The 72,089-nt window shown below is 34.0% G+C and overlaps 1 protein-coding gene across 7 annotated transcripts; it reads left to right on the forward strand.

The window, feature by feature from the left end:
• The first annotated feature begins 9,216 nt into the window (after positions 1-9,216).
• LOC149572875 (uncharacterized) lies at positions 9,217-27,189 on the forward strand. Of its 7 annotated transcripts, none has more exons than XM_089813947.1 (5): positions 9,217-9,320; positions 10,215-10,318; positions 25,280-25,377; positions 26,138-26,352; positions 26,750-27,189. In XM_089813947.1, the coding sequence occupies exons 3-5, from the start codon at positions 25,285-25,287 to the stop codon at positions 27,042-27,044; spliced, it is 603 nt and encodes a 200-aa protein (XP_089670073.1). In that variant the 5' UTR covers positions 9,217-9,320; positions 10,215-10,318; positions 25,280-25,284; the 3' UTR covers positions 27,045-27,189. The 7 variants fall into 7 exon arrangements, with proteins under 7 accessions (XP_089670073.1, XP_089670072.1, XP_089670075.1 ...); XM_089813946.1 differs by having other exon boundaries at positions 9,217-9,259; XM_089813948.1 differs by lacking the exon at positions 9,217-9,320 and adding an exon at positions 9,377-9,674.
• The last annotated feature ends 44,900 nt before the right edge of the window (positions 27,190-72,089 follow it).

Genomic DNA, 72,089 nt, shown 5'->3' on the forward strand with positions numbered 1-72,089 from the left:
GGAATGATTGTGAAGAATCTAAAAAATTGGTCCTCATTAAATGGGAAAACATTTGCAAACCTAAGGTTTGCGGAGGGTTAGGCATTAAAAACCTTCAATGGTAGAATGAAGCTCTAGGGGCTAAATTAATTTGGCATCTATACATGGAAAGAGAGTACATTGGGCCAAAATTATGTACAATAAGTACTTGGATGCATGAGAACTTACTTTGATTTTTAGGATGGAGACTTTGCCTAAAGGTTCAAAAAGTTGGAACTTCATGACTAAGTGTCGAGACCTCATTTGCAAATACTTGGGATGTTGGTAGGGGTGAAGATGTTCTTTTTTGGGAAGATTCTTAGGATGGGCTCCCATCAATAGATAGTAGTTATGATGTAGGGTCTCTTAAAGAAAAATTATCTAGTCAATGGGGTAGGAAAGTTAGTGATTATAAAACAAAGATTTATAAGGGAGACCATTCCTATTGGATCTGGAAATCACCAAAAGATGCAAATTTGGATCTAACAAAAATCAAGGCATACACTAATATCATCCAAGATAGGAAAATCAAACAACTTGATAGGAATGACAAGCTAATCTGGGTGGCTGCAAATGATGGAAAGTATAGTGCGAAATATGGCTACAAAGTGTTGATAAACTCTAAAAGATGGGAGGGGGTCAAAATTACTCTTAATCTTTGTTGGGACATGACCTGCTTACTGAAGGCAAGCTTCTTTTTATGGTTTGCATTTCAAAACATGATTTTGATCGCAAACAAACTTAGTAAACTAGGTATTATAGGTCCTTTGAGATGTTTTCTTTGCAAATAGGACAATGAAAATGTTGATCATCTTCTTTATAGTTGCCCATACTCTTGAATTTGTTGGGAGTGGCTTACTCAAAGGCTAGGTTGGTTCACTCCTTATCTGAAATCTCTTAATGATTTTCTTAGGGGTGGCCTTCGTACTTACACAACAACATCTATTTTAAACTTTGGAGTATTGCTCCTTCCATCCTTATGTGGGAATTATGGAAAGAGAGGAACAAAAGGATTTTTTGTGATTCTAAGTTGAAATCAGAAGATTTAGCTATTAGAATAGAAGCTAGTATAGTTGAAACAACTAATGCTCATATTAGAAAGATTAGAATGGAAGAAGGCTCCTTCTCCTTTTGGGATAGTCAGATTAAGAAGGTTTGGCCAAATTTGATCAATCCTCCTCTTGTTTATTCCAAAAATAATGAGGCCAAGAAAAGTTGTAAATGGGTCCCCCCGCCAATGGGATGAGTGAAGCTTAACTTCGATGGAGCTGCTGGAGGAAATCTAGGGTTGGCTGGTATTGGTTGCATCATCATCAATGATTCAGGTCAATGGATCACTAGGAAAGCTATGTCCATTAATCCAACCTCTAATAACCTGGCTGAGTTTAGAGCTTTAGAAGAAGGGTTAAAGCTTTGTCTTCTTTTAGGTTTATCTAACATCATTATTGAAGGTGATTCACAAGTTATTTTAAATGCGATTAGAAATAGAGTCACCCCAAATTGGGTCCTAAGTTCTAGATTAGAAGAAGTTATCAACCTTATAGATAGTTTTGAGGATATCAGGATTTGTCATATTTATCGAGAAGGCAATCAAAAGGTAGATCATCTAGCCAATATAGGTGCGGATGGTGTATATTTGTTGGAGGTCAGAGAGAGACTATGACCTCTTAGTTACTCTTTATCTTTTTTATTAACTTAGGTCAGATAGTCTCGACTTTCAATTTTAAGGATAGTTTTCTCAAGGCTATAATATATTTATAGATCTTCAAGTAATTCTTAGGTTTTAGATGCAATAGAGGGTTGCACATTTTTAGGTCTCTAGTAAGTCAGTGTTTTAGTTCTATAGGACCTTGGGCTAGAGGAAGTCATCCTCTTGTTAGATAGGTTTGAGGTTATTAGGCTATGTTTTATTAATTGTGTAGGCAATTTATAGGCAAACTTTCTAACATTTAGGGGTCGTTGGTGCCTTCTTACTGGTATTCAGAAGGGACATTTACTCTTTAGGTTTTTGTTTATGTTTTTATAAGGCTTTTATTTTTCATGTTTTTAGGTGTTAAGTGTTGGGAAGTCATAGGTTAGTTTGCTTAAGTTTTCCTTATGTTTTTAGTTCATTTTTCTCATCTTTCTTTATAGATAAGCGATGAATTATTAAGTGATTAAGGGGTACACAATTGGCATTATATAGTCTTCAAGACTTGTTAGGGTCCGTGGAGTGGCATTATTAGGTTTCTTGCGAACAATGTTTCCTTCATTTAAATTTATTAGTCTCTAAGATTGGTGTTAGGTTAATCATGCATTAAGTCAGATGGATACAACCTATTTATCAATCATGATAGGGTATAGGATAGCCTTTCCACTAGTTTAGGTCTTTTCTAGGATCTACTAGAGACTTTGGCTTTCAGAGCTTCTTCTTAAATCACAGATCCTGATTCCTATTAGGTGATGTTGCTAAGTTTGAAGATGGAGAGTAATATTTGTGTATTTCACACCTCCGAAGTGTGTACCATGGCCTTTCATGGTAGCATAAAACCAGAAAGGTGGAACAGAATCCTAAGGGCAGTCAACGAAATGAGTTGAATTACTGTTAATAGAGCTATCAGAGAAGGATTGTTCAAGTATCAATATACTTGGTAGACTAACAGTGATGTTATAGGCATATTCATAGGATGTATGGCTAAAGCTGGAATCAAGAAATGGGCAATGATAAGATTATGCCTAAATTTTTTTGACTCATTCTGGTGTAGAGGTATTATGGAAGCAATTGCAAGCCTAGATGAAGATCTGTGTGTAGCCCTTCCTGAGATGTATATGGAGCATCCCCTAGGGAGTCTTATTGTGGCTAATATCCCTAGATGTCCAACCCTAATCGTTAGGGACAAGGTAGCTTTCAACATCGTGTGGCCCAAGATGTAGTCGTGTTTCCATTTCCTCTTGGGATGGAGAAAGATTGTGGTTGAGGATGGACATGGATGACTAGTCAACTGTCTTAGTCTGTATAAGGCCTATATCCAACCAGGTGTGGACTTCAACAATTTAGACATATGATTTCTGTACCCCTAATGTTGAAAAAACCAACAGAGAGAAATCAACTTTCGAGTTCCTCCCAAATTTTATGGCAGAAACCCCAAATGATGTCGTAGAAGTTATCATGTTTAATTGGAAAAAGTGAGAGGTGGCATGGAGGTGCTGGGATCAAGATTTTTGACAAGTTTTGTGTAAGATATCTGGACCTTGTAGCATTGTCTGCTTCAGATATAGAGATCTGGGGCATTAGATGCATTTTGTTTATATAGCTTATAGTCTTAATATTAGTCATCTCACTCTCTCGACTTTATCAGTCTTTGGCAGGATGATCTAGGATTAGGGTTTCAAATAGTTTCAGAAACTTGATATTTCTATGGTATACTAGCAGTTTTGTTTATCTCATTTCTAAATATGGAGACATATATATAAATGTTTGTATACTTGGTCTAAGCTCAGATAAGATTAATTAGGATTTATTCTATATTTTGATATGGGACATATTTTCGTGTACTTTCTGCATATCGGTTCATGAGATGTTCTTTTATACAATATTAGTTGGATATAGAGTGTTTTGATTGGTTTCTATTTCAACATCTTTGATTCCAAATCTTAATTGAGGAACTTTAAGGATTATCTCCAAGGGCTTGCTTTGAATCTATTGGGGTAGGGTGTGTTGTTTTATGATTAGGCTAATGACATAGTTTAGAGGGGTGTAATAAGTATTAATTTACTCATTTAACGAATCCATGGCTAATCATACTATTCAAGATTATTAAAGATGTTTACAATAAAAGTTTAATCAATTTATTAGATATGACATTTATCATTTCTTTCATGTAAGTCATATCCTAATACTGATATGGAATATAACTTTGAAATTATAAAATGGAAAGTTTGATCTCAGAGGTTTAAATTTGCTTCTTTGATTTCAATAGCTATATGGGCCATCTATAGTCACATTTTAGTATGCCCTCTGCTTTCAGGCCTTCCTAGCAAGATTGGTTGGGTTAGGACTTAGACACTCTGTCAGTCCAATATCAGATGTTTAAACTTCTGGCTTGTGGTGTTGAGTTTAGAGGAGATGATTGATGTAAAGCAATAATTTTCAGTTTGTTAATTTACTTATAAGTTTGAGAATACATGATGGAGCTCTCTCTCTCCTCGTAGAGTGTGACTTTCCATATCAATTTTGACCAGCATGTTAGAATCTCAGGTTTCTTTTTGTATATTATAGGTATTAGAGTGAGGTTTCTGAACTAATATATTTAAGATTAGATTCTTGGAGATTATATGATGGAGCTCTCTATCTCCTAGCAGAGTGTGACTTACCATATTAATTCTGATCAGCATGTTAGTCTCTCGGTTTCTATTTGTATATTAAAGGTATTGGATTGAGGTTTCTGAACTAATATATATTAAGATTAGAATCCTTTTCAAGATACTATGTTGTAGGCATTGCTAGGAAGTATCCAATAACAATATTGTATTTTTAATCAGTTAGTAAAGATATGATGATTTTCATTATGTTGGAAGAATTGTTTTATATAATATAGGAATATCTAAATCTTTTGGTGACTTTCCAAGGCTTTCATTAACTAGTATAGATGTTTGTAGTTTGCACTAACCATGTTGATTGCTAAGTCAAAAAGGAGGGATGAGTGCTTTTTGCTCAGTTTGGGAGGAATGTATAGTGCAATGGCAAGATTGGCTCTATTTAATTCGGGCACATATGCTCCTGACAAGTGTATTGATCGACGTTGTAATCTTTCTATTGTTACAATAAAAGATGATCTAATTAAATATGATGTAATTTGACTAGGGTATGCCCTTTTTATGATGTAATAATAAAAGACATTTGTCCTAGGTTAGATTGGAGGTTTTCTTCTACGTTCTTTCCTACTGGTGCCTATTTGAATGGAGAAATGCTAATTTAATTTACTTATTCAAATTAATAAATATAATCAAGGCCTTGGCCGTTTATCAATAAAAAAATATTTTAAAGAAATTAAAACAACTAATTAAGTTAAATAAATAGGAAAAAATTGAAGCAAAGAGTGGAGAGAGCAACCAATAACAACTAATTAAGCTAAATAAATAGTAGAAAAATAAATTAAAATAGAATGAGAAGAAAAATAATTTTGCACGAAAAAGTTAACTTTATTTGCTCCCACAAAAAGTTTATCAACTAAATATATATTAATTGTTTTAAAGAAAATATCTATATTTTTTAATAGAATATAAAATACTAATAAAACTTCAAAATTATAATCTACACTATACCAAAAATAAATTATCTAAAATAATAATTAAAATCATAAAGATTTTTTTAGGCAAAGGTGGACGAAGTCACTAAATAATATATAATACTATAAAAACTAGTTCGAAAACTTCATACGAAAGAACTAGCAAGAAAACCTTATTTCATTATTTAGATACAATACAACCAAATGAGCTCAAGGTCCATGCCTCATAGTTTAGTCGATAGGCTATATGTGTGAACTTTGTTCCCATACAATTACTTTTTTAGCTAGAAAATTGTCAGCCTTTGACTGAAAAATTGTCAGCCCTTGTCGTTAATTATTTTCCCACTAGTTTTATCTCACTCCAACTTTAAAGCTGATTTTTTTGGTCTATTTATTTAATTTAATTAGTTATTATCTACACTATTAACTCTTGTTTTTATCTTTTTTATTTATTTATCTCCATTTTAAACTCTTTTTTTTTTCTATTTATTTTTAAGCCAATAGGCTATATGTGTAAAATTACTTTTTTGGTTGAAAAATTATCAGCCTTTGACCAAAAAATCGTTAATCCTTGCCGTTAATTATTTTGTGACCAATTTTTATCTCATTCCAACTTTAACTCTTATTTTTTGCCTATTTATTTAATTTTATTAGCTATTATCTACACTGTTAACTCTTGTTTTTATCTTATTTATTTATTTATCTCCATTTTAAACTCTTTTGTTTAATTTATAAAATAATCTATACTTTGAATTCTTATTTTTTTCTATTTATTTAGAAAATTAATTAGTTGTTATCTCCACTTTTAACTCATATATTTCTTTTTTTTAATTTAATTTTGATTTTTAAAAATGAAAGTTTTAATTTTTAAATTAATTTAATTTTTAAATTTTTTTAAAACTTCAAATATTAATTTTTGGTTTGGCCAATATATTAATTTTTAGAATTTTTTTATATAATTATTTTATTCATATATTTAAGTCAATAGACTTTAAATTAGTTTAGTTTTTAGTTTTTATAATTTTTTTTTAAAGTTTAAGTTTTTAATTTAATTTTAAAATTAGTTTAGTGTTTTACTTTAAATATTGATTTTGTGTTTAGCGAATGAGATTAGCGATTAATATATTTGTATGATTGAAGTTTTAGTTTTAAAACTATTTAAATTTATTTATTTTTAATTAGTAAAAAAAACATTTAAATATTGATTTTTAGTTTAGCCAATATGATATTTGTGAAAGTTGTTATTTTTAATTTAGATTTTTATATTTCTCATATTAATTTTTCATAATAGTTTTTTAGGAGATTGTTTTAAATGATTATTTTTTTCATATATTTAAGTGGTAGATTTTAAATTAGTTTATTTCTTTATTTTTTTAATGATTTTATTCATATATTCAAGTTAATAAACTTTAAATCAATAAGTAGGAAATATTTTTCCTCATCAAGTTAAATTGTGATATTGTTATAAGGGTTTAACTATGTAGTTTTTGAGTGACTCATGTTTAATAAGTAGTGATTTACAAGAATCAATCACTCATGATAATAAATATAACACTTAAATTTATATTTTTTGCTCCACTTTATACGTGTTATTTTGGAATATTTTTTAGATGATAATTTATTAGTATATGACAAATTAAATAAATAAATATTATTTATTTGATTTATTACAAAATTAAATTTTATTTACTTAAAGCAAACAAACACCTATCAACTCATCGTTGCAAGCACAAAAGCTTGTGACTGATAGTTACATAAAGATTAGAGCATCAAGGAACAACCTTGAAAAATATGTCCTTAGATTAGAGTTACGAAAAAATTGTAAATTTGTTTAATAAAGAAAAAGAAATAATAAAACTAATAAAACAAAGTGCCAATATAAGAAAAATTATAGAAAAGTGATTTACAAATTAAAAACTAAAAATATTGCATCTAAATTTTTAAAAAAATAAAAATAAACAATTTATTTGTTGGAAGAATTTTTTAATCATTAATTAATTAATGCTAAAATCTATAAAATATAATCAATTTGTTGTAATCTTTTGTTCTACTTCTCCTCAATACATTATTGATATTTTTTATTTTTTTGATCAGTAAACGACGAAGCCTAGTTTAATTATTGTTATTTGTTGTAATTAATTATTTTTATGTGTTAAGTGAATTTGAAGCCAAGACCTCCCATATGAGAGGCTCACAAATTACCGTTGTGTTGTAGGCTCTTGCCTCAATACATTATTGATATTGTTATAAATTAACAAATTAAATAACTAGCAGTCAAATGCTTTTGTACATGCAATGAGTGTGCCGATAAGAGATGAGATCTAAGAGAAAAATGTAGAATGAACATTAAATAATGTAAATATAAGTTTTTTAAAAATGAAAATAAAAAATTAAAAAGTTGAAGATTAAAACATAGATATAAAATTTATAATATTTAAAAAATTTGAATATTGCTTAACTGTTCAATAATTTCAAAATTTTACAATTAAATTCAATTTATCAAATATGAAAAAAAAAATCATTTAAAAAAAACCATTAATAAGAGAAATATAAAAGAAAAATAATATGAAAAAATCGACATCTCTAACAAATATTCCATATTGATTAAATAAATTATAGAAACTAAAAAAATAATATTTAAAGAAAAAACTAAACTAATAAAAAAAAAAATTGAAGTAATTTAAAAAATAAAATCTAAATCAATTTAAAACATCAAAAGTTTAATAAATAGAGTTCACAACATAATCTAATGTGAAGATCACAAGTAATTATTTTTTAAATAAATAAGAAAAAAAAAATAGTTAAAAGTGAATATTTAAAATATAATCTTATGTGAACAAATTAGATTATTAATAATATTTAATTTAAATAATATAATATTTACTAAAATCTTTTAAATATATTAATAAATATTATTTATTTAAATTAAATTTATGAAGAAATTAAATTATTAATAATTTTTAATTTAAATAACATAATATTTACTAATTTTTTTAAAATAGATCAATAAATATTATTTATTTAAATTAAACTTATAAAAAAAATCATTAAAAAAAATCCATCAAAAAATCTATTATGAAAATTTAATAAGAGAAAGGCAAGAGCCTACAACACAATGGTAAATTGTGAGTCTCTTATTGAAAAGGTCTTGGGTTCAAATCTACTAATAATTAATAATAATACATAATAATTACTCTTGACTTTAGCCCGATAAAAAGATAATAATAATAAGAGAAAAAAAAAAAAAAATCTAACAAATATTCTATTGACTAAATAAATTATAGAAACTGAAAAATAATATTTAAATGAAAAACTAAACTAGTATAAAAATAAATAAAAATAATTTAAAAATTAAAATATAAATCAATTTTAAAAATCAAAAGTTAAATGAATAGATTACAACATAAAAATTACAACTAATAAATAGAAAACGAAGAACAATAGTTAAAAGTGGAAATAACAACTAATAAATATCAATACAAAGTTAAAAGTAAAAAGAAATAAAAATTGACCGATAAATAATTTGCAGATTTTCTGTCAAAAATAATTTCGGGAACAAAGAACCCATATATAGCCTATATGCTTATTAAAAATTGGAAAACTTTACATAAAAAGTAAGAGAGAGATCCACCCACCGTCAAGTCAGGTGCTACCTAATCAGATTTTCCTTCAAACAGTTCTTTTTTCGGTGGGCTTGATTGTCGCGATTCCCAGTATTAGTCAACATAAAATAATAGCATCACACGCACTTTAGGTAGTGGCCATAAGAAGAGGCCAATTAAACTGAAACAGCTGTAAGATACTATACTAATTCTTCCAAAAGCTGAATTTTTTTTAACTCCACTTGTTCTAACAGTGGCAAGATTCCGAATTTGAGTCAAAGACGAGCGGAGAAGAAAATAAAAGGAATCTCTACATAATTTTCCTTCTCAGCCTTAGCTTTTCGGTTGAAAACCTCTCGCATAAATTCCCAGGTTTGTTTTTCTCTGCTCTGCAGCAAATTCTGTTCTATTTGGCTTTCTCCTGCTCTTAGTGGTAATAATTATCAGTACCATTTATATGCTAACATGTGCATATACGTTTGGAAATTCATGGATTCAAAGTTGTCTGTAATTTAAGTCCAACATGAAGTTGTTTTATGTCGAAATTGATGTAGAAGTGTAGTCAACATGGTTCTCCCTTGCTCGAAATTGAGTGGCAAATGCGAAACCCCACAAAGCAACTTTGTGTGATTATCTCTTTGGCCTTTTCATTCCGAGTTTAGGGTTTGACTTTCTGTGATGCTTGCACCCATTCATGGATTTGAATCTCTATGGAAAGAAAAATGGTTTGGAGTGATACCCATTTTGTTGCCCGGAGTAAATTTTCTGGATCTTAGATCTACTGTATGTAAGTGAGCACTGTTTACAATTATAACATACGAGCATGCCAACAGTAAAAATTCTCCAGTGTAACTTGTGAGCGCTCTGAGAGAGGCACGGGTCTGGTAGTCTGGCCCATCAACCGGGCTTCACAATTGAAGTTGTGTAAAAAGATGAACCTTATGCCCTATACTGATATGAATTCTTGTGCCCTGGACAAAAGGGGCTGGATGATTTCAAGTTTTAGTTTAGCATACATCGCTTTTAAGGCCCCTTTTGCTTGGAGCAATTTTGGTTTGCTTTAAAAATTAAACATCATTAAGGGATCAGAATCAACACGGTCACCCCTACTATAGATAGTTAGGTGACGGTCATTGTATTTTGTGGTTGCAAAATGCCCATGGAACCACAAAACAAGTCTTGTCTAATTTATATTCACTCTTAAATTAGTTAGGTGACAGGGTCATTTTATTTTGTGGTTGCAAAATGCCCATGGAACCACAAAACAAGTCTTGTCTAATTTATATTCACTCTTAAATTGCTATATGTATTTGTACTTTTGTTACAGGATGTTGTGCTATAGTTGAGAGTTTGGGCAGGCTCGTTCAGTAGACGTAGAATGATTTGACAAATCAAACCATTGATAAAGCTATGGTCTTGACTTCCGTGGAGGTGAGCTAACTAGCAACGGGATCCCATGCAGTTGTTTTGCTATTTTTTCTGGCCAAATTGATAAGGAAGCATAATGATTACAGAATTATGATATTCTGTAATTATTAAAATTTGGAGGTAAAATCTAAAAGAAAATGTAAAAAAGAAGAAAAGATGCAATTCGCAGCCACTTGGTGATTTTGTTGATAAGCACATTCCTACCTTTCTGACTCCATCTAAGTTGACCTTTCAAATCCTAAATTATAGCTCTCCACTATTTTAGCACAATATTTTAAATTGTACATTATGCTAATTAAAAAATCTGTGTGCAACGACCTGAGCCTCTAAAAAACCAGTAACAAGCTGCATGGAACCATGCTGTAAAAACTTTCGTCTGGTGGTTCTGGGTTTTCTTTAGTGGAAGTGAGATTTTAGATGAGAAATTTGAAAACATATAATAAATAGGCAATGCCTTTTCTGTTTCAAAAAAGAGAAATTAGATAAAGATGTCATGCAAGTTGTCACATTGAATAAAATACCTTAAGCTGGCAGGCAAACATTAAGCCTCTGCCCTCTCCAGCACCATCCTAACCTTACAGCTAGATATTTGGGGCTCTTATTTTAGAGAGAAAGATTTATTTCAATCCTTTAGTCATTTTTTTTATTTGATGCACCTTCTATGGACTGCATCAAAGGACACCTAAATTTCTCTATATTGGTTGCATTCATAGTGGAGGTTTGATGCACATTTCATTCACTGCTTTCGATATCCAACCATGAACATGCTGTTGTATACTAGTAAGGCTTGAAAAGAATGCATTACATTAACTTTATAATTGTTTTCTTGTATGTTTAAAGGGCTGCTGAAGTGACTTGCAGTGCACTTCATCTTTTCACAACTTCTCTCTGATTGTTCTGTTGTTTGCTTGGTTCTCCTGATGGAACTCTCTAGGATCATCTATGATAGTTCTTAAACCTTGAATGTTCATATTGACGTGATCCTTTTTTGTTTAACATTCTTGTGGCTTTTGAAAGAATAGGAAAATGTCATTTGGGAAAGAGCATCAGTGTTACAGAAATTCAGTTTTGGGATTGAGCATTAGTGTCATAAAAATTCAGTTTTCACTGGAACTATCTAGATTATAATAAGATTTAGAAGATAGAATTTAAAAGAAATTGAGATGGTATATTTTTTTCCTGGTTAGAAAATGTAGTTGTGAATCACTTAAACTTATTGCTGTGCTTGCTTGAATGCGTGTCACAACTATCTGTTTGACTTGATCTATCTCTTTTGCTAACATCATTGGTATAGGACTTGGTGAATTTGTCTAAACTGACCAAATTTTCACTACACCATTTGGAAAAGAATAAAGCTAAATTGTTGGTTTTGGTATGGATCTTGGTTTGGATTCATGGAATTGACTAATCATTACTTTTCTAGGTTGGATTTGTTCTGGGTTCATCACAAAAATAATAAATATGTATCTTACAGGCAGGAATTAAAATTAGAATATCATATAGGATAATATAGTAAACAAATCAACCATAGTCTCAATTTCATTTAAAATATTAGTGAAAATATTATAAAATATTTGTAGTTCAAACTTCAATTTCAATGTCAAAATAATAATATCAACTTCAACTGTAAATTATTAGCATTACATGGAATTTTCAAATCACCATCATTGACATTAGATGATATAGGAACATTTGAAGAATCATACGAAGTATTTAGTATTATTACCATTTGCACTTAAAGTATGCTCACTTTTGGGCTTCTCAAAGTGCAACCTGTTCAAAAATAGAAGCATCCGAGCTAGTTTGCTTTGGCTCCATCCCACAATTTCGTGGGGGTGTAGGAATGATACCCTCAACTGTATAGAGGGGGTAGTGCCTATATAAACTCTTTAGAATTTTGAGAAATGACAATTTTTATATTACCACGTTCATTTTCTCCTTGCGAGGAAACCAAATATAAAACATGCAAATAGATAGATATGTTAAAATATGAACAAATTTTTGGATACGTTAGAATTGTTCTATTCTTCTTTTGTAGTTAGAATGTCAAATTGGTGGTAACCAATAAGCAAATCAGCAGAAACAACAAAGCAGTCTTTAGGTGACTACTAGATTTTTGAAGCTTTGAATGCCATGAAATCAAGAGATTCAGGACGTTGCCATAAATTGAAGTACATCTGGAAATACTTCGTGGTCATGTTAGATATGTTTTATTTGTGATGTCCCCTTTTTGTAATATTATTTACTATGAAATAATAATAAAATTAAAATGGAAAAATAAATGAATAATTGAATATAATTAGAAGTTAAGTTAAACGAAAGGTCAAGAGATATGAAATGAAAAGTTGTGAATTCTTCAAATATGAGATATAAAAAGGGAGAAGAAAACTTCATTTGAAAGGGGAGAGATGAAGGAAGAGAAAAAGGGAAGGTGTGATACAAGAAATAATTATTGGAGGAGAAAACGGAATAAGAAGAAAATAAGGAAGTGACTCCTTTAAAAGACAAAGTTAGGAAACATTGTGACTCTTTTGAAGGGCAGCAAGAATGACTGGTTGTGACTCTTTCAAAAGGGCTGTAATTGTGAAAGGTTGTGATTCTTTCATAGGGCAACAATGATGAAGAATTGTGGCTCTCTCAAAAGGTGGTAATTTTTAAGGTTGTGACTCTGACAAAGGGCAGAAGTGATGAGAAATTGTGACTCTTCCAAAGGGTGTTAATTGTGAAAGGTTGTGACCATTGCAAAGGGCAGACATGATGAAGAGGTGTGATTGTCTTCACACAGGAAGATATAAGGGGGAGAAGGTTTCATTTGGGGAGGCCATTCGAGGGAGATCAGTGTGCATAATTATATATTATTCTCAAAGGCAACAATGAAAAGTGGTGACTCAATACTTATGGAAGGTGGTGACCCTCTTACCAATTAAGTCTAAAGAAGATTTCTTTCCAAGCATTTAGGGGTATTTATTGACCATCCTTCTTCAATCTTTTGATCCCTCAAGAAATCAAGAGAAGAATCAATTGCAAGATCAAGCAAACAATCATTGACTCCACATCAATCATCACTTCATCTTGGGATCAGGAAAACATACAGCAACCAAGCATGACTCTCTCAAATCAACGTTCATTCAATTATCATCCACCAATATATCAAACTAGCTAACATTATGTGATCACTCTTTAATCATTTAATCACGATAACTTAATCATAATTCACAAAGACTTTGATTCATCAAATCAAAGGAATTCATTCAATCAATCAATCGGACAAACAATAGAGGCAATTGTGGATATAGCAGAACAACTTATTTATAATCTCTCAATTATTGTGGTGTATATATGTTTCTGGCCAAGGTACTATATATGGGGGTGTAAAGTGAAACAGCTTTGCCAAGTAGTCTTCAAGCAGGCTTGTTTAGGTGAAATCAACATGTCTTTGGACATTGTGGATGGCAATTCGCTCACTCCACTTCCACAGTACTATTACATGTTGCTTGGCCAAGGTGTGCAGGTAAGGAAATTTCCTATTGTCCGCACTCTCCAGCCTGAGCAACTGGAAGCATGTTGGGATGACATGGGGAGTAGTATCACCTTCTTGCTGGTATCAGTGAGGAACTTGTTAAGGGATGGGTGGAGGTCTATATGGAGGAGGAGGGTCTGTTGATGGAAATCACAAGTGAAAGTGCAGGGTGGGGTCTGGGCTGGGGTGAAGAATGGGTAGAGAATGACAACAAAGATGTCGAGGAGGCAGCATCTAGCCCTGCTCATGATGCATGTGACAATGTCTGTCCAGTGTCCAGTGGTGGATCTTGCTTTTGTAGCCCGGATTGCAAGAGAGAAGGTGGGTGTTTAGTCATGGGTTGGTGGTCTTTCTCATTATGGATTAACGGAGTGTGGGATTCTGGTGGCTCTCTATGAATTTTAGATGAAATCTGCTGGGTAGCACATTTTGTCTTTGTGCCTTAAGAGTGGTATAAGTTTTGCAGCAGGTGTAGTTTTTACCCCCTAATATTTCAAAAATTGCGGACGTATGTGTGTTGTTCAATTAGGGGGTAGATGAATCACAGTTAGAAGACACTATCAGGACATTTTGAGCTGGTCCTACATGATGATGTAATATGTTTGGATATCAATACAAAGGGTGCTGCCGCTAGCAGCTATTTAACTATAAAAAAATACATATATACCTGATTATATGCAACTGACAAATACCTAAATCTAAATGTCCATGTGTTTATCAATGTGAAAATTTTCAGTGGTCGATTATCTTGAGGGAAGGAAGGGAGTGCAATGAGGGGGAACAGTGAAAGATCCTTCACTGGTTATGACACCTCATAAAGATGGTTGAGGACCATTGGCTAAGGACCTGAGGCCACAAGGAGGATGAGATCCTGCCCTTGGGCCTAGGGTTGAGGGTCAATTTAAGGGTACCCTATTGTAGCTCCCCTACCATCCCTACATTGATCAATTGTTGAAGTGAACTAGAAGGGATTCTCAATCGGAAGAGGTGAGAAGTGAACATGCTGGAGGAGAACTACAAACAGATTTCACTAGGTAGCCACCTCATGAGAATGGCTAAGGACCACATGTGAACAAAGATGATCAGGTCCTTCTATTGGCCTAGAGCAGAGCATACTTGGAGCATGTCATCATGTCTTCCATCATAACCCTCATTATGATTGAGTTTCCCCTTAATCATTGAGATTTGTCATGTAGATCAATATATAAATTTTCTCTAATTCTTGAATTGGATGTATCTCATGAGTTATATTTACAGTATTATATAATCTAGTTGTGGGTTTCCAAAATAGGTTTTGTCATCTCATTGTTGAGTAGGGATTATATCTCTAACTATGTTTTACTCTTTGCTTCATTTTGGATTTGTGAATTTATGGTAAAATATAAGGTGGTCCAAGGAAGGAACATTAGAATATTATTCTATGAGGTTTAGAGAGTCAATTAATTGGTGGTCATGTTGGATGTGTCATATAATTTAAGTTTCACAAATTAAAAAATCTAGTATACTCATGGTTTTTCTGGCTAAGCAGACATGGATCCTAACTGAATAATTGGACAGAAAAAGATCTCCCTCTATGGATTTGAATACCTCTAGGCTGTATCTAGTGAATTAACTGGAAGATTTCATAATTGCTGTGTTACTTGATCTGCCTGCACGCCGCCCTACCAGCCCCAACCCCACTGCTTGGTTGCAGGCAGACATGGATCCTAACTGAATAACTGGACAGAAAAAGATCTCCCACTATGGATTTGAATACCTCTAGGCTCTATCTAGAGAATTAACTGGAACATTTCATTATTGCTGTGTTACTTGGTCTGCCTGCAGACCAGCCTACCAGCCCCAACCCTACTGCTTGGTTGCAGGTAGACATTGATCACAACTGAATAACTGGACAAAAAAAGATCTCCCACTATGGATTTGAATACCTCTAGGCTCTATCTAGAGAATTAACTGGAACATTTCATTATTGCTGTGTTACTCGATCTGCCTGCAGACCACCCTACCAGCCCCAACCCTACTGCTTTGTTGTAGGCTGAAACGATCAAATCAACTACCTCGCTTTTCAGAAATCTATTGAGATATGTATCAATAGGTCTATGGCTATAGCAGGGGATGAGACAAGTGCTCCGTTGTCTTGTGTCCAGCCCCTATATCTATAGTTGGGGGATTGTATCATGTATATAATGTGAACTACCTGATCTTGTCACTACAGAGGATAGGGGTTATAGAGTACAGACAATCATATGTATACGTATGTATGTATGTATGTATGTTAGTAATAAGTATAAGGTGACATAATTTACTATTTAGTGTTTTGAGAATTGATAGTTCCTATATTATCAGGTCCATTTTCTCTTTGGGAGGAAGAATACAAAACACGTAGGTATACAACCAGTTACCAGACACAAGCATCCTTATGAATGAAAGAAAGATTTTAATAACGTCCACGAGGCTAGACCAGCCTCTAGGACCTGCAAACTAGCACACGTCCCCAGAAAAGAGGCCAAGAACTTAGGGCCCGTTTGTTTGCTGGAATTAACCTGGAATAAGGAAATGGGAATAGGAAAATTGGAATAAATCTATTCCAATTTTTTGGTCCAATGCAAGAATAAATCTAATTCCTAAAAAAACCTGGAATTCGATTTATTCTCATTTTGGGCCAAAACTGGAATAGATTTATTCCAATTTTCCTATTCCCGTTTCCTTATTCCAGGTTAATTCCAGCAAACAAATGGGCCCTTAGGCAAGCTTTAACCTCTTGGGTAAATATTCCCTCCAAAAATGAATTCTGATAATCAGGTTTGCGCTTCTGCCTAACCGTTTTTCCTAGAATAGGTAGTTAAGCTGCCTTCCTCTAAAATTTCCACATAAGCAGATCTGATGTCACTGTAAGTTGGGTACTCCATGATAAAATGATGCTTTGTGTCAACCACCTCCATGTCGTAGAGTAAGCATGTCCTATTTTCCCACTCTTCTTTTGGTACAAGCCATCTACCCGTTTCACATATCAAATGCTGAGAGCTAGTTCTAAATTGGGCTATAAGCATTTTTGCTCTCCATTTAATATTTGCTCTTGTATATGCTTTTTCCGCATTATCAGCTATGGGATTGAATTCTTTGATGTAATATATTTTTTTCCGTCCATTGTGCTTTGACCATATATTCTTCGAAATTTTTCCCAAACAAACTTATTTATTTCTTCATTGCTAACCGAACACTCTAAAATGTTAACATCTCAGTTTTTCATTCATTTGTCATTTTGCTTCATCCACGTTCTCTTTCTTCTATCCAATCTTTCCTCTATGACTACCTGGGCCAGTGGTGACTTTCCATATTTTGAGTTTTCTTTATGTAACTGAACAGTCGAATCATCAAAAGCTTTTTAGGGGAAGGTACTAGTTTTTCCCATGGGATCTTTTTTATTATTTTGAGGCTGCTGATAATAAGATGTTTCTGAATTCTTTCTACTTGTCTCCATTTGTAATCAGACACGGTGGTGCCCCAAATTTCATACCCATACATGACCACTGGGCTAACTAATAGGCCAAACAATACTTTCTTGGTCTTCCAATCCTACAACTTAGCATTCCTACACTTATTACACTTCCTTGGTCTTCCAATCCCACAGCTCAGCATTCTTACACTTATTTTGTAAAGAATAAAATGCAATCTTGCCCCCTTGAATTTTTCTTGCTCTGGACACTTCCCAACTAAGTTTGTTTTGAAAATCAATCCCCAAATATTTGTACTCATTCACTACTATAAAGGATTTCCTTCAAAAAGGAATGTGCTTGATCTTCCTATTTCTTTTCAAAGATAAGATCATCACCTTAGTTTTACTAGTGTTCACTTGCATTCCCTCCTCTTGACAAAAGGTTTCCAGTGCCTTAAATTGCTCTCTTACCCCATTGGTCATTTTGGCTTTTAAAATGCGATCCTCTACATACATAAGTAGTTTTATCACATAACAAGCTAGTTGAACCCCCTCTCTATTGGTCTTGTTGAACCATTCTTCCAACTTATCAATATAAAGCCGGAACAAAGTTGGAGAGAGTGGACACCCCTGTTTGACCCCAATGTTGCTGCCATAGCATTCTGACATCCCCTCTATAGTTCTGATTTTAGCCTTAACTTGATCATAAAGTCTATGTACCACAGCCCTGATCTCTTTATGGATTTCCAATTCTTCCATTCTATCCCAAAGTTTGTCACTTGGCACTGTGTCAAAGGCTTTTATATAAGTCCACTAAACAACAAAAGGCCTCAGTCCCTTGGGTGTTCTTTATTTTTTCGACCAAGAATCTAAGAGTGACCTTGTGATCGATGATGAAATATTTTGATCTAAAACCAACCTGTCCTTTAGCTATTTTACCCTCTATTTATGCCCATATGTTGATTTTCTGTTCTACTATGAAGCCAAATAGCTTGCTGAGGAGAGGATTAACCATGATAGTTTGATAGTTTGAAGGGTTATTTATGTCACTACTTTTGTGAAGGGGAGTCACCACACTAGTAGTCCAATTTTTGGGAATACCCTCCTTATTAACATTGTTGAAAATATGATTGATATGAGGTGCAAGAATATCAATGCCCTATTATAAATATTCAGCTTGCAACCCATCGATATCTTGAGCTTTTCTCCTTGCTAATCTACTTATGCCTTAAGTAATATCTTTAATATTGAAAAGGTCAGACGTACTCTTGATAACTGGCACTCTATGTTCCCATTGCTCTCGATCATATAGCATCTCAGCGTACTCCAACCATTGGGACCCCATGATGATATTCTCTGTCATGTCCTCAATTTCTGCCCTTCCTTAGTGACAACATTTTTAGCAAGGTTGGTCTATTATCTGGTTCTCATAGGCCAACAGAGCATAGAAGGAACCAACCCAGGGGCTTTGAGAGTCATGCATGAGCTTCCCAAGTAGTTTGGAGCAGTAGACAACAGTTTTCTACAATTTAGAAGGGATTCCTAATTTGTAGGGATTGACTAGGAGTGGTCTAGGAGGCATTTGGAGACCTCGACGAACGTTTTGGAGACTTAGAGTGCATCTCCTATTTTTTAGGAGGAACTCACAATTCAGTGACAGTTCTCTTAGAGGTGCACACAGTAGGGAAGTCATTGGGACTCAATTTTGGTTGATTGGGGCTGTCTCCTACTTTTTAGGAGCATCCCTAGATTTTAGGGATGGACTGCCAGTTGACCCATCTTGTTCGGCATCAGTCACAAACAGGTGACAAGGTCAGATGCATGTTTGATTGGTCATTTTGGGCCTTTTGGGACCATTTGGGAAATATTTTAATATATTTAAATATTTCCTAAGTTGGTGATTAAATAAATTAAAATAAGGTTAATAATATAACCATTTTGAAGTAATAAGGGGATTTTGGCTTCAGTTGATCAGGTACACCTATGTGTTATAGCTCGTTGGAAAGGTCTTGAATTATTGTACATGATTTTTACTATCTGTGGACTTTTTGGTGCCTTTAGCTATGAAATTTTAATAAAGTAATGTTTTTCCTATAGCATGGATGACTTTAATTGGGAAAATGTTATTTTATTATATTTTATTTAAAGGGCAAAGTGTAATTTCCCTTTAGGGTTCAATTTACAATTGGAAGGGGATATAAGGAGATGGAGACCTAATTTCTTATTATCTTTTGCATATTGAAAAACTTGTTTTTGTGAATTGGCTCTGAGAGAGCAATTCTTCATCTGGGACGCAAACCCCAGGTTTTGGATTGGCTGGGACGTAGCCCTCAGCAGTTATTGGCATTGGATTCTTCAGACAGTGTGCGTTGCTATCAGGGATAGAGTACACCATTCTTTATTGTGGATTCAGGTTGCAGATTTATGGTTTCAGCGTTACAGATTGATTCTTTCAGCTGGGACGTGATTCATTGCAGTCTTACGGCTGCCATTTGCAGCAGTTTGGCATCATTGTTGGATGTAAGCTCCTTGGAACTGCATTGGATTTATTATTTGGCTTTATAAATCAGAAATCTGCCTGGTACGATTTATAGCAATTCTGATTTGGCTCTATGTTCTTATTTATTTTCAGTCTCCTCTCATGTTTATTGTTCATTATTCGTTACTATTCTGAAAACTATAAAAAAAGACACAAAACAAAAACAAAACCTTCTGCAACTTCTGTCTATTTTCAAAGACCATCAAAGAAATCACAGGAAAATATAGTTTATTAATTTAAAAACTACAACAGATCAGCAAGGGCATCTATCAGGGATCTTTCATTCTCTATTTGCTTCTTTTGCCGCAACTCTTTCCAAGAAAAATTTGGATTGTTTTTCCCAAGGTTAATCAGCTATAACCTTCTCAAGTCCACATACTTTTTTTTTTGCCTTCACAACTTTTCATACTCCCTTTTGTTTTCTTTATTCATTTGATCTTTCATATTTCTTTTTGCCCACTTGCACTCATCATCAAACTATGGGTTTGTTAGAAATAGGAAATATTGAGAGGGAGGGGGGTAAATCAGTATTTCCACAAACTTTTGCCTGACTATGGATATTTTTAACAACCTTGAAATATGCAGATGTGAATAAACTGAAAAGTAGACATAGCCATAATACAATGCAACTCATAATACCATTATTTGTTAACTAAGGAAACCCTGGCCAAGGGAGATCCCCGGTGCTGATGATACCCACAAAATGATCACTAATCAAAAGTATCTTGTGAAAGATATTGACCCTATTAGGAGTCTATTACATTTGTATAGTGTCTCTGTCCTTGTTATGAGTTGGTATTACAATTACAAAAGTATGCAAGATAAACCCACTACCCAAACGTGCAATTATAATGATATATTTTGTACACAAAAGGTATAGATACAAAAACCTCTTGACAATGCTGATATCTCCAATATCTGATTTGTCCTTTGTATTTATCTGCACACAACTTCACATATACTGTCCTTTCTTTGCACTAACATAAACTTTGCATCATATAGCTAGTGTATTTCAATGTCCAAAGACATCACACAATTTCGCATATCCAAGCCTTTCTTTTATACCCCTCTGTCTTCTCAGCCTTCATGTCTACACAAATGTTCCAAAACACAAAATTGACTTTTGCTAAGTTAGGGCTAACACCTAGGATGTCGTCCCTAATTAGTAAAGTAATTATTTTGGTAAACCATAATAATTTTTGAACACAAATTACCATTTCCTTGCCTTTGGTCTGTTCTGTCTGTACATGACAGCAACTGATAAAACTTTAATAACTTTGTTCGTACAACTCATAATGGCATGCGCTCTGACATATAGGATAACGATACCCTTTTCTATCTTCCCTCAGGTGTGTATGTGCCAATTCGCTTTCTGTGAATTTCACAAACCAAAAAGGTGTCTTTGCTGACAGTTATTCTTTATGACACTTAAGACAATTTTCTAAGTCTTCAAACCAAAACTTTATCTTCACAATTTGCTGACTTAATATAGATGATATGTTGCCTTGAATGACAACCTCAATTTATTTCCATATTCACCTCTTAGCCAAATTGCCAACAGTGTTTGCTGGAAAAGTATTCTTAGCATCTCGTTTGGGTCTTGACCTTTTGCATTCTTCTAACGTGTTGGGGATTAAAGAAATGATATTATCTTTGTCAATATGATGCTGATTCAGTATATTAATTATAAGGGCACCTTTAAATATTTCCTGATTTTCTTAAGTCATTAGAATCCTACCAAGTGAAGGCTCTTTCCTGCTTTGAGAAGGGATTAGGACACTTTGCTGCCCATTTAGATAAGTGGCCAGTTTCAATAAAATTGGATTGTGATCAGACTAGTCCAATTGGACATTCCTCTATCTCAAATTCCATTGTCCTTGAGGTGTAATCTTGCGAGAAAATGGCATAGTCCACCACACCATGCATGAAAAGAGTAAATTGGATATCATTCATTGAAAGATGTGTGTAACAATTACCCCAATGCCACGAGGAAGCCAGATACAGAACATGCAGACATACAATTAAACACTAGAATGCTTAGGACATCGTGAACGAATTGAGAAAAAATTTGGATGCCATTTGATATAACAATTATTTTAATGCTATTTGATGTGTTAGTTGTCTGAACATAGCTTGCCTGCTTCTGAGTCAACCTTAATTCCATGTCATGCTTGTAGGCAAATTTTGAATTCTTAATCACTGCTAGTACTGCAGAGTCTATATGCACCCCTTATTTAAGGTCTTATTGTTATTGAATGCTGGTCTTTCTGAAGAGTGACAAGTCTCAGAGTTGCAGTGATGGCGTGAAGTGTTGATTGCATTTTCATTTTAGCATTCAAATATGAATGTGTCTGTGAAACCTAAGCAGACATCCGGTAAGATCTGAATGATAGATTCTATTGCATTAGTAAAATCTTTGTTTAGTTCTGATAGTTATAGGAACTCTATTGAGTTAATTGTAACACCATTTTCTCAATTTTGCAGAACCATCCTACTGATCAGGTATACACTGAAAACAATTTTTAGGTTAACTCTTTTGTCCATTTCTCATCCTTTTTATAAATGTCCGTAACCTCCAACTTAATGTTTTTGTAGTGTAAAATTATCCCTTGCATTTGATTTTTATGTTTCTGTTTAAATTGCTTCAGCCTCGAACTTAATGCTTTTGTAATGCAAAACTATCCCTTGGACTTTGATTTTTATGTTTCTGTGTAAATGGCTCCTACCTTTAACTTAATGCTTTGTAATGTAAAACTGTTGTGCATAGTTGTTTTTGGAAATGATTGTGTGTTCTTTTTTTGCATCAATGTTTCGGATCACATTTTCTCCTTCTGCTCTTTCATCTTGATGATGGGTCACATAGTGTGATCCAAAACGTTAATGTGAAAAAAAGAATACAATCATATCCAGAAACAACTATGCACAATACTATGGATTGTAGAAACTACTAACATTAATGCAAAACCATCATTGGACATTAGCTGTTCATGTCATTGTTTAAATGGTTTTAACCTCCCATTTAATGTTTTTTTAATGTAAATTTAACCCCCCATTTAATGCTTTTGTAATGTAAAATTATCTCTTGGGCTTCAATTCTTTATGTTTCTGTTTTCTTGCTTTGCTGTTGGCTATAACCAAGGACACATTATGCCCCAGTTGTTAGTTTATATTCTAATATGTAGCAATACATTTCAGAGTAATAGGAGTCTGTCTGCCAAGTACAAGATCTAGCGCCAAGAATAAGAACAAATAGGTTATTATTGAATTGAGTTAGTTCTTTGGTGTTTTTCTGTAATCCAAGTTGTTAATGATAACAAAGGCTTCAATATAGAATAAAAAGAACAGTTGTTTGTATTTTGAGATACAAGGTAGATTACACTTAAGCTCACTCACGATTGTCAACATATAAGGTCTTGGAACATCTATACTAAATGCAATTGGAAACTGTCTCAAGCTTCAAATCACTGAAGAGTTACCATTTTGATGCAAAATTGCATTGGCATGTAGCCAACACAATCATTTGACAACTATAATTTATTATGTTACTGATTTGGCAGACAAACCAGGCAGTCCTTTGTAGGTTTTGTGTGAATAGCAGGTGGAATTGTCTAAGGTGCCTTTTTTGGGGTTGGATCTGTATGGAATCATGCATGTACATACTTGGGTGATTCCAGCTCCATCAAGACACTTCTAGGTTGTTTTGAAAGTAGATTCAGTGGTGGTCAATTTTTGTGCAAGAATAGATGGGCCCTATAATTGGACTTGGTGAAGTGCACATCTATATAAGCTTGGACATTTTTCACATTTTTTATGACTAGTTCAAGTTGACAAACATATTGACATTAGTTGTTGAATTGGAGTCCTTGCACATGGAGGAGGTGTTGATGAGGCACATGTATTGCGTTGTGAAGGTGCTATAAGGTCGAGGAAGTTACAGTGAAGGCTAAAACATGGCTGGCCGGTTGTGCAGTTGTGCGTGCTCCAGCTTTATGTAAAATACAAAGGTTGCTGAATGAAAGCTACGGAATTTGTTGAAGGCTTGTCATTCAGTTGGTTGAGCGTAATTGATGAGCGTTATGGTATCTTTCTTCAGTAGGACTGTTGACATTCATCAAACATCAAACTCGCTGGAGGTGAATTTGGTTAATTTTGATCTCTGGAGGATTTTGATGGACATGATCTTCTTGCTTGTGACTGTTCAACTGAAAGACAATTTTTGATTTAGATGTATGTTTATTCATCATGTTATAATTTGTGTATTACAACAAAGATGCCAATATCTACATAATCTAATAGGTTTTATTAAAAGATTAAAATTATGATTATAGAAATAAAATGGAGAATAATGAAAAAACATGACCCACCAATTCTGTTGTCTCATCTTTCACCAAAGCTTTGATTTCAAAATTCTGATTGTTATTATCAAGAAGGAAAAGAAAGGTTGGAAATGTTTCTTTATAAATAACTTCTTGTAAACTTTTAAGGTTCAAAGTGAATTTTTTTTTTAAAAGCTATTACTTTTTTCTGCATTTTATTATGAAGTCTTTACAGCGTATTATATTTTATCATGTATAAACATTTATACTTTTTATGATAGTTTTGTTTAGTATTTATGCAGTAAGTAGTGTTTTGAATTTACATTTAGTTTTAGATTATAAATATGTATGTATTTATGTATTTAAGGTTTCAAAGTGAAAAAAAAATTTAAAAAGCTATTACCTTTTTTCTGCATATTATTATGAAGTCTTTACAGCATTTAGCTTTATGTTATTATATTTGTTTCGTTTTATTATTTTATTATGTTTATCATTTAAATAGATACCATTTATATATGCTACCATACATATTATATTTTATCATGTATAAACATTTATACTTTTTATGATAGTTTTGTTTAGTATTTATGCAGTAAGTAGTATTTTGAATTTACACTCAGTTTTAGATTATAAATATGTATGTATTTATGATTTTTACATTTTTAATACAAATATTCATGCATCTCTATTCATACCCAACTATAAATTAATAATCTAAGAAATTTTTAATGTATTTTTATATCTTAAAAGATGGAGAAACTCCTTTAAATGGTCTGTGAGCACTCAATCACCTCTGCAGTTGTGATGAGGTCTTTATTTTCATTCATGGTCATAGAGTAGAATATTTCAAGTGATAAAATGCATATTACTGTAACCGAATTATAATTTCTTTCTTATATTTTAACTGATAGAATTCATGTATGCCTGATTTATCGACAAGTTTGAGTTAGCTGTTGAGCTTTATATGAGGTCAAAACTCAGCACTATAAAACTTGAACACGCAAAACAAATTCTTAAATACATAGGTTTTGGTACGACACAAAAGTCAAACCAATATTTTACTTTTATCTTTTAATTGAATAACTTTTCCCATTTTCTAATTATTATATTGGTATGATAAAAAAATGTTTCTCTAAACTCGATATATGATGAACAGGGACAATGGCTTTGACTGAGGTTGGGCGAATTTCAATTACTATTGCAGCACTCGGTATTTTGGCATTCATCTTTGGAGTTGTGGCCGAGAACAAGAAGGTTTCATGTCTTGAACTTTTTCATCTCTTGAAAGATTGTTATTAGTGCAATATTACGAGGACAATCAATATATTTTAACTATCCTAGCAAATTTTCATAAAATTTTTATCAATTGCCTAGGTTGGGTCTATTTCTTTAAATTGCAAACCAACAGTATATAGAGAGCTCAACTGAAAATCACATGGTAGTCATTTCAATATTTCATTACAACAAATCTAAGTTACCAGATTCATTCTTCAAGGTAGCAAAGTCTGGTAAGATTCTGACAGTGAATTGATCAGGCTTTAGGCCCTTCCAAATAGTTCAACCTCCAGCAGTTAGCTTGTAGCCTATGCTAAAGTGGATATGTTATGTACAAATGCGAATCATTTGTTCTGTAAAAAAAATGCTTAAAAAAACTATCTATTCAACTTCCATTGTCCAGCGAAGAGGTGAAGCAAGAGTGTTATCTATCAGCATGGTTCCATTGAATGGAAAGGTCTGCTGATTTGGAATCTGTAAAAAAACTTATGCTTACAATTCATTATCAATTGCAGTAGATATTGCAGATATTGAACTGTTTCAATATCTGTCGGTTTAATTTTAAAGTTCTAGGGACCACATTGCATTTTACCAATCTGCTTTAGTATTCAGAATAAATTGATTATTTGATTATGTATGCAGAACAATTTAAATTTAACTTTTTCCTTTGCATTTGAAAACATTGACTTAGTTTTACAAGGCTACAGTTAATATTTTACTTCCTTTATGTGTTCTGCAGCCTGCTTCGGGAACCGCTATTACAGGGAAGGGCATTGTCATCTGCAAATACCCTTCTGATCCAACTATTGCATTGGGCAGCTTCTCAATCATATTGTCATTCTTATCAACTCTGTTTGGGGTTGTAGCTGTATTTTATAACTACAAAGGGAAAGCTGTTCCTGTGTACGCTCTCCAGAGGACCACTTCTCTGGTGGTGTTTTTCGCTATTGCTGTGTAAGTAATCGCAAACATATGTCTTGATAGCTTTTGAATTTAACCATGTTAGCATTTTTTATCATCAATGTTTGGAATCTTAAAAAGAAAATAGAAAAATGATAGGTGCATTTTCAATATACTAGTCAGCACATTTTTAGTATTCTCTGTCTACGGTGTACAGTCAGTTTCTTTTCCCTGTTAAGGTGTTTGAGGACGTAAATGTTGAATGGAAGAGAAAATTCAAGGATTTGATAACATTGTTATAATTTAACGTGAGATGAGCCAGTGGAGTTTAATCAACTAGCTATTTGAAACAACTTGCTACTTTAACCTTTTCAATTTTGGATATAAATAAAAGGGTGTCTGGATAGCTAAATGTGTTTGCCCGTGCTAATATCATGTATCTTTATACCAGGGCCGTCTCTTTTCTCGCGGAAGCCTTGATGATGTGGGCTACAATCACAGAGAGTTTGCATAGAACACGAAATGTACACCATGATCTCACAACAAAATGCCCAACTGCAAAGACTGGCTTATATGGTGGAGCTGCCTTCCTGGCTTTAGATGCTTCTTTGTTTTGGCTTATATGCCAAATGCTTACCCTTAATGCAAGGGCAGATTATGAAGAAGATGAGGAGGACATCAAAGGGCAGTATGGGCAGGTATTGACAACTGAATATAATATTCCAGCTAGAGCTGCTCATGCCTAACCTATGACTGTGGGTTTAACAGTGACCGACATACTTTGTTCAAACTATTCCTTACTGACGATGTGTGTAAACAATTAATGCTTAAAATCATTTGCACATACTCTCTGAGGTGTTTAATGACAGATATATCTTTCATAAAAGTAAATCGTTTGCTAGTATGTGATATATTAGCATTTAAATTTGTATGCATGTACATAGTAAACTAAAAATCTCAGGCAAGTTGACATTATATTGTAGTTATTTTAAATTGGGTTTGTGAAATGTATGATGCACCTGCTTTTAACATTTAGATCTTAATGCCACATTATTTGGGATTATATTAGCAACTAATAAATTAATGAAGGTAGAACTCTTCCTCTTCTCTGCCACTGTCTCTCCACCTGCAGTAAACACTGATATCCTTGAGGCCAAGCTTAGAGAAAAGCACAGGACACAAAGATTCTGTTTAATAAGTGATCTGTTTTATTTATTTTGTCAATTTAATGAGTGATCAGTAAAATCTAACATTTGCTTTAGTTTCATAAATTTTGAAATTTAATTATTATTTGGCTTTACCTAAAGAGATCTGAAAACTTAATTCGAAGTACACAGAGAACGAGCATTTTGATTTCTGGGTGGTGCTTCAACTGCATTATTTCTTGGTGAAAAAAAGCTTTTACTAGTTCTTATTTACTTTGATTTCTATGAATTGAATCTTTCTTTGGGATGTTTATCTAATGTCATCCATATATCTCAACTGTCTCTTGAGGGATAGCAATGTTTTCAGAGCAGTAGTTATATAGATCTGTCATCCAGATTGTTCAGCCTTTAATTTTCCGCTTGTGAAGTGCACAGTACAATTTGTGCTATGATATTTCAGTACCTGTTCGTTATACTATATTTATTATATTCCAAATGAATTATTTTTATTGCACGGTCAAATCTTAGTATCAAGATATAGCTTGCATTGTGTTGTTAAGACATATCTTTGGAAGAGGCTACTTTCCCAAGATCATGACAAAGCAAAGTCAATCATTCTGCTACAAGCATTGGACATGGCACATTACAATAATAATAGGCTTTACGATTATGTAATGTCTCATTTGGAAATATGATTTTTTCTTACAGCTAAATAAGGGGCAGCTGAAGCCAAGAGTTTTATATTGAAGTATGATAGAAACATCTTTTAAAGTGACAGTTTCTAAAAGTAGTTCAAGCCTAAAAAAAAGACACAAGTTCTAACTGAAAATGAGTCTAAATTTCGAGCTGACTCCACTAGCCTAAAATTTAATCTTGATAAACTAGTAGAGAAACATTAGAAGCTACATGACCACTTTTGCAAAAAAAAAAAAGAAAGTAGAGTAAGGAGATTTTGATCTATTACTCCTCCATCTGAGGAATTCAAAGATCCTTTTTCCTCTGCGTCCTTTTGTGGGTTCAATTCTTGAGAGTCATCTTGGCTAAACTATTCGCTAAACTATTTCCATTTCTGTAGATGTAACCTGCTCTAATTTGTTAATCAAAGATAACACAACTTCCAATAGAGAATGCAATCTCCAATTTGGGTTAGCCTTTGATCTTACTACATTTATCACAATCATTGAGTCCCCTTCAATTTCTAATTTTTGCTAACTTCAATTCTAGGCACAGGGATAATCCTTTTAGTAAGGCTTTGAATTCCACCATATTATTGGTATCCTCAGCTAGGGGTAGTGCTAACCTTGCTACAGTCTCTCCATTGCTAGAGTGAATGATACATCCAACACCCGATGGGTTGCGGTTTCCTCTTGGGCTCCATCAAAGTTTAACATGTACAGCCATTGGCTGGCTAGGCCCATTTACAACTCTCTCTTTTCCTCGAGCTAACTTTCCCTCCTTTACCTATAACCCAAGGGACAATGAGTCCGAACCAATTTAACCATCCCATCCAGTATGAAATTTCGGGGAAGATATTGAACTGAGATTCGTGAATTCATTGTTTCTAACTTTCTACTATTGTTACTTCTATTTTGTTTAGCAATGAAATAATGCCCATGCCTTTGTTTTGGAAGATTCTCCTATTCTTTTCCTTCCACAATTCCTAGATAAGGATTGAGGGTGATATAATCCACAAGTTTCCACATAAACTCTCATGGTTTATTAATGTTCATGATTGAAAAAGGGACAACATATCATTTGGTAATGCACAGAGCCACCCTAATTTTACACACAACCATTGCCAATGTTGTGATGAAAAAGAACGGGTGAGTGGTAGATGATTGGCATACTCCTCATTCATTTGGCAGAGGGGGCATATTGATGGCCCTTGGAATCCAAACCTTTTAAACTTGTCTGCAATCAAGATCTTCCCTTGTAACACCACCCAAGAAAAGACTCCCACTTTTGACAGGGACACTTTTCTCTAGCATTACTGAATTGGCATTTGAGATTTAGTTTGATTTTGTTGATTGGAGATTACCTTGTATGCTTCCTTCCCACTATATTTTCTTGATTTAGCACCATTCCAAATGATTTCATCAGTACTTGGTTCAAGAATGAAAAACCTATCTTTGAAGATTTTATTTAGGTTCTCTATGTCTTCCCTATGCAATCTTAGACTTTCCAATTATTTCCATTTCAAAATACCCTTAGGGTTAGGCTCTAGATTGTAATGTTGTCCTTGGCATATTTTCCCCATCTTTCAAGGTATATTTTTTTTATCCTTCTGAATTCATTAGTTGTCTAACGATGGGTATCCTCCCCATGAATCAACCCAAAATAAAGCTTTACTTCCCTCCATTATGTTCCATGTGGTGTGGTCTAGTATTATTTTGCTAGAGTTAGATATAAAGATCCATATTTAGGATCCTTTGGGAAATTTTGTAATTCTTAAGGCTTCCTCCTTGTTCAGGTTTGCAAGGTATATCTCTCTTAAGATTCTAACCCATTTGAAATGTGGTTCATGATGAATTTTCCAAAAATAATTTGCCCTTAAAGCTTGGTTTCAATGTAGTTGATTTTTGATATTAGTTCCCCCATATCCCACTAGTTAACAAATTCTGTTCCAATCCATAAATACAAATTTCTTATTGGTATTTGTTCCTTGTAAAAAAGAATTTCCTCATTTTCTTTACAATATCCATATAACTACCCATTAGTAGCGAGATGCATGACATCAAGTATATCGGGATTGTTGTTAGTGTGAGTTTAACATAATTATTCTACCTACTTAGGATAACCATTTAGTTTTCCCATAGTCCATCCCCTTGTCTAATTTTTTCTCCAATAGGTCTCCGTGCTTGTGTAGCTCTTGATGTCTTGTCAATCGGAATACCTAAGTGGGCGCATGGTAGCTTACCCTCCTTGAATCCCAAACTGTCTAGTACTCATTGTTGTGTCCTTTGTTTGACAAAGAAGGAGAAAGTTTGTGAATTCTTTATGTTCACCTCTTGACCTAAGGCCCTTGCATAGTTGATATTAGTTTATTCAATTGCATTGCTTCAGCTATAGCCCCTTTCACAAACAACGTTGCATTGTTTGGAAATTGTTGGTGTGCTAGTGGTCTTATGGAGGATGTGACTTCCACAAATTTTAGTATGCCTTGTTTTTGGAGACTACTCAACCTCCTATTGAGAGCTTATTCCTTTATGAGAAGAAGGAAGGGGGAAATTGGGCCACCTTGTCTTATTCCTCTAGAGTTTTCAAAGTAGTCACGAGGAGAGCCATTGATTAAATTGAGAACACTGGTGTTGATACACATAAAAAATTAAGGTTATCCATGATTTAGAGAAGCCAACATTTTCCATGTAATTAGCTAAAAATCTCCTACCCACCATGTCATAGGCTATTTAAATATCTAGTTTTATTATCATACAAGGTTGTTTATCCTTCTTGATTGAATGAATGGTTGCTTGAGCTATGATAACTTCATCAAAAAATGATCTACCTGAGACAAAACATGTCTTCTCTTCTCCAGAAGTTTGTATACAGTGTTGCAAAGAGAAATGGGCGTAAACTCATCCAAACTATATCCAAACTAGTAGTGTTTGTCTTCTTTGGGATGACAAAATATGTGCCAATGATTTCTCTTAGAAATCTACTTGAAGATCTTGCTGAGTCCAATGCTTCTATCAATTTTGATCCAAGGGTTTGCCAACATTTTTTGAAATAAAATAATTGAGAATCCATCCAGGTCTGAAACTCTATCCATGGGCACTTGACAATGTGCGTCATGTACTTTTTCCATGGAGAATTTTTCCATGAGCATCCAATTGTTGAGATGCCTTCCAACATCACTCATTAATTTTGATTAAGGGAAATAGGTTTTGAAGGGTGTTTGAAACCCTTTATAAATCAAAATATTTTCAATGAAGCTTGAATAAAAGATACAACAAACCAAAGGTGAAATAGGTCACCAAACAAAAAATGGTGACCATAGTGGCCTCACAAATAACACAATACACTTTTGCCACCAAAACAGGTTTTGAAATGGGTGCCTGAAACCCCATGGTTACAAAAGAAATAGACATTAAGTCTTGAACCATGACAAACTACAAAGAAACAACGGGCCAAAAAGGCCAGGAGAGCCAAACAAAAAGGGACAGCCTCAAAAGAACAAGCGAGTAGCAGGTTTTGAAAGGATCCAAAACCTAAAACAAAACCAAGTCTCAAGATTTACATTTTGGTCCTATCTTTTGAGAATGTAAAGACATATCAAATGAAGGAATGGAGGGCTTGACTTTTTTTCCTTTGATTGTTGTCCATCCATCCTCCACCTTCCCGACAACCTTCTTCCACACAAGGTCACCAGCTCCTCAACCAACCCCCAACACCCTTGTGGTAGGAGAAGAAACAACACCACCACACGATTTCTGGACCACATCAAAAAAAGGGACATCAACATTGTCCTAAGACAAAGCCACCTGAGGGGCAATAAATGACTCAATAGTTATAGCAGCCAAAGAAGGGACTACTGCAACATCACTCATTGTTAATTATGGTGTGGACCTTCAAAATTGGCTAGGAGTTTAGTGTAGCAGTATTATATTGAGTTGTCAATACCTGCCCATACCAACCTTTCATGGTACACAACTAACATGCCATATTTGAAATAATATACCTTATTTTCATTTATGGAAACACCTATGAGTTTTCATATGATTTCTCTCCCTTTTACATTAAGGGCAAAGGAAAATATGTCATTCTTCTAGCATGCAAAAATCTATTGCTCTCCCAAAGAAGAAAATCCCACATCAATAAAAAAAAAATGATAAATAGGTTCTCATCTAAATATAAATTTCCAATATATTTGTAATTCTGAAGAAAAGGATAATTATATGAGCCTCTAATACCAAGAGTGCAATAATTCTCATGGTTACATTTTGTTCTATGTTATTTTGATTTGAGTTAAACACTTTAAATATATTGTGACTATTTAAAATGTGATAAAAAAATTATACTATGTACTGCATTTGATTTCAATACATTATATTGGTTTTACCAACATCATTGTTCATGCAAACCTTAGATTATATTGTGGCTTGCCGTTTTAATCACAACTAGGGGATGATATTGCTATAATGTGACATAATGCTTTATGATTATATCAGATGCATTTTATAGTTGAGAACAATAGATTATGTTAACATGATGATTATTGTTAATATATAGTTATATTGTGTCTTTTATGCTAATGGATATTTCATTGAGATTTTTACTTCTATATACTTGCATCTTTATGAATGGTTATTTAATGTTTTAATTTAATTGATTTGTTTATTATGATGTACATTGAGGATTGAATATAGAATGACCTATGATGTGACATTCTAATCACTAGAGCATCATTATTCTATTAGGTATATTGAGTTATTGCATGCATGTAGTTTAGTTATTTATATTGCAAGCAATTCCACTTGATGTGTGTGTTTTAGTGAACATGTACTAGACATCATATTTCCTTGAGCTGCAAGTTTGAGCATGTCTTAGCTTTGATAGTGGTTAGAAAAGATAGTTACATTGATCTTTTTGCATTCTCAGCCAATATCATTCCTACATGGAACTATGTACCTACTTCATATCGTTACCTTCTAATCATGACATATGCAAGATCCTAGATTGCATTGCATAATGTGTTACCTAGTATTTGTTTGTGCATTTAGGTGGTTAAAGTAGTAGATTCAATGATATTATATATATTTAATTATTTATTTATGAATCGATGATTCTTGGCATAGTCATGTCATTGAAATTTAATTTAATTATTTCCTCTGGGCGTTTGGGAGTTTAAGTAATTTTTAATTTATTTAATTGGGAAAAGAACATTTAGTTAAAGGTCTTTATGCTTTTGAAAGTGAAGCTTTTATTCAACTTTCATTTTGTGAGTTTGTGAATTTGTTGCAAAGAAATTTGATTTCTATTTGTTGAGAGTAGCTTCGACATCTAATTTTTGTGGAGATTGGGTCTTTGGATATGTGGTGGAATTGCTACAATATGTTGAGAGTTTCCTTTGCATGCATTGAACATCCATTTTTATTTCTTTATTCTATTTTTCTTGCATGTTTGTGAGGCAAGTATTTTTGTATTTAATTCATTTCTCTATATTTTAAGATGTTTCTTATTTTTAGCACAATAACATGATATACATATATGTTTCCATATTTTTTAAAATTAATTTTGATGCCTAGTTGAGCTTGAATATTTTTAGGTTTCCAAAAAATGATAATTTTTTCCCATTATGGTGTCTATTTTCTCCCACAAAGTTAAATTTACTATTTTATTACATTTTTTTATTAGTAAGATCTTAGGGCCTATGTGCATTAATTTCCTTTCAATATTTGAAGTTTCTATTTTGGATTTTTGTTGGTGCATCAATCTTTGTGAGCCTTAGATTTGTGCATCACCTTGTTGGACATGTTTTAATATTGTCTTGAATTGTACCCCATATTTGTGGTAGATTTGCACAATCATAACATATTGAGGACATTTTGGGTAATAGTTATCACGATTTGAACTCACCCATTTACCTCTAAATTAACAACTTTTACATCTTGTTAGTTATTGCTAAAATTTGGGATTTTCATTCTTTTGGGAATTTTTTAGCCTTCCATATATTCTAACAAAATGTGTGATGGATTTATTAGAATTTATTCTCTTAGAAAAATGGCTGATTGAGACACTTAAGATGCTCTCATTTTAATGTGATTCTCAGTTTCATGCCTTGACATTAATACTTTTGGGGTAGTTTTCCATTTTTTTTTTTTGACAAGCTAAGGGATTTATTTTCCTTTGTCATATTTTACAAGGTAACTTTCCTTTTCTTTTAAAAATCTTTCTCGTGTATCTTGGAATTCCTACAAATAGTTTTGTCAAAATTTTGACAATTGTGGGTGAATATAAATAAATAAATAAATAAATAAATAAATAAATATATATATATATATATAGAAGATTTTTGAGAAAGAAGCTAATTTTGAAAATAATTAGCATATCCCGATAATATGCAGATGAATCAAGGTCGGAGAACAATTAGAATAACATAATCTGAAAAGCTGCATATGAATAGAAAAATGCAAAAAATCAATAAAACATATACCTGTTGCAAAATAAAAAGGCTAAAAGCAAATATCAATATGAAATATTTAGATAAGACCCATTGGAATAATTTACACTGTAGAAGAAATCAAATTTAAGTCATACCGATGCTAATGAAATCAGTCCAAATATCTTATACTGATGGAGACGTTAGAAGGAGAAGCAAGGTCATCCAAGGTCACCTCAATGGATGTCATCGGTATAGTGATGAAGTTGAGAAAGAAAAATAGATGTCTTTAATGCCTAATTGACACAACATAATAACATATGGTGATTCAAGACAACTTAAGCAAGGGGAACCTATCAAAATGACTTTGGACGATCATCAGGATAACTTCACACTAGTGGGATAACTAAATTTAACTTAAATTCCTAGACCCAATTAAGTTATCAAGATAAGTTATACCAATATGTGTAGTAAAATAATATCAACTTATCTAATGCTGATAAAAGTATTGAAAGCATATATGAACAGTCATTGGGAAGACATATGCTGATGAACCAATTTTAATATAGAGATAATATATACTTGTACTTGGGCATCAAGATAGGATCACATTAGCCGGATAATAGTCCAAAAGATACACTAATACCTGATGAGATGATCAGGTTTACATATGCCGAAGTAATTCGTCAAAATTCCAAAAAACGTAGGTGAAGTTTAAAGAAAAATAAAATAGATACATGGGAGAATTTTTTTTCAAAACTAAAATTTGTTCGCATATTCTCAACTTTTGTCTAAAGGTGCTAATTTTAAAAGGGCCACAAACATTCTCAACATAGATGCCATTACTAGCAAGGGAAGGGTTCAAGTAGCAATAAAATGGAAAGGATTTCTTTAGGATGTCCATGCATGCAATTTTTGTATGGTAAATGGATTGAAATTATAGATCTCTTGATGGTTTTACCTATATTTGATGTAGATCCAGTATAATTGAAGCCTTTAGGGTTTTGATTATTTTGATATCAAATTCTTGTAAACCGTATCTCTTTGGTATTTTTGTACATTCTTGAGGACCATTACCTCCTAGTCTTTTGCTGTTGCTTCCATTATATTGTTTAGATAATTTAACATGCTTCTAGGTTGAGGGATCAAAGGGTTAGTTGTGGTTTGTTCAAATTTCTTTATCTTATTTCTTTAACCAATCAAGTTTTTCTCTATTTTAATGCACATTTAACTTGGTAAATGTATTTGTTGCACACTCTAATTGATTGGAATATGTATAGTGGTGAGTTAAATTGATTTTTGGAATATATTTGAGCATTTTCCATGAAGTACAATGGGAGAACCATATGATTTTCTAAAGTCTATAGTAAAATCTTTATTAATGGAGTCTTTGATAAATGTTTAATGATATCTTATGCTGCAACAAATGGAGAGTTTTAGTTCTTGGATAGTTTAATGTAGATTTAGAGGGATTGAATATGTATTTGATTTTGCATCATTTAATTTTGTATCTTGTGAGGCCTACATGGATTGAAAATGCATTATTTTCACTATTTTATCATAGAAGAATTGGTATCTATGCAGAGGTTATAACTATTTAATTAACCATTAGATCTTAATAAGGTTTTAATATGTTGTTGTAAACCTATTTGTGCACGTTCTAACTGAAGCGATTTGCATAAAACTATCTTGTGTGAAAGATATTAATAATAGAGTTATGATCTAGACAAAAAAAACCATGTAGACAACAAGTTTAATGATTTAATTGTCAAATAAGGTTTTTTTATCAATCAAGGCTTGTGATTTGAGATAGGGAATGCTTCGTTGTTGTTTTGTTTGAATTTTTGAAGTAGGATTAAGAATCTAACAATGCACTTTCTTATTGAAATCAAGATTGGTTTAATGGTCTATTGTCACTTAGATTACACCCTTATGCTAAAAAGTAACTTGCAACAATCTAGTGAAACATGGGATGATCCTTGGCCTGTGGGTATACCATGTTAAGGATCAACCTCTAGTACAAAGGGACGACCTCTCTTGAATCACTTATTAAAACTTGACTGATATTGATGGGAAAAGGGATAGATAAAATGCATGTAACATAACTTGAACTTAAAATAAGGCGATTCACCAATATAATGAAGGTAATACAACTTTGAAGGGACAACTAAAACAACTAGAAAATAATCTTTCACAATATTTAAACTTGATAGCACACAAGTCACACTACTTAACATAAAAAATGCACTCTCACATGCCTCAAAACTATTTAAAACTTTTAAATAAAGGACCCTAAAGATCACAATAAATTAGAAGTAAAAATTGTAAAAGACAAGGAAAAGATAAATAAGACCAAAGAAGATCGCTACTACAGATTATTTAGAAGGATCCAAAATGCTCAAAACTGCATCACAAAATAGGACTTGAGCTATTAAACACTATCTCTCCAAGGAGGTAGAAGATAAGGACTTAGAAGGAGGTAGAATGTGAGAGCTAATTGGAATAATGCCCAAGAATGGGGTATATGTAGGTCCAAAATCCTCAATTTGCACCATCCTCCAAATTGGAAAGCAATCCATGATTTCCATCAGATCAACTGGTAGGTGAAATCTGTCATCTCCATGGATCATGCTGAAATTTGAAATCTTCCCCAAATTCAATAGGTAGGTGAATATAACTTTGGAAACTCATAATCAAGGCCCCATGACTTAGGCATGATCAAATACAATAATTTCCTCAATCTTTTCATTTTAAAATTATATTTAAATTGAATGGTTTATAAGGACATCATCCATTTAAATGTTTACATTTTATGCAAAATGCAAAAAAAAAAAGCCCCTTCATACATACAATTCAATTACATCCCAAGTGTAAGATCCTTATAACTCCATGAAAATAAAAGCCCCTATTACCAACTAGGCCTTTGAACATTAGAAACATCTCCCACCATGGACAAATACACCCTCTCTAAGAACTTAGAAAAATAAATACATCCCCTACCATTAACACCATTTTACAACCTTTATTTAAAACCCCCTCATAAAAATCACATCATAATTATGCAAAAGGATTCATAAAGGCTAAAATATACTTCCCATACATTCAAATCCCTCAAAAAGAAGCCCAAATTCAAACTAGAGGTGTTTTGGGAATGTTTCCATGACATGAGACCATTTGAGTCAGGCTCCTATAGCTCATAAATTAGAAACAACAAATTTATACACAAAGTAAGTTTTATGTGATCCCACTTTTTCATTTGAGTATTTTTCATGTTTTTTTACCAAGGATCCAACCTGCATTTGCTTCTACATGCTATCATTTTTGTGCGCATTTTTATGTTCCTGTAGCATTTCTATGGAGGCTATAGCTACATGAATATCTCTTCTTTCTATGTGCTACATGAAGGAGATGTCTGGTTATTCCAATCATTTATCTGAATACACATGAATGAGTTAGGGCATTGTTGACACAAAATTTTGCACCTTTTCCTAAAGTTTTTACCTAAAGGAAACCTCATGTAACATGGAAACAATCTTGAAAGTGTGGGACTTTGCAATTAGAGATTGAGTCTCTAGAGAAGGCCGACTTCCTTACTATCAGGGTGCACCTAACTATTTCTTGAGAGGAAAAGGGAGAAGGAATGCATGAAAGAAAACTACTTATTCTAATATAGAGGGGGATGATAGATCATATAATATTGTTTAATCTTATCCTTGCCCAAGGAAGCACAACTTATCAATATAATCCTCAGATACACAGATTCTATCTTAACTTTAACTCAATAACAAATCAAAAATCAATGAAATGATATGCATAAGGAGCTTCACTATATATCACTTAGAGATAAAATAGACATAGCATATAATCGAAGAATGAAAGCAATACATCAATATAAGGCAAGCCGATATTGCACAATATATTAATGGAAGAAGGAGATACAATTGAGAGTTATATTCATTCATAGGAAAAAGGACAATTATAGTAACAGAGCATAGATACTATTGCTATAGAATCAAAGAAAAGACCAACTCTTGGAGGGTTTACAAAAATTTCTTTATAGTTCAAGCATAATTGAGATAACTTCAACTGGAAGGCAAAGCTAACTACTGCCATTAAATTCTTACAGAACAATTACTGCTAATCCAAAGAAGATTTGATTGGGTGCGTGTCCATATGTAGAAAATCATGTCTTTCATAATAATTTTGACCTTAAAGAGACAAAAATGACAGTCATAACTACATAGCTAGCTAGAAAGCTAACTTAGAGTACCGATGGAGTGTCCTTTGTATCAAACAGGCATGGAGATCATCAAAAGTAATTGTAGACAATCAAGGAATTGGTTCACCATTAAAGAGTTGCCTTTGAGAGTGTTTTTTGATGTGTTAGATCAGATATGTCATCAATTTGACTGTCAAACCTACCACGAGGGCCAATAATACTAAAGCATTATGTCACCTTGTTTAGACATTAAACTCTCTGTTGACCTGTGCTCATCACCTTTTTTTGTGGCTTCACAACTTATTTCCTTCATTAGTTGTTTGACCCTGTGAAGCCATGAACATCTTCATTTCATGTTTGATCATTGCATCACATCTTATTTCTTCTTTATCTCCCTAACTACTATGACCTTGCACCCAAAGTGTAATTATCTCTTTGCATCATCACTGCAGTTTAGACTTAGTAGTCTTCTAACATTGCGATGGTGGGAAGACAATTATGTCATATTTTTCACCCCTTCACAACCTAAATTGAACATGGCATAAAATGCTCGTGACCTTGCAAAGACTGTATTTATTGACTGCAACTCTTAACCTTGCAAAAACCTTGAGGCTTGACAATTTGATGTTGATCGCCACCCCACAAGCTTGATCTTGGGTTCCCCTTAACTCTGTGCAAACCTACGAACAAAGAAGAATCACTATTTCATAGCTCAATTCCTTAGCACATCATTAACCTTGGTGATCATGCGATGAAGGAATTTGCGATTTTGCAACCTAAACCATGGTTATGTGAAAATTGCTCACGATCATGTGAAGGTACTAATGAATACAACTGAGACTTGTCATAGTATCACAAATTAACCTTTTAACCTTACTATTAACTCTATGATGATCCGAAAAGGCACTCAAAATATTGGGCCCACCTGGACACATGTCCAAAACTCATATTCTCGCAATGGCTAAAGTTTAGGCATTTTGAAAATGCAAGAATATGCCAGACATTGATCTCATCCAGATTTGATGACCGAGATATAATATAAGTTCCTTTCTGGAGTCAACACTCTTGACCAATTAGGCATTGTCCCCCTATCACCCATTCTGGCATCTTCTCATTTTGTGGCCCACATACTAGATCTAGTCCCACAAGTCCATGTGACAACCTATCATTTCCTCGCAATAGCTAAAGATTGAGCATTTTTAGAAAGTGCACAGATGCCAGCCGTTGATCTTCTTTCATTTGATGGATGGGAAGATTGTGGGCCCTTAGAGGTGTATCTTGATGCAACTTGACTTGTGACCATGTGCTGATTGTTGGAGATAACCATATCACATCCTTGCAACTCTTTATACTATTAAGGCATGATTGCTTGCGATCTACAATTAAGCATGAATTGCAAGATTGCAACTTAAATTGACATGAGCATATAACATGAAAAATAAGGGATCGAAGATGTAGGAATGTAAAAGATATGCTATGGTTTATTCGTATCCCTTTAGACTTACAATGAAGATAAATTTTAATAGTAAAATTAGACCACTGGTCATGTCTGTTACCCTAAAAATTTTAATTTAGGTTGAGGGTGGGGGGGGACAAAAATGTCTAACAATCTAGGTGACTTAGAGGGGAATGCTTGCCTGCTAATCATGAGATTAGTGACCTTGAGCATTCCATTGGGCTATAGAGTCACAAAATGAACCCTATACACTATCTAAAAACTGACAAAACTCTACTATCTCTAGAGAAACAACTTGTTCTCATGCACTTCTTAGAAAATAGGGAAAAGCTAAAAAAAAAATTCTACTCTAGCATATATAGAAATTTGTAGAGAAAATAAGTCAAACAAAGCCATTGATTGGGTTGTTGAAGTAGATTCCCTTCTTTTTAACTTTGGAATGCTTGACATGTTCAAGCATTGTCCTCTTATCATCATGTGGATGACTGTAATACCACCCTCCATCAGAATCTGACACAGGAGGTGGCTCACCTTGGTATTCATATCTCCCACCTTGTTGAAATAAATCATCTTTTATATCTTTGAAGACAAAAATATCATCAATAAATCCCTGAGAGAACCATATTTCCTCCAGTTTCTCTGTCTGTTCTAGTTGCTCCTTCATTCCTTGGATAAGTTTTGGCATGACAACATCTTGTTCATGGATAACATAGACCCTTGGTTTAGGTTGATCCATATGCTTGGATGGATCCAAATGGTCTTCCTCTCTATCAAAGAGAGTATGATTCATGTCTATAGGGTCAACCATGTAAGGTTCAACATGATTAATATTGAATGCCTTTGCCATGATGAAGGTCTTTGTTCAATTTCTAGCTCTAAAAAACATTTGGGACCAATTAGTAGCAATACACCCACCACTAATCTTAGTAGTGAAATCTATGGATAAGAAAATGGCAATATGTAGGGAGATCTATAATAGTTATATCCTACAACATAGTGTAGCTAGGACATGCATGTAGGGTCACTTTTAAATCTTTGAATACCCCTATTATTCTATAAGAACTGCCATCCAAATGAGTAATCCCATTAGTCATAGGATCATACTTTATGCCTAGTTGATCAACAATCCTTCTAGGTATGACTGAGGTACTAGCACTAGAGTCTATTATGCAATTATGAATGATTTTATCTCCTATGATTAAAGAGATATAAAAGGGAGGAGGCTTCATCTTCTTACTTTGACTTTCCTCCTTGTTGCAACTTTGTCCCTTACTCTGATTTTGAACTGGTGTAGCTACCCTATTTTCTATCCCTAGGTCCATGACATGCATATTTGCAACACTATTATTCTTCTGACATTTACCACCAAAATCCTCCCTACCAAAGATGGCATAAGAAGCACCTCCTTGCATTTGAGCTTGATATCCAACATTGGACTAATTTATATCATACTATTGTCCTGAAGTTGTTGGTTCCTCTTGGAAAATCAAGGTGTGTGAAAATGTACCTTGATGATTGGATTGATAACCATATGTGTGTCATTGTTGTTCTTAAGCGAGGTTATTCAGATGAACAATTTCCTATGACTACTTTGGGACTACATAGGGAACACCATTGAAAGATTTATTTTGGGCCCATGGAGCCTGCCCTTGATGCATTGGCTTATTTGATTGCAGATCCTAATAGCAAGGTTGAGGGAACCTAACAATTTGGCATTGTTTTCCTTTAAGGATTGTCACATTGTTTCCAAGGGTCTAGATTAACAATTGCTATTGATCAATAGCCTATTTAATAGCTTGTGTTTCTAAGCTTTGATCTTGGAATTTCCTACCCATATTGAAACTTTGATCTTGCAACCCTCTGTCTATCTTTTGCATCATCATTCGTATTATGCTCTTCAATTCTCCCATCTCATTTGAGGATGTGGAGTCTATTGGGGTTATGGAAAGAGGTTGACATGTAGATGTGGTAGGAATAGGGGCTACTGCTAGTTGATGATTGGGCATGTCAGGAAAGAAAGGCATTGGAGGCCTTAAAGCTAACTTTCCTCCTTGTATCAAGATATTTTCTTCTCTAATGGAAATTTCATAGGCAATAGGCAGAGTATCTCCTCCCATGGTTTTCATTGTGGTAGCAATATCACTATTGAAGGCTTTGAGGTAATGCAAGAAAGCATTACTAGAGGTAGGCTTCACTACAACATGTATTCTATCCCATGTATTTTGAAATCTATAGTTAAAGTCTATCATACATTCGTGGGGTGCTCTCTTAATGGTATTCAACTACTCTAAAGGTGATAAATGATCACTTTTATCCTTAAAATGCTTACAAAACCTTTCACCTAACTCATCCCAATTAGTGATAGAGTTATGAGGCAATCCTCTATACCATTATAAGGATTTCCCTTTTAGAGATGAAGCTAACAATCTAACAACATCATCATCTTTTGTAATACCATGTATATTACATATGTTTGAGACTTCTTGAATGTGTTCTAAGGGAGAGATGGAGGTTTCACTAGTGAACTCAGGTATAGTTTTAAGAGAAGATACTAGGATGTCATGTCTCTACACTAGAATGAGAGGATTTCCACCATTGAATGTGGCAAAAGCATGGGCTCTAAGATGTGCCACGTGGAATAATGATATGTTTAAATGGATAGATGGTACCCTAGGGTGTGACCTATCAACAAGAGTAGAGAGAGATCTTGTAGGTGTATGTGTTACTTCTGCACTCCTAATTGGTGATAGAGATAAGCTACTTCTCTTTCTTTTAAGATTTGAAAATGAAAGATTAGTATATTGAAAATTACCTCTAGAAGATGCCGTTGTACGAGCTTTGGGAATGAATCACAAAAATTTTGGTTTGGAAACTAATATGTAGAGGTGGAGTAGAGTCACCAAGTGCTTTGAATGTGAGCCTCTTGAAGACCTACAATGCTAAGTGCAACACTATCTCCTCAGCATCAAATTTGAAGTTCTTCCCTTGACACCAGTGCACCATTAGACTTAAGAAATGCTTCAATAGATGTCCCACCGGGGATGCCAAAAACTGTGGTATGACCAGTGGAGGTTCTAGAAATGTTTTTGAAGCTTTGAATGTTTGTCCCACTGGGCGTGCCAAAAATTGTTGACACAAAAGTTTTCACCCTTGCCTAATTTTTTTACCTAAAGGCAACCTCATGTAACATGGAAACAATCTTGAAAGTCTCAGACTTTGCAATTAAAGATTGAGTCTTTGGAGAAGGCCAACTTCCTTACTATTAGGGTGTACCTAAATATTTCTTGAGAGGAAAAGGGAAAAAAAATACATGAAAGAAAACTACCTATTCTACTCTAGAGGGGGTGATACACCAAATAATATTACAAAAATTTTCACCCTTGCCTAAAGTTTTTACCTAAAGGCAACCTCGTGTAACATGGAAACAATCTCGAAAGTCTTAGACTTTGCAATTAAAGATTGAGTCTCTGGAGAAGGCCAACTTCCTTACTATTAGGGTGTACCTAACTATTTCCTAAGAGGAAAAGGGAAAAGGAATAAATGAAAGAAAACTACCTATTCTACTCAATCTTATCCCTGCCCAAGGAAGCACAATTCATCAATATAATCCTCATATACATAGATTCTATCTTAACTTTAACTCAATGATCATACACAAATACAAAATCGATGAAATGCTATGAGGAAGGAACTTTACTATATATCACTCAGAGATATAATGGACACAACATATAATCAAAGAATTTAAGCAATAAATCAATATAAGGAAAGAAGATATTGCACAATATATTAATGGAAGAAGGAGATACAACTAAGAGTTATATTCATTCACAGGCAAAAGAGAAAATACAGTAATAGAGCATAGAATAGTACTGCTATAGAATTAGAGAAAAGTTCAACCCTTGGAGGGTTTACAAAGTTTTCTTTTATAGTTCAAACATAACTAAGATAACTTCAATTAGAAGCCAAAGCTAGCTACTACCATTAAATTCACAGAGAACAATTAGTGCTGATCCAAAGAAGATTTGATTGAGTGTGTGCCCATCTTCATAAAATCATGTCTTTCATAGTAATTCTGAACTTGAAGAGACATAAATGATGGTCATTGTTGTCACTTAGGTTTGCACCCTTGTCCAAAGCCTATGCATGAGGACAACCTAGTGAAACATGGAAACAACCTCCAAGCTGTGGGACTTGAACTGTGAGGTTGAGTCTCCGAAGAAGGCCGACTTCCTCTTACTATTAGGATGCACCTAACTACTCTTGGAGAGGAAAAGGGAGAAGGAGAGCATGAAAGAAAATCTACCTAATCTAATCTAAAGAGGTGATGCACCAAAATAGAGTGTTCAGACCAATCTCTGCCCATACATGCACTTTTGAACTAGAATGAAACTAAGGATATACACATTCAGACTTGCTTTAATCTAAAAACCACATGCAGATCAAAAGACCAAGATGAATGATACAAGGAAAGAGAGATTCACTTATATATCATTCATAGGCTGAAAGAGATATAGTCATGTAGGTCATAGATCTCTACAAAACACCAGTAAGAGGCAAAGAGTTCTTGTACTTTCATACCAATGGCTGAAGGAGATAAAGTAGAAAATCATGTAGTTCAGAGGCACAGGGGAATTTACATTGAAATTGCAGAGCAACAATAGAAAAAAATAGAGAAGGGTCTGACCCTAACAAAATCTACAAAATTTGCCTTTATAGTTCAGGGATAACTGAGATTTTCCCTCCAAAACTATCCTGCAACCACCACCATCAAGTCCTGCAGGGAAAAATCATGGGAAAACCTAATCTGAATGCGGATCTAGACGCAATGATTTCTGATCTTGGTTGGAACAAGGCCCTAAGAAGAAAGAAATGGTGCCATTAAGCTATTCTGACAAGGTAGATAGATAGATCGGGGTGGTAGAATGTTCTTCTTTGTTTTGCATTCACTTTTGGTAGTTGGAAATAATCATGAAGATTAGATCGCACAAGAAACCCTTGACTTCCCTAGTTCCTGTCTCATGAATTAGCAAGTCAACCTAGTTGACCTATCTTTGGCACCAAGATGAGCCCCATGGGCCAATAGTCTTTTAACTTTTTTCCACCCTGCAAAGTCTCCTCGAGTTGACCATGTCTTTCTCTAACTAACTGCGCCATCTTCCTAAACCCTGACTTCGACAGCTACAACATAATTGCCACCCCCTTAACTATCAATCTTGGCTGGGCCTGCAAGGACATGTGTCACCTAGGTGCTATGTCACTATGGGTATCCTTTGAGCAATTTCCCATAGCGAGATAGTGCCCGCCATGGATCTTCCTTAATCTGACGATCATGAAGACTCACCATTTCTTGCACTTTGCCTTTAAACTTCTGGGCCCACGAAACACTGTCAGCACACTTGGCATTATCCGTATCATGCCTGGCAACACATGGCATCCAACTGGCCACCTATAGAGAAACTGGTCCCATAGAGAAACGTGCTCTCCACCCGCTTTCCCACATTTTAAAATTTCTTTGCATCTCCATAATGTGGGGAAGCGGGGACCGTAGATCAGCCTGCATCAGACGGTGCTCAAAGATCTGTAGAACTGCATACTTGGTAAGCTAGATGGGCTAATGAGATGCCCTCATCATACTCTGACTCACCTGACAACTGCCACCGAGGATGAGCCATAATAACACTTGGAGAAGGGTGGGCCCATTATGTCATCTTGTGCCAGGTGTCGCCAAACCGCTTCCTTGCATTTTTAAATTTCCTCACATCTTTATAATGCGGGAAAGCCTCAACCCTTGATTCGTGAAGATCTGACAGTGCTCATAACTCATACTTTTTGGACCTCTGCAACCATCTGCCGTGACATCACCTGGGACACGCGTCACTAAGGTGTTATGTCACTATGGGTATCCTTTGTGCAACTTCCCATAGCGCGATAATGCCTACCATAGATGTTACTTAATATGGCGACGAGCAAGATGAGTTTGACCTGTCAGTTTATCAACCAATACGAATTGGTCACGTGCCAACCTGTCTGACAACCTTATTTGCGGCCTACTGAGGGAAGTAGGACCCATAATCGCTTGATGTCGCCGCAGTATCATTTTTTGACTGGGCGCTATGTCTCTATTGGTGATGGGCATGGATTTTTGATAGTGCCATGACGCCTTCTAGGGACTTATCAAAATTTGGTGCTGGAAAACAATCAAGGAAGGAGGGACCCATTGTATTCAGCCAGGCGCTATGTCGCTAACAGCGAGAAGAATCAATTTCTTGATAGCGCCATAGCTCCATCCGGTGCCGTAACCTTGCCACATAATCAACTTTTTGACTGTCTCGTAAAACACGGGCCCATCTGCCATGTGGCCAAAAGGAGCTTTCTAGCATTATTTAAAGATCATGCATTTGGACAATGTGGGAAAACAGGGAACCGTAGATCATGGAAGATCTAATGGCACAGAAAACTGCACGTTGGCGGTAATAAACCATAAAGTTTTTCATTCATTTTTGTGATATTTTTAGGCCATTAAAATAATATTAAATCTGGGAGGTGATCGTTGGATAGGCTAGGCATTTGAATTCAAATCTTTGGCGGGGGGGGGAGAATGGGTAATAGTCATAACTACATAGCTAGCTAGAAAGCTAATTCAGAGCGGAGATGGAGTGTCCTTTGTATCAAATAGGTAGGGAGATCATCAAAAGTAGTTGCAGATGATTAGGGAATTGGTTTACTATTAAAGAGCTTCTTGTAAGAGTGCGATGCGCTGGATCAGATATGTCATCAATTCGACCATTAAACCTATTACATGGCTCAATAATACTAAAGCATTATGTCACCTTGTTTAAACATTCAACTATCTGTTGACTTGTGCTCATCACCTTATTTTGTGGCTTCACAACTTATTTCCTTCATTAGCTATTTGATCCTGTGAAATCGTGAATGTCTTCATTTTATGTTTGATTGCTGCATCACAACCTATTTCTTCTTTATCTCCCTAACTGATGTGACCTTATGCCCAAAGTGTAATTATCTCTTTGCACCATCACTACAATTTAGAATTAGTAGTCTTCTAACTGTGTGATGGTGCAAAGATAGTTATGTCATATTTGTCGCCCTTTGTAGCCTAAATTGAACATGACATAAAATTCCTACAACCTTGTGAAGATTGTATTTATTGACTGCAACTCTTAACTTTGCGAACATGCAAAAACCCTAAGGCTTGACTATTTGATGCTGATCGCACCTCACAAGCTTGATATAAGGTTCCCCTTAACTCCATGTGAACCTGCAAACAAAGAAGAATCACTGCTTCATAGCTCAATTCCTTAACTCATCATTAACCTCTATAATCATGGGATGAAGGAATTCATGGATTCACAACCTAAACCATGGTTATATTAAAACTACTTACGATCATGCAAAGGGACTAAAATTTGACTACATCTGAGACTTGTCGTAGTATCGCAACTTAACCTTTTAACCTTACTGTTAACTCTGTAACAATGCAAAAAGGAACTCAAAAGATTGTGCCCACCTGGACATGTGTCCAAAAATTGTATTCTTGCAATGGCTAAAGTTCAGGCATTTTAAAAATGTAGGAATACGCTAGACATTGATCTGATCCAGATCTGATGATTGGGATATAACCAAATTTCCTTTATGGAGATGACACTCTCAACCAATTAGGCATTGCCCCTCTATCACTCATTTTGATATGTTCCCATTTTGTGGCCCACATACTGGATCTAGCCACACAAGTCCATGCAACAACCTATCATTTTCCAACAATAGCTAAAGATCAAGCCATTTCAGAAAGCACACATATGCCAGTTGTTGATCTTCTTTCATTTGACAGTTGGGAAGATTGTGGGCTCTTAGAGGTGTATCTTGATGCAACTTGACTTGCAACCATGCGTCAACTGCTGGAGATAACCGTATCACACCCTCACAGCTCCTTATGTGGTTAAGATATGACTGCTTGGGATCATGCGATCAAGCATGAATCACAAGATGACAACTTAAATCCACACGAGCATATAACATGAAAAATAAGGGACTGAAGACTTAGGAATATAAAAGATATGCTAATTTTTTTTCTATCCCTTTAGACTTGCATGGAAAATAAATTTAAATAGTTAAATTAGATCGTTCGTCATGTTTGTCACCCTAAAAATTTAAATTTTGGTTGGAGGGGGGGGGGGGGGGAATGGCTAACATGCATCATTTTCAATATGATGCTGCAGATCTTTGTATTTGAAAAATGTTGCAACCTACATGCTTTTCTATTACTTATTATTTCCTTTCTTCATATTGTGGAAAAAGAATAGAGAGATAATGCTTTAGGAATTTTCTTGCTCCTATAGCTCATACAAATATGTAATATATTTTTTGTATAGGCCATGGTTGCATAAAATTTCATATTTTCCTTTTGATTTCATGGTGTTTGATGAATATGAAAAGGGTTTTGTTATGATATATGCATGAGAGATGCATCCTCATATTTTTCCACTATGGCTCTATGTTGAAATGCACCATTGAACGCATAATTGTTTATCATGTATTTATACCTTCACCTCTTTTGCATATTTATGAACACTATAAAACTGCAACATGCATGTGGGATGTGGTCCAAAAATTTGGATATCTCTGGCTTATTTTTTCTTTTTCGACCTCTTGTTGCATGCAACAAGCCTGTATTCTGCATTCTTCTTTTTGCTACAAGAATAATTCCTAGTTCCTATCGCCTCTACAAGTTTTTTTGCATGCTATATATGCAACTTATAATTTATTTAACTTTTTGTATCTACACATAGACTAAGCAAATTAGATAAAAAATAGGATTCTCTCCTTTTGTATCATCTGTTGGATCTTTTATGCATCTATTGAGCACAATTATCTAAGTGCGTTCTGATTATGCATGCATGATATTTGCAAGATATCAAACATTTATTAGATCTTTCTAGATCTAATCTCCCTTATCCTCTTTTTGTAACCCTTGCAAGTTCTAGAATGAAATTGGAGCTTGCAATCAATCGTCTACCTATATAATTCAGGTAATGTACAATAGATTGTATATTTTCTTTCATTATTTATGCATGTATTTTCCTTTCAGTGTACCCTATGTGTTGGCTATGCTCACAACCTGTGTGAACTTATATGTTTGATTGATCTTCATTACATGCACCTTTTCTCTATGTATTGTTGGAATTCTTTTAGAATAACTGGGGGGGGGGGGGGGGGTGTGGGTGGTGAATCAGTTATTCAAGGTCTAGATGTACAAAATAATTTTTTTCACAATTCAGTGAACCCTTAAAACTTTCTTAACCATGCATGCATTCATTGTGTGTTAACCAAAATTGATATGTTATTGTAACATTAACATGTAGAAATGTAAAGCATAAAACATAACATATCCATCAGCACACTTGACACAATGATTTAACGTGGAAACCCAATTTGGGAAAAACCACTAGTAACATGCTACTCTTTTTTCACTCTTATGAAGTGATGCCCTATTAAAGGCCAACCCTGTTAAAGGTTACAATACACATTGTTAAATGTGACTCGGTTAAGGGATTTCAATCACCCTATTAAAAGTGAGCCTTGTTAGAGGACTTTAGGCCATTCACTTGGAATGCCACACTATTAAAGGATTTTCCAATGACATTTAAGTCAACCTTTCTCCAAAGGATTTACTCTAATCTGATACAATTGTCAGAAAGTAACAGTAGAGCTTTGATCTGATACAACTTACAAGTTTACTTGTAGATTATAGATCACTATTTAGTCCTCAACTCTGCTTGGCTTCCAATCTTTGCAACTCTGACAGCTTGAAACATTTGCCCCTATTGCAAGAATGGAAGGAGTAAGAATTTTTCTTTCTTATGCTACATACGAAGGTTTCAAAGTTTATCAGATGGATGTTAAGTCTATATTTTTGAATAGCATATTAGAAGAAGAGGTCTACATAGAACAACCAGAAGGATTTGTGGATAAAAAAAATAAGAACATGGTATGTAAATTACAAAAAGCCCTCTATGGATTGAAACAAGCACTAAGAGCATGGTATGAGAGATTTCATACTTATCTTGTTAAGATTGGATTTGAAAGGATAGGTGATAAAAATAATTTGTACATGAAGACAAATAAAGAAAAAGGTATACTGTTATCTTAAATATTTTTTGATGACATAATATTTGGAGGACAAGATGCTTTGTGTAAAGATTTTGCAGGTAAGATAAATCAAGAGTTTGAAATGTCAATGTTTGGTGAGATCAAATTCTTTGTGGGATTACAAGTCTATCAAATGAAGTATGGTGTCTATATCACTCAATCAAAATATGTCAAGGAGATATTGAAGACATCTGGACTTGAGGATTCAAAACTCATAAGTACACCTATGGTAACAACAATCAAGCTATCAAAGAATGATGATTTAGTTGAGGTCAACCAAATATTATACAAATCCATGATTGGAAAATTGCAATATGTAGTACACAATAGACCTGGTATTGCATTAGCTATGGGGATAGTTGTTAGATTCTCTGCTAATCCTAGAGAGAATCACTTGATGGAAATGAAAAGAACAATGAGATACTTGAAAGGAATAGAAGAGTATGGTTTGTACGGAAGAAGAATGAAAAGTTTGAACTAAAAGCCTACACTGATGTCGATTGGGCTAGAAATATTGATGACAGAAAGAGCACTAGTGGAGAAGCATTTTTTTTAGGCAGAAGACTTGTCACATGGACAAGCAAGAAGCAGAGTTGTACTTCCCAATCTACTATTGAAGTAGAGTATGTTGTTGCTGCTATCAATTGCACAAACATTGTATGGATCAAACAATTACTAAAGGGAATGAAAGAAGAGATCACTAAACCAATGACACTTTATTGTGATAATACAAGTGCTATAAATATATAAAAGAATCCTACAATGCATACAAAGACAAAGCACATTGCAATAAAGTATCATTATATAAGGGAGTTGGTTCAAGACAAAGAGGTGAAGATGGAATATATCAACACAAAGTAGAAAATTGCTAATATATTCACCAAATCATTACCTAAGGATGCTTATAAGTATCTAAGAGGTAAAATAGTGGTGATACCCCTATCAAAGACTATGTAAAAGACAAAGGGAGTACCCTACATCAAACGAGCTGACATTCATCTCATACACATTGATGCAGTGGATCTTACTTTAGGAAGCTGCCTAAAGTAATCAAAGAGTTGGAATTTCAAATTAGTCATAAGCAAGGTGACAGAGGGAGAAAATTGAAGAGCCTACAAAAGCATATATCTGCATATATCAAAGATGCCAAGTGTTGAGTATATGTCTTTGGAATTGTTGTTAAAGAGGGAGAAAGTAAAATAAATTGATCAAGTGCATATTGATCAAGAGGGAGATGATCAAAGCAAAAAATCAAGGGAGAAAGTACATAGAAAGTACAATGCACAAGAAGAGCAATGAAGTGAGAGTACATCATCAGAAGACTAAAAGAAAGGAGGGAGACAGTAGAAAAAAAGAGAGGGTGATATTTAGATATTTTGCTGATCCATGGAAGAAGAGAATGTTATATTTTGTAACCTAAGAGGGAGTTGCTAATAGAGGGAGAAGTTTTATTTACAAACTTCCTTTTTGGTATTTCCTTATTATTTTAACCTAGTTAGTTCATCATTTGCTTGACTGGTTGATCAGTTTGGTTTGCCATCAATGCCAAAGAGGGAGATTGTTGATATATGAATGAAAAGATCATTCGAATAGAAGAATGTTGAAGAAGAAAGTGTGTTTTTAATCATTATTTTGTCACTAATGCCAAACTTGCCACATGTTGGTAAGACAATTTCTTATATGTTTTAAGCACTATCACTTAGTTGATTGATGAACCTAGAGAAAATGTTGAGTTATGATTATGTATTGAAGTGTGAGAATTAGTTAAGATAGTGATAACATAATGCATTGATGATCTACTTGAGATTACAAAATGATTGGCCACACTTAGAAAGCTCAGAAGAATAAGGTTGGACGAAGTTCATTTGGTAAGCTTGACCAAGTTGATAGAAGGTGCCGAGCAAAGTTAGTGCAAGCCGAGAAAAAAGTCAGTTAGAGTCGAGTGAAAGCAATTTCTAGTGGATGCTGAGTAAACTAGTGGGTGCCAAGCAAGTTAGTATATGCCAAGTGATTTTTAGTTGATGTCAAGTGCCAATAAAATCTAGTTGATGCCAAGTGATTTTACAATAGATGTCGAGTAACACAGTATGGGTCGAGCATATATAAATTGATAATGCTGAGCTACTACATCATGAAAAAGATCAAAGATTCACAAATTAAAAGTTGACAAGTTTGTTTTCTTGGAATTTGTAAATTAGGAGGAAGATAAGATTGATGAGTTAGAGTCGAAGAATCTTACGTAAATTGTTTTGAAGATGAATTCAAATGGATTTTAGGAGAAGTTTCTAGAAAAGACAAAATATGGGGTAGATACATTGTAACCGACCCAATCCATCCTAAACCCTAATTTTTGTGATGGATAATGAGCGGGAAAAAGAGTTCTAATTCCATATATGTAGGGATGTCTGGTCATGAAGCAATGTTGGATGAAGTTTAGAGAGGTTTGGATGCAAAAAATTTGACAAGGAGAAGGAAGAGGGTTTGCTTCATCAAGTGACCTAAGAGGAGAAGTCTACAATGGAAAACTAAGCAAGAAGGCTTAATGAAGATGAATGCTTGAAGGGTGAACAAGCTATTAGATCTGCAAAGATTGGAAGCCAAGTAGAGTTGAGGACTGAATAGTGATCTGTAATTTGCAAGTAAAGCTATAAGTTATATTAGATGAAAGCTCTACTGTTACTTTCTAACAATTGTATCAGATTAGGTTAAATCCTTTGGAGAAAGGTTGACTTAACAGTCATTGGAAAATCCTTTAATAGGGTGGCATTCCAAGTGAATTGCCTAAAGTCCTCTAACAAAGGTCACTTTTAATAGGGTGATTGAAATCCCTTAACCAGGTCACATTTAATAGTGTGTGTTGTGACCTTTAACAGGGTTGGCCTTTAATAGGGTAGATCATGAGAATGGTCAAAATATGTAACCTTAACAGGTGAACTTTATTGTTGCAGTAGTAAAGAATTGTGGGTGTCATCCCCACCCTAGTTTTACCTTCTCATTGGAGAGTTTTTGGGTAATCATATCTGGTGTCAAGTGTTTATGTGGATGCATTTTCTTTACATGCTATTTCTATATGTTTATGCATGCAATGTTTTAAAATTAAAAGTTTTATTGGTTAGAGATTAGAACTTTTGATTCACCCCCCTCTTAGAAGTATATATATTTTCCATTTGTATTTCCAACATATATCTCTAATATTTTATTGAATATGCAAAGCTGCACATATGGTATTGCACCACCTTCCCTTGTACTTTCAATTTATCACCTTTATTTTCATGCAAACATATTTGATTGATTTCTCCATTAATATGAAAATTAACACAAATCTAATCTAGATCACATAATAATGTAGAACTAGGGTATTGTAGAGGCAAATTCACCTAGTAATTAGGCTACAAAGTGTCAGCAATTTGAATGATATAAAAATTGTTAACATTTTTGGTGCCTTCTACTAATTTCTTTCCTACTAAGAATCATCAAACCAATTGGCTTACCTTGTCCATTGGGCATAGAGTCTCTTTTAAGTAAAATCACAACAACAAACCACAACTAAAAATGGAATTATTCTTTCAGCATTTAGGGAAAACAAAAAACTAAAACAACTCTGCCCTACCCTAAGCTAATCAATAATCAAAATTCCTCAAATACATCCATTTATTGATTGATTGAAATAACTTCATTTTTTGACCAACATAGGGTAGTTTTCATGCCTTAATGCAACTGAAATGATATACCATATGACTAAAATAGTTAGTTGTACTTGAATTATGAAATGAAAATAATAAATCAGCTCACATATCTCTTGGATTTGGTCAAAATCATTACTAGGATGGGTGTCATATAGAGGTAAGAATTGTTCTTCAATATCTGAATCTTCCTCCTTAAAGTCTATCTTGGCAAAATGTTTGATTGGACAACCCCTTGTAGGCAAGAATTCTAGCTTTTCAACTCTAACAATTATCTTGGGAACCATCACATCAAGAGAATCAAGAGGTGCAAAGATTATTTTATGTCACTCATGCTTCTGATAAAATCTTGACAAATCTATCAATCTTCTTATACTTTCATCATGATAAATAATAGAATTTTCAAGCATTAAACTCTCTTGAACATGCATATCCCTAATAGTCTCTTCAACAAAAATTTCTTGAATTTGATTTATCTCTTTTGATAACATATGAGGGGTGTCTAATTCCATAATGAATATTTCCAAATCATCCCATAAAAAAGCTTCATCATCATCATTTTCAATCTTCATAGACATACAACTCTTACATACCTCATGAGGATTATCTTGAATAACCAAAGCAATCAAATCATCACCTTCTTCTTGCTATCTTGAATTTTGTAATCACCTAAAAATGGTCATCTAGACTATTAGCCCCCTTCTCAGCATTTTGGCTAAATTAATTAATTAACTTCCTAGGCTAAATTGCTAAAAATCAATTTATTTTATTTTAACCTATAGTTTGACTCTAATATCTTAAGTCCACATTTGATTAAAAGAACATGTCCCCTTTCAATTAAATAAAAGACCCCATTCTTTTAACCCACTCAATGTGCACACACATGCATTATTATTATTTTAAAAATAAAATAAAAGGATTTTGTCTCACACAAAAAGTCAAGTCCTTTTTATTGGTTGACTTGATCTTTTACATGGATCATGCCAAAAGTTGACCCCCACACTTGATCATCCATTTCTTGATCTTGATCTCAACCGTCTGTACCCCTTCAAAAGAAAGAGCTCTACCTCTCTTTAAGGATCCAATTTTTTAGTATTGTTATGCTACAAGTTTCTTGACAAGTTTTCTTGAGAGCACTTGTGGAGAACTTCTTGCTTCTTGTCTCATTCTTGCATACTCCATCTTAGCTTAGATTCATCTAAGATAGCTTAGGTTTCTTTATTATATCATAGCTCATATATTCTAATTAGCAATTTCTATAACACATTCATCATTTTTAGCTTAGTTACATTCTTTCATTCCATGATAGCCTAACTCATTCTTGTATTATTTGTTTGAGTTCTTTTGGACATTGCATTCTTGCTCTTGTCTCAAGAATCTCCTATTTCATGGTTTACTAGAAAGGTCTACATCTCTAAGGCTCATTTGAGAGCCCACTTCATGCTTATTTTATGTCTCTTGCACTCCATGACTAGGGAGCTCTAAGTTGACATTCGAGTATTCCAATCTATGGGATGTCTTGGGTAGAAGAGTTTAGAGAAGTGCACAAAATAAGTGTACATTTTTGGCACCCACTATGGGGTAGAACATTCTGGTTTTGTCTCTTAGTCTACATATTTTTCTTGCATTATTCACTTGCTGTCTTGCCTTTTTATTTTTTGCAATCATGATTATTGTGCGATACTTTCTCAATATCGTATGATAGTTATTAGTACTAACGTGTGATACTCTTCTAGTAAAAGTATCACACACACATACAAAGATCTATGACACTAGTATACTAAATACATCACTTGGCTATAGTATGAAATCTCACACCAAATAGAAGTATCATACAAGTATACTATAAAAGTCTCGTACAACATTCTGTCAATAGAAAACTATCGCCCAACCTATAACTTGTTTTTATTTGAATTCTTTAGCAAAATTTTGGTCCTTGGTTTTTTTTTTTTAGGTTCCTTAGGTCTATTTGTTGTTTTATAGAGGTCAATTACATGTTTTACTTTTTTTTTGGACTAACCTTTGTTGGGTTAATGTTTTTGTTCGTAGGGTTGTCCTAAATGCTTGAAATTTTTTCCTAAAAGAATGCATGTCAAAGCTTCAAATGCAAAAAGGCTACTAATGGTTGTTTGCAGGGCAGCCTAAAAGCATAAAAATAAAGTTCTTGTATTTTCCTTATCTTTTCATGCAACAAAATTACTAGTTGTTTATCTTTCATAGGTACATAAGACTTTTGATTGGGGCCTCTTGGTGTAGAAAAGTATGCTCTTCATCCTTGTGGGGAATCACAAATCTTGACCTACCTTTAGATTTTGAAAGAAAGAGGGTTAATTGAACTTGTTTGACATGTTTAGGGGAAGCAATTGGGATAGGAGAGTATGCTCTTCACCCTTGTGATGAATAAAAAATCTTGACCCCCAAGAGTGGATCCAATCTATTTTAGTCAAGAATCTTTTAGAGGGCATGTTCTTGAGTAATTAAGAGGAATGAACCAAGTAGGGATAAGTGAGCCTGACTATTCTAACCCACTATAAATTCAAGGCTACCAAGGACACAACACCTTGCTAGATATACTACTTGTCTTTACTTAGTGTAAGTACTTGTGGGATTAGGACCATGAGGAAAATGCTAGGCAAGAATCCTTAATGTACTCTTCTAGCTGCGAGGTTTGTCACTTGTCACAAGACAAGGTGTCTCGTAATTGGGTAGAAGAGTAGTACTAAGAATGGAAGCCTGATATAAAAACCCTAAGTTAGAAGCTACCTTACTTTTCCACTCAACATTTTGGTACAAGTATTGATCCTAATGGATTACCCATATCACCCCAAGATTTTACACTCACCATTTGTGTCCCCTTGGTTATGCTAATGACATCTCCATGATAAAGCCAATACCTCTCATGGGTAACCAATTAGTGTGACGTGAAGGGTCATCAAGCCCAGGACAAGTTTTTAAGTAATGAACCTTGACTCTTAGGTAGATCTTGCTTGGCCTATGTCTTTGAATTTAAAAAAACCCATGTAAATGTTCTTGGAAATCAAATATCTCATTAGCATTGATAGCAATTTTCTTTCATATCCCAATTGCATGTTGGGAAATTTTCTTTGTTATTTCTCCAATTATTTGAGACATGTTAATTACCTTTACTAATTTCAAACCATGTTTTTCTCTACTATAAATTGAGGTCCTATACTATTTGCGTCACATTCTAGTCTGAAAACATTCAAAAGTAACCTAAAACATAGGATTTTCAAGCTTCAAACTATATTTTTCATAGTTCACTGGCTCTTTATTGCACAACCTCTTGAGAAATATCATACAACATTTCATACCTAGGAAAGTATTGTTCACCTATTGTAAAGTCTATCACCTAACAATAGTGAAGTCTATCACACTCCTTAAGGGAAACTATCATCTGGAACAAAAGTATCACTCAACTATTGTAAAGTCTATCGTATGATATATTCTATTGATCAAATATTGCTTGATTCTTTGAGAAATATCATTCAATTTTTATTGTTTGTGAAATAGAGTCAAAATTGGGTCTTAGCTGATTTAAGGGTGTCTTGACTTCATCCTATCCAAATTTGGTCTAAAATCTTCATGTTAGGGATTGTTCTAAGTTGAAAAGATGTGTTTAGTTCATCAGATGTATTCTCAAAATGTTGCTAGTTGTCACTTGTCAAAATTTGGTTACCTTTCTATGCTAGCTACTTGCTATTGAGCTTCTTGCTCACTCTCTTGGCTTGAGTCATTACTAATGTAAATTCTTGAGCACTCTTGAGAGGCTGCTTACTCATTTTATCTTTGACAAGTGATCATTCTTGACCTTACAAGCTCCAAATCTGAAACATTTTGCCTCATCTTATTAGATGAAGATGTACCCTTACATGCTAGTTATGACTAGTTTCTAAGTTGGTAAAGGTTGTTGTCCTTATTTCACCTTTGAACAATTGGAGACTCCAACTAGGCATCCTCATGGACAACCTTGTGTGGAGGAACCCATCTTTGACAAACCACAAGAACCCAACACTTGGCATAACCTGCTCTATAGCTTTGATAATCTATTTGATACACCTAGGGCTGAAAAGAACGTATCACTCACCATGCATCCAAAGGAGATAAAATATTGCTTAGAAGAATGCACACATTTAGAAAAAGGAAACAATGCAAAAGGCTATACATAGGGCCACTAGAAAAAGATCCTATTATCAAGATGAGGCTGATGCTTATGCTCATGCTCATAATGTTGAAAATAGACATGACTATTATAGCAACCCCTTTGATAACATTTCTCGTGGTGACAATAATAGAAACAATACAACCCCTATAATTCCTAGAATAAATGACAAAGGGTGTCCACCACCACCTAGCCACTCATAGTCACATCATAAAAAGTGAGACCAATGACAAAGTTACTAGTGATGATCTCATGAGATTTCAACAAGAATAGGTAACCCAAAGGCTAATGCTAAAAGCCTTGGAATAAAATGGGGACTAGTACATGACAACTAAGGGATGGAAACCCCCTCATGACTTTGACGTGCAAAGAATCATCCAGAAACAAGAACATGCTAAAGCTAAGATCTTCAGAGAGTAAATGCAAGAACTCAAAAATAAACTTGCACAACTACAAGTTTCCAAGGAGCAACCCAAGCCCTCATTTGTTGAATCAATATGTTCTCTTCTTTTTGATAGGAGTCTTTACATGGTCCCATTTCCTAGGGATATAGAGGTTCCAAAATGATAAATATGATGGAAATGGTGATCCTCATGACCATTTAAGACACCTTTAATGCTCTTAGTATGGAATTCATACATGAAGAAAATTACCTTATGAGGTTGTTTCCTAGGAGCTTGAGGGGCCAAGCCATGGAATGGTTCATAAAACTATCATTTCCTCTCAAGAAATTGGACAAACTTGTAGAATGCTTCATCTAATAGTAATATTATAAAATTAAACATCCCATTACTAAGATGGATTTGTGTAATATTAAATAGAAACAAGATGAATCCATTTCCATGTACCTCCATCGATGGAGATCTTTTCACTCTAGGTACCCTCGGCTGATTCCTAAGATTGAGAAAATTGACATTATTGTCAATAAACATGTACTTGAACTCTACTTTGATCTTAGGAAACAACTATTCATATCCTTTAATGATATGGTTGAAAGTGCATATTGCATTGAGGATGTCACTATTAGAAAAGGTGACATTGTCTCGAATAAAGATAAAAATGGCAACAAGAATGGTAAAGACAAAAAAAAACCTTGGAAGAAGAACAAATATGTTGTCAATGATGGAGTAGTGGATGCTCCTAAGGCCAAGGATTTTACCTTTAACCTTTCTAATTATATTTATGCTGCAAAACAACAAGATACTTAAAAGTCTCAAATAGTTGATAAAACTAAAAAATTGTCTATATCAAAGTGTATTTACACACCTATGGTAGAATCTTACTAAGTGGTCTTAAAGAACCTCCTCAAAAACATACTTGTCATGCTTCCAGAGAACTCCTGGCCCTATGACCCACCCATCAGACCTCCTTTGATGGGAGATGATCATTTTTGTAACTACCATAGCATTAAGGGCCATAACATAGAGAATTACTTCAAACTATCCAAGACCTCATCGACAGAGGCAAAGTTGTAATAGATGACTAAGTAAAAAATTATGATCACAAAGTCTTCAAAAAACCACTACCAAAGTATGAAAAGGGGGAATCATCCAAGGCTAACAAAAAAAATTATGATGAAAAGATCAACTATATTCTACATTGATGCTGAAAATGTCATAAACATGCTAGAACTTGTTGAACATCTTTGCATGATGGGTGCTTAGTTTGATAAGGATTCCAATTATGATATAGATGATGAAACACCTAAGGTTATCCTAAAAATGTGCAATTCTCAATGACATCATAGGGACACTAGGCCTAAGGTAGTTCTTAGAGTGACATAACCTTCCTCCTCACATGGTGATACACTTAATGTTATTACTAGGGGACAATATAAAGTTGTCCTTAAAGTTGAAAATAATCCTAAGAATGCCTCATCATCCAAACAAGAAGCTAACCCAACTATATCTAGCTATGACCTTGTCAGTCAATTAAAAAGAAGCTTGATGCAAATTTAAATCTTTGAGTTACTAGAACTATCTCCTTTGCACAAGGAAGTTCTTGAGAAAGCTTTACGCACATCCAACATCCCTATGGTTATTTAAACTAAGCAATTCAAAGCTATTATGAATCACATTCCTTCATTGCATTACCTCACATTCTCTAAAGAAGATGATACATCACTTAGTCATCCCCATAACCTAGCTCTACACATAGAAGTCCAAATCTTTTGTACTCGCATTCATTGAGTCTTGATAGACAACGGTGTTGGGTTAAATATAATCTCCTTCAATGTTATTCAAAAAATAGGCATGTGTAAATTCTCTATCAACCCTAGGTAGAAAATCACCATCAAAGCTTATGATTAGCTTGAATGACCTTTTAAAGATCTTATTGTGCTACCGATCTATGTGGGTCTTGTCAAAAAAGATGTGGTCTTTCAAGTCCTAGAAATCTCACTAGCATATAATCTATTTCTAGGAAGATCCTAGATCCATGACATGCAAGCAATACCATCAATGTACCATCAATGTATCAAGCTCATTTTCAATGGTATCAAGATAGTCATTCCAGGGGACAATTCAACGCCTATCAACACATTGTCTACTATTGAAATTTTAGTTCCACACAATTGATCTTCTCATGAGCTCAAACCATCTCTCAAAGAGTGTGAAAAAAAGTTGAAAATGATGAGCCTTCGTATGGGTGAATACACTCTAGACTCTATTACTTCTTTACTAGTTTCTCCTTGATCTTATGAGAAACCTTTTGAGAAATTGAAGCCCTTAGCTTCTGCTATGACCTCTTTTGGAACCTTTGTTTAGTCCTCTATTCTCTCAGAAGTAGAAAAAGAAGACCAATCTATTAGATATTGGATTTATAGGTAAGAGGAAGATGTACAGGAAGTTATGATCACTACTCCCATTTCTCCCAATATTTATGGAAAAGGCTACAAATTTTTGAAGAACATGGGGTATGATGGCCAAGGATCCCTAACTCATGACAAGAAAGCTCTTAAAGAACCCTTGAGTCATATTGAGGGACGTAAAAATAGAGACATTGATGGACTAGGCTTTGAATTAGAAGATGAATCGCCAAAGTTTGATAGAAGTACTCCCATATTTAGTGACTCAGAGGATGATGATCCACCCCTTGCTTTTACTGTACTATAAGAAGAGGCTTTCATGTCTCCTACTTTTCTCCTTGGGGGAGAAGAATCAATGGTCACCCACAATGATGCTGAGGCGTCCACCTCTAGACAACATGAACCTGATGAATTTGACCATGAAGATCCTAATAGGAAAAGCATAAGACAAAACATTTCTCACTTGATAGCTTGAAACTAGAGTACAAACTCTTGAAAATATGAATGGGAATCCCTTTTAGATGCATCTTGTGATTTAGTAGTGGATGTTATCCATGCTTATGCTACCCAACTAAATGTAGTTGATGAGTCTAGTCTAGGGTCTGATGAGTTTGGTTCACAAATTACTCTAGTGGATCACACCGGTCCCTCTAGGTCTATTCTTGATTTGGATTCTTTTGGGGCTTTCTCTATGGGTTCAAAATTTCATGTCACCAAAGATGACTCCTTCCACATCAATAACCTTGAAGCTTCTACTTCTCTCTCATTACTCCAAATTGCTTTCATAGATTGGTCTACTCAACACCAAAGAGTGGAACTACCATCTTTTCAAAATGACTATGAGTTTGCTAGCTACCTCAATGCTATTGAACTTGTGATCTCTTCCACTAGTGAGCTTATGGTTAACATAAAAGAAATAAATATCAAGTACTTTAGTCAAAAAATCAAAAGAAAAGAAAAAAATAAGCATTTAGATGGAAAAAACCACTTTGCGATGGTAGTTGAACCCCAAAAAAGTAAAAAAAAGGATTTATCTAAGGGTGAAAACATCTTTGAGTTACCTGAGGATGAGGTACTTGGTAGTCTGCCAAGATATTTTCAAGATAGATCTTTAGTTCTCATCAAACCTACACAACCTATTAACCTAGGTACAAAAGAATCACTATTACATTTGGACTCAAATTATAGCAATTGTGACGACCTATCATCACCCAAGTGACAATACCAAGAATTTGCTCCCATCAGACAGGCGTCAGCCTTTTGGTGTCAGGAATTGTGACGGTAACCTCATTTGTCACAATTATGATGCCAAAAGACATTGCAATTTGGTAGGAGGCAAAGCCAAGAGGTCATTGTGCCATTGTTGTAATTGCAACAAGCCACCTTCGCAATTATGACATCTAATAGTTTCACTTTGCTATCTGAATAGTGACGCTTGTATTGTATGGCTGATAGTCAAGCGTCAGAATATTCATTGTAACCATGACAATATGTGATAACAAAGCCATGAGTGCAATGATTTTTTTGTCATGTTTAACCATTACAAGTGCAACAAAAATGCTCTTGTTCTAATGACATTCCATTAGACTATTGTCACAATTGTGACAACCTAATGATATATTAAATTTTTTTTTTCTTCTTTGTTAGAAATTCATTTTACTATGTTGATCACACACATATGATTTTCAGTGCAGGTTATACAGTTTCCTCTTTGGCCTCTCTCATGGAGATTGTGTTTGACATTCTTCTAAGTTGTCTAATTGATACAACTTCTACCCAAGCATTTCAAAAATATTTTTACATTTCCATTTCCTTTATATATTACTATAGATAAGAAGCCCAATGTTGTGATTATTTCTCCATGTAGGAAGACATGAGTTCAACATATATTTTTTGTGCAACATTAGTTTTTTAAGGACTTGACATGAAAATAGGCGGACCACCGCTAAATGTTTCCAAGTGGCCTTTTGGCGGTGGTCTGCCTATTTTCATTTCAAGTCCTCAATAAAATAATGCTACACACAAAATATTTGTTGAATCCACAAATTCTTGCATGGATAAATAATCATGATGTTAGGCTTCTTATCTACAATAATATAATATAGAAATGGAAATACAACACTATCTATGAAACACTTGAGTAGAAGTAGTATCAATCAAACAACTTAGAAGAATGTCAAACACAATCTTTGTGAGAGGGGCCAAAGAGGAAACTGCATGACCTATGCTAAATAGTGTATGTGTGTGATCAAAATAGTAAAATTTATTTCTAACAAAGAAGATTTTTTTTTTGAACATGTTCTTCATATGTTTTCCTTGTGGTATCATTCAATGTTTGTTATATCTCATGTCTTGATACATGATGAGATATTGTGTTGTATTTACTTATCTACACATCTCCCAAGGGATTTACCATGTCTTTTTATTGCTTAAAATGTATTTATAAGGTCCTTTCAACATGGTGTAGCTTCATTCATGTAGCATGAATATTGAAAATGTGCTCAATTGCACAAGGTCTACTTTAACTATTTTCTTCTAATCTATTTTTCTTTTATTATCTTTTTATAATAGCTGATTTCAATAGAAAATATTTAATACATAGCATTATATAAGTATCCCCTAAAATTAATGAGCAATGAATGTGATTTTTTGGAGTGTTTTCCAAGAATCACTTGCCTCTAAATAATGTATACTAACATATTGTAAGTATGATTTTAAAAACATGCTTAATAACTCACAACGTTATGTAGAAGATTGCACAATTTAGGAACCCGTTGTGATGGTTTGAGTTGCTTCTATCATGGTTTGAGTTCCTCTTATTATTGATAGTGTCACTAGAGCTCCTTTTATTTTTTTGATCTACTCTACCTATTGGTGTTTCAATGTGGGATGTGTGTCTTCTTTTCTCATCTCTTGCTTGGAGGTTCATTTTTCTCATATGGTTTTGGCTACAACTTTTGTTGGTGTGATTGTCCCTGTGGTTTAAGATTTGAACTCTACAAGCATGTATATTCCATCTCTGAATTAGTATGTTGTGACAAGGCTCATTGATCTTCTTCAAGCTTATACATATATGATGTACTAAAGTTAAATATTTGCTAGATATATTTATTGTTGATTTGTTAATTGTTAGTTGTAACTGACTAATATAGACATGCATGTGGTTAAGAATATTACTTAGAACTCCAAAAAAATTGTTAGAAAAGAAGTGACTAATAAAGCACTTTCCTTAGCAAAGTATATTAGTGGTATTTGAGAAATTCAATAATACTCTTTAGAAAATATATAATCTTTGTATATGGGGTGGAAGACTGATTTCAAATGTTGTAGATTACTTTTCTTTGCTGTCTATCCATTATGTGAGAAGCCCACCCATGCCAAAGTTGATAAAATATTTCCTCCCCTCTATGAATTGTGGTTGCCATATGTCTCCATGGTATTAGTTATTCTTTACCAATATTCGTCGATCTTTTAACATGATTATGTTAAAAACTATAGTCCACCAAGATAAATGAGAGGGGGGGGATGAATAAATTATCCAATTAAAACAATTATCAACCTTGATTAATCTTAACCATTCAATCAAAGTAAACAACAACCATAACAAGATGCACATACATAATTACACTAGAATTGTTAACTAGGGAAACCCTTGATCTGAGGGAAAACCCTAGTAGGTTTGATGCCCACATAGATATACTGATATATATATATATATTCCTTGTTGGAGGATGGACCTTGTTAAGAGTCTATAAACACATTTAGTACATAAGATTCCCTGTTAGGAGATTCCAACCTTGTTAGGAATTGTGCCAAACCTATTAGGAGTTGTAGAAGATAGAAGGACCCATTGTCCAAACAACTTCTAGGGAAAGACCACTGAACTCATTGTCCAACTGATCTCTCAAATATTCCTTGCAAAATAATTGTACATAAAGTGCTTTATCATCTTTTCTCTATCCTATCAACTAGAACAATCACTGTTAGACCTTGTAGACTAGGTCACAAACCTCCGATCCAAATATCAAACCTCAAATTTCACAATAAAACCTTGGCAATGAAGTTCTCTCCAAATTTTCTCTACTCTACTTATCTTTGCATTCTGCTCTTTGTGCTTCTTGAAATAATTCATACATACATACATAAAAAAGGAAAATGTCCTTACTTTATACCAAATCCATAAAACAATTCCCTAAGTCAGCTATTACACCTCAATTAATTATTATAGGACCTCATTTAGAACATGTTACACTTAGTGATAACATAAAGTTGTTGCCCTATAACTTGAATAAATTTCCATACATGTACTATCATGATGAGTAAGCTTAGCCACATCATCTTTGACATGTCTTCTACATGCCTTTAACATTGCCTCTTAGAATAACAACTTTGCTAAGAGATATAACAAGTTTACCAGAACATGCTTCTATAAAATTTATCTCATAATAATCATCACCAAAACTTGCATAACTTGTTCCATAATTAATGAATGATTCTTCCAAGGTTAGCTACATATAATAGATGCTTAGTTGTATCTCCCTTTAACCTAGCTTATGAAAATGCTCAACGATCTATCCATACCAACTTGATCTTTCTGTTGTTCTTGTGTCAAGTACCATATAAAACTACTATGTTGACATCAATGAAAAACACCATCATGAATGCAACATATCATTATAATAATGATCTAATCATGTTTCTACAATAATCCCCCAGAGAAGTATCATCAACATTCATTCTTCCAATGATCTCCCACTTTGGCATTGATGGCAACATAGATGAAAAACATCTAGTTCCAAGAATACCAACATTAAAAGATTGTTATCATTTCTTTTCAAATCCTCTTCATCAATCATTCTCCCCCATTGATATAGCTAAATGTGCTCTATATCAATTTTAATCTCTCCCTTTATATTGTACTCTATTTCAAACCATTTTTCATGTTGTAATTTTTACCCCATTGACATCAATGTCAAATATTTCAGCAACCAGTTATCTCTGCAACAACTATCTATGGCTTGCTCAAGTGTCCAAAGACACTATTCAAAACATCTATCAAGAGTCCTAAATGACTATGTCCATCATAGATACTCCCCCATATCCGAAGCATCATCATTCAATCCAGACAAAAAATAATGCTCTATAACACTAGATTGATGCACTCTTGCATCTTCTACTCTAATGTAGGTAGGGGTATAACCCCTAGCATACCTTGCAAATACTCAAAAGTATTTTTGGGAAGAGGCTGGGTGAAAATATCTACAATCTGCTCTTTGGTGCTTACATACTCCAATCTAATTTCCTTTTTTGTAACCTTCTCTCTCAATATGTGATATTGATAGAAATGTGCTTAGTCTTAGAATGCAATAATGGATTCTTTGACATATTCACTATGCTTGTGTTATCACAATGTATGACAACAGGTTCATTGGATTCTATCTTTATATCCTTCAACATTTGCTTGATCCAAACAACTTGATTACAATTATTTTTTGCTACAACATATTCTGCCTCTACTATTTTAGGATTAGCCTCAATTAGAAATAATTGTTACATGCAAATATAAGCAATATCAACAAACAATAGATCACACATAAGAGGACACAAGACACCAAGATTTAACATGGTTGACCCAATCCCTAGGCTACATCCACCAAAAAAAAGTCCAATATTATTATTATCTAGTGATTAATACTTGATTATAATTCATAATCCATTTTAACTCAATACCTCTGCAAGAACTAATTTTCACATCAAACATTATGAAAATCCCTAACCGTAAGATTTTGTCTACAAGCTTTTTGTCATTTACAAAATTAGGGTTAGAATGATGGAAAAAATAGTAGCTAACACCTTTTACAATATAAGGACATTTTTGGATTCGGGGCATTGCCCTTGAAAACCCCCATGGGGCATTGCCCCTCAATCCCATCCTGTACTGCAATAGGGAGTGCACCTGAGGCACTACTCCAGGACCCCATAGGGGTGCTGCCCCTTGACCCCATCTTGGGGCACTACCCCCAAACCCCTATTGAAATAATATGGGGAGAAAACCACACTAAATAAACCTCCGAGTCTAGTTAGGCTCCACATCACAACAATCTCCCACTTGGAGATTGATGATAACACTATTAAACCTATAACACTTCACCCAGTATTAATATCCTTTTTGAAATTTGAGTCAAAATATCCCTATAAATCAATAGTAGAGCCCTCAAAATGTATTCACTTACTAGATATTCCTCTCATATATTTGAGAATCCATTTTACTACATTCTTGGATGACTCATACCTACTAGCAACTCCCACTACATGTGCAGTATTTGGCCTATTAGATACCATAGCATATATCGAGCTTCCTATAGATGAATCATAATGTACCTTAGAAATATTATCCTCCTCTTCTTGTTTCTTGGGACACATCTCCTTAGTCGACTTCAAATGAGTAGGTAAAGGTGTGTTGACAGGTTTAGCATTCTCCATAGAGAAACGTTGCAACACCTTCTCAATATAATTATCCTGAGATAAAGTCAATATCTTGTTCTTCCTATCTTTGCAAATATTCATATAAAGGATTTTTTTTACTACCCCAAATTCTTCATAGCAAATGCATGTGCTAACTGGCATTTCAACCCCCTAATGTGATCTGTGTTAGACCCAACTACAAGCATATCATCAACATATAAACATAAAATAATGTAGCTATAATTATCCAACCTCTTAAAGTAAAAACAATGATCTAAGTGACACCTGCTAAATACATGCTCATGCATAAACTTGTCAAATATTAGATACCATTGCTAAGGTGCTTGCTTCAAGCCATATAAATTCTCTTCAATCTACACACTAAGTTCTCCTTACCTTTGACCTCACATCCCTGTGGCTGTGCCATATATATCTCTTCATCCAAATTACCATAAAGAAAGGTTGTTTTAACATAAAGATGCTCCAAATGAAAATCTTCAGTAGCCACAATACTTAAAACAATGCAAATAGAAGTCATTTTAAGAACAGGAGAAAATATCTCATCAAAATCAATGCCCTTTTTCTATGCAAATCCTTTTACTGCTAACCTAGATATAAATCTTTTCTTTCCTCTATACTCTTCTTTCAACCTATAAACCCATTTATTTTGTAAAGCCTTTTTACATGCAAGCAATTTGCACAAATCCCATATCTTTTTTTCAGCAAAAATTCCATTTTGTCTTTCATTATAAACTCCCACTGAGTCTTTGATCCACCTGCACAACTTCATCATAAAATTCAAGTTCACCAACATCATTAAGTAAAATACAATACAAAGAGGGAGAAAATATTTTTGGAGGTCTACTTATCCTTGTTTCTCATCTAACATTCACTGGGGTGTATGTTATTTGTTGTATCGGTTGTTGCAGATTATGAGGAATTGCTGGAACATCAACTTTTGGAGTATCATCCAACACTACAGAATCATCTTCTTTCTTCTCATGTTGTTGTAATAGATCTTTGTACAACACTTTCTCATTGAATATAGCATCCCTACTTCTTACAATTTTATAATTTTCAAAATCTCAAATCCTATAATCAAATTCATCAATACCATATCCAAAAAATACACATTTCTTTGACTTAGCTTCCATCTTGGTTCTATTTTCAGAATCAACATGTGCAAATGCTTCACAACCAAAGGTTTTGAGAAAAGAATAAGTCACCTTCTTACCAATCCATGCTTCCTCTGGAATACCACAGCCTAAAGGAGTAGAAGGACCTCTATTAATCAAATATACAATAGTATTAACATCCTCTATACAAATGTTTAAGGGCAACCCAACATGCAACATCATGCTTCGTGTACACTCCATTATATTCTTGTTCATGCATTCAACCACTCCATTTTCCTCTGGAGTCTTTGGAATAGTTTTCTATCTACAAATACCATTAGTGGAGCAATAATCTTCAAATTCATGACTGTAATAGTCACCACCATTATGTGATCTAATACTTTTTAATTTCTTTCTAGTGTCATTTTCAACAAAGCATTTCCATTTCTTAAAAGTTTGAAATACATCATATTTCTATCTAAGGAAATAAACCCATACTTTTCTAGTTAGATCATCAATAAATGTAACATAATAATGAGAGCCACCAAAGGAAGATACTTGAGGTGGTCCCCATACATTTGTATGCACAAGCTCTAATTTTTCACTTTTATTTTCCTTCTCAGTCTTTATAAAACTCACCCTCTTTTGTTTTCCATACACACAACTTTCATAGAAATCCATATTAACACATTGCAGACCTGGTAAAACTTGATTTGAATGAATTAATTTCATACCTTTCTCACTCACATGCCCAAGTATGTTGTGCCACTGCACTGTATCAAAATCTACAACAATTATTTGTTCTCCCTACTCAGCTGCAACAATTGTTCTTGAACATTCATTCTTCTCTAAAGCAATCAAAGTAGAAAGAACAATATAACTTGTACAAAGATATAAGGTGCCTAGTTTCACACCTTTTGCTACTACAAGGGATCCTTTTGAAACCTTCCAATTTTTATCATTAAAAGTAACTACACAACCTCATCACCAAGTTGCCCTACTAAAATTAAATTCCTACTCAGCCTTAGAACATGTCTTACCTCATGTAGTAGCCAATGATTCCCATTTTTTTAACTTAATCTTAATGTTTCCCTTTCCAACAATCTGATAAGGTTTATTATCCCCCAAATAAACAAGCCCAAAATCCCCTTGGAAATAATTAATGAAATAACTTCTATGAGGTATAGCATGAAATGAAGCACCAGAATCTAAAACCCATGAATCATCAACACTTTCTAAAGACAAAAGCAAAGAATTCTCTTTGGATTTGTTACTTATCACATTTGCCTCCTTGTTTCCTTCTGGTTTATCTCTTTCATTGTTCTTTCAAGTCCAACAATCTTTCTTCTTATGCCATATTTTACCATAGTACTAGAAATCTCTCAGCCCTCTAGATTGATACCTCTTCTCCTTTGAGTTTCCTCTTAATTTTCCATTATTTTCAAAATTATCTCCTCTCTCAATCATTCTGCCTCTACTTTGTACAATCAAAGCACTTCCTGATATAGTTCCACCTAAGGTTTTTCTACAAGTTTCATCACTCAAAATAACACTGATCACATCATCATATTTTAGGGTACTAGATCCAGAAACAAAATTACTCACAACCATTACAAAGCCATTCTAGCTTTTAGGAAAAGAATACAAAATCAAGAGGGCCCTAATTTTTTCATCAAAATTAATATCCATAGAAGATAACTAACTAGTAATAGTATTAAACTCATTTAAATGATCTACAAATAATCTACCTTTTGCCATTTTCATATTAAATAAATGCTTCATGAGAAATACCTTATTTGAAGTGGAGGGCTTTACATACAATTTCACTATGGTTTCCATCAAATCTTCTGTTGTCTTCACTTTTGTAATATTAAATGCCACTGATGGTGTTAGGCATAATCAAATACTTCCAAGTGTCTTTCTTTCTAAAAGATCATAGTTGTCATTTGTCATAGATCCCTGATTCTTAGTTTTTCCTTCCAACGACTTCCATAAATCCTTTTGATAAAAATAGTCTTCCATTTGCATCTTCCATAACTAAAAATTCTACACATTAAACTTGTGAACCCTCAGCTTACCCTCATCTTCCATCACTCCCACTCAACCGTGAGACCTTCCTATAGAGGATCGCTAAAAAAAAAATGATGACGGTTTGGCCAAAAAAATGATGACCAACTTGGCTATGATACCACTTGTTAGGATTAACCTCATACAGAAATAGTAGTTACATGAAAATATAACCAATATTAGCAAATAATAGATTACACATAAGAGAACACAAGATACCAAGATTTAACATGGTTCATCGAATCCCTGGGCTACACCCACCAACAACAAGTCCAATATTATTATCCAATGATTACAACTTGATTACAATTCGTAATCCCTTACAACTCAATACTGCTACAAGAACTAATTTTCATATTAGACTATAATGCCCAACCTAGAGATCCTTGGAAACAAGGATGAAATAAAAGCTAGATAATTTTTTTTTTAAACAAGTGTAAGTGCACATGACAACAACATACATAGATCACAAAAATTGCAACAAAAGACTGACAATCATCTAAACACCAATTGATCTCCAAACACTACTACTAACCAAAACATAAACAAGAAAACATAAGAGACTAGCTAAGCTAAAAGAAAAATATACATCAACTTATACTTAAAAAATTTATTTAAACCCCTTAGGAAATCTGTTTTGAACTAGGAAGGTATAAAACCCAAAAGGGTGTCCAAAATCAACTTTCAAACTTTTCTTCGACAAGCCTAAATAGCCCCTATTTTCTGTGTGAGACTATAGAATACCAGATTCTTGCATGAAGAAGTGTCACACACCATGTGAGAAGTACCTTTTCATGTGAAGAAGTGCAAAATAGTGCGAGCAATTATTTGGGCATACAATCAAAACACCCCAAATTGGTGTATGTTTTCACGCAAGAAAGTGCCAAGCCACGTGAAGAAACCCAACATGCCATGTGAAGACTTGCATCCTCATGTGAGAAAGTGCATTCTTATGTGAGATCCCAAATCAGCACATAAGAACAAAAAGAAAAAAATACTAAGAAATCTAAGAACAAAGTTCCTCCACACCAGGGAGTACCGGATCCACATTTCGAGGCAAGAACACTCCAACCATGATTGAAAGACAGGAAGATAGAAATAAAATCTAACCATCTAATCATACATCAAAGTAAAGGAGCAAAAGAGAAACATCGAGGAGTACTGAAAATGTATCATAGTAAATGAAAATAACATTGCAAAGAGCAGTACAAACAGGCTAAGTACACGGTTCCTCCCAACCATCAATAACATCATAAGACCATTGTGGGCCCTAGCCATCCCTTGTGCATAACATTAAAAGCCACTAATTAGATTTTTGGTACTATTGTAATAGGGATATCACTACTAAACATGCTACAACATAAGCATAAGGAAATCTAACATGCT

The sequence above is a fragment of the Cupressus sempervirens genome, chromosome 2, assembly GCF_028749045.1.
Source record: "Cupressus sempervirens isolate cs-2001-9-10 chromosome 2, ASM2874904v1, whole genome shotgun sequence".
NCBI lineage: Eukaryota > Viridiplantae > Streptophyta > Pinopsida > Cupressales > Cupressaceae > Cupressus > Cupressus sempervirens.

Excerpts from the sequence above, each read along its gene's own strand:
- LOC149572875 (XM_089813947.1), top strand. The coding sequence starts at position 25,285 with ATGGCTTTGACTGAGGTTGGGCGAATTTCAATTACTATTGCAGCACTC. Across the intron at positions 25,378-26,137 it reads TTGTGGCCGAGAACAAGAAG|CCTGCTTCGGGAACCGCTAT; the intron begins GTTTCATGTCTT and ends TGTGTTCTGCAG. Across the intron at positions 26,353-26,749 it reads GTGTTTTTCGCTATTGCTGT|GGCCGTCTCTTTTCTCGCGG; the intron begins GTAAGTAATCGC and ends TCTTTATACCAG.